The sequence below is a fragment of the Triticum aestivum genome, chromosome 6A, assembly GCF_018294505.1.
Source record: "Triticum aestivum cultivar Chinese Spring chromosome 6A, IWGSC CS RefSeq v2.1, whole genome shotgun sequence".
Taxonomy (NCBI): domain Eukaryota; kingdom Viridiplantae; phylum Streptophyta; class Magnoliopsida; order Poales; family Poaceae; genus Triticum; species Triticum aestivum.
In genome coordinates this window covers 86,335,826-86,407,914 of record NC_057809.1, presented here as the reverse complement: position 1 = coordinate 86,407,914, position 72,089 = coordinate 86,335,826, and the positions used below count along the sequence as shown (strand labels likewise).

The window sequence follows — 72,089 nt, the reverse complement described above, 5'->3', positions numbered from 1 at the left end:
AGTGTTCTCCCTGAGTATGCACCGTTGCGAAAGTTCTTCGTGCTGAGACACCACGTGATGATCGGGTGTGATAGGCTCTACGTTCAAATACAATGGGTGCAAAACAGTTGCACACACGGAATACTCAGGTTATACTTGACGAGCCAAGCATATACAGATATGGCCTCGGAACACGGAGACCGAAAGGTCGAGCGTGAATCATATAGTAGATATGATCAACATAGTGATGTTCACCAATGAAACTACTCCATCTCACGTGATGATCGGACATGGTTTAGTTGATTTGGATCACGTAATCACTTAGAGGATTAGAGGGATGTCTATCTAAGTGGGAGTTCTTAAGTAATATGATTAATTGAACTTAAATTTATCATGAACTTAGTCCTGGTAGTATTTTGCAAATTATGTTGTAGATCAGTAGCTCGCGTTGTTGCTTCCCTGTGTTTATTTTGATATGTTCCTAGAGAAAATTGTGTTGAAAGATGTTAGTAGCAATGATGCGGATTGGATCCGTGATCTGAGGTTTATCCTCATTGCTGCACAGAAGAATTATGTCCTTGATGCACCGCTAGGTGACGGACCTATTGCAGGAGCAGATACAGACGTTATGAACGTTTGGCTAGCTCAATATGATGACTACTTGATAGTTTAGTGCATCATGCTTAATGGCTTAGAATCGGGACTTCAAAGACGTTTTGAACGTCATGGAGCATATGAGATGTTTCAGGAGTTGAAGTTAATATTTCAAGCAAATAACCGAGTTGAGAGATATGAAGTCTCCAACAAGTTCTATAGCTAAAAGATGGAGGAGAATCGCTCAACTAGTGAGCATGTGCCCAGATTGTCTGAGTACTACAATCGCTTGAATCAAGTGGGAGTTAATCTTCTAGATAAGATAGTGATTGACAGAATTCCCTAGTCACCATCACCAAGTTAGTAGAACTTCGTGATGAACTATGGTATGCAAGGGATAACGGAAACGATTCCCAAGCTCTTCGTAATGCAGAAATTGACGAAGGTAGAAATCAAGAAAAACATCAAGTGTTGATGGTAGACAAGACCACTAGTTTCAAGAAAAGGGCAGAGGAAAGAAGGGGAACTTCAAGAAGAACAGCAAGCAAGTTGCTTCTCAAGTGAAGAAGCCCAAGTCTGATCCTAAGCCTAAGACTAAGTGTTTCTACTGCAAAGAGACTGCTCACTGGAAGCGGAACTACCCCAAGTGATTGGCAGATAAGAAGGATGGCAAAGTGAACATAAGTATATTTGATATACATATTATTGATGTGTACTTTACTAGTGTTTATAGCAACCCCTCAGTATTTGATACTAGTTCAGTTGCTAAGATTAGTAACTCGAAACGGGAGTTGCAGAATAAACACAGACTAGTTAAGGGTAAAGTGACAATGTGTGTTGGAAGTGGTTCCAAGATTGATATGATCATCATCGCACACTCCCTATACTTTCGGGATTAGTGTTGAACCTGAATAAGTGTTATTTGGTGTTTGCGTTAAGCATGAATATGATTTGATCATGTTTATTGTAATACAGTTATTCATTTAAGTAAGAGAATAAATTGTTGTTCTGTTTATATGAATAAAACCTTATATGGTTACACACCCAATAAAAATAATTCGTTGGATCTCGATCGTAGTGATACACATAATCATAATATTGAAACCAAAAGATGCAAAGTTAATAATGATAGTGCAACTTATTTGTAGCACTGCCGTTTAGGTCATATTGGTGTAAAGCGCATGAAGAAACTCCATGCTGATGGGATTTTGGAATCACTTGATTATGAATCACTTGATGCTTGCGAACCATGCCTCATGGGCAAGATGACTAAGACTCCATTCTCCGGAGCGAGCAACTGACTTATTGGAAATAATACATACTGATGTGTGCGGTCCAATGAGTGTTAAGGCTCACGGCAAGTATCGTTATTTTCTGAACTTCACAGATGATTTGAGCAGATATGGGTATATCTACTTGATGAAACATAAGTCTGAAACATTTGAAAAGTTCAAAGAATTTCAGAGTGAAGTGGAAAATCATCGTGACAAAGAAAATAAAGTTTCTACGATCTGATCGCGGAGACAAATATTTGAGTTACGAGTTTGGTCTTCAATTAAAACAATGTGGAATAGTTTCACAAACTCATGCCACATGGAACACCACAGCATAATGGTGTGTCCGAACGTCATAACCGTACTTTATTGGATATAGTGCAATCTATGATGTCTCTTACCGATCTACCACTATAGTTTTGGGGTTATGCATTAGAGACAGCTGCATTCACGTTAAATAGGGCACCATCTAAATCCGTTGAGACGACACCATATGAACTATGGTTTGGCAAGAAACCTAAGCTGTCGTTTCTTAAAGTTTGGGACTGCGATGCTTATGTGAAAAGGTTTCAACATGATAAGCTCGAACCCAAATCGGAGAAGTAAATCTTCATAGGATATTCAAAGGAAACTATTGGATACACCTTCTATCACAGATCCGAAGGCAAGACTTTTGTTGCTAAATTCGGAAACTTTCTAGAGAAGGAGTTTCTCTCGAAAGAAGTGAGTGGGAGGAAAGTAGAACTTGATGAGGTAACTGTACCTGCTCCCTTATTGGAAAGTAGTTCATCACAGAAATCTGTTCCTGTGACTACTACACCAATTAGTGAGGAAGCTAATGATGATGATCATGTAACTTCAGATCAAGTTACTACCGAATTTCGTAGGTAAACCAGAGTGAGATCCGCATCAGAGTGGTACAGTAATCCTGTTCTGGAAGTCATGTTACTAGACCATGACGAACTTGCGAACTATGAGGAAGCGATGATGAGCCCATATTCCGCGAAATGGTTTGAGGCCATAAAATCTGAGATATGATCCATGTATGAGAACAAAGTATGGACTTTGATGGATTTGTCCGATGATCGGCAAGCCATAGAAAATAAATGGATCTTCAAGAGGAAGACGGACGCTGATAGTAGTGTTACTATCTACAAAGCTAGAATTGTCACAAAAGGTTTTCGACAAGTTCAAGGTGTTGACTACGATGAGATTTTCTCACTCGTATATATGCTTAAGTCTGTCCGAATCATGTTAGCAATTGCCGCATTTTATGAAATCTGGCAAATGGATAAACAAAACTGCATTCCTTAATGGATTTCTTAAAGAAGAGTTGTATATGATGCAACCAGAAGGTTTTGTCAATCCTAAAGGTGTTAACAAAATATGCAAGCTCCAACGATCCATCTATGGACTGGTGCAAGCATCTCGGAGTTGGAATATACGCTTTGATAAGTTGATCAAAGCATATAGTTTTATACAGACTTACGGTGAAACCTGTATTTACAAGAAAGTGAGTGGGAGCACTACAACATTTCTGATAAGTATATGTGAACAACATATTGTTGATCGGAAATAATGTATAATTTTCTGGAAAGCATAAAGGAATATTTGAAAGGAGTTTTTCAAAGAAAGACCTCGGTAAGGCTACTTACATATTGAGCATCAAGATCTATAGAGATAGATCAAGACGCTTGATAAGTTTTTCAATGAGTACATACCTTGACAAGATTTTGAAGTAGTTCAAAATGGAACAGTCAAAGAAAGAGTTCTTGCCTGTGTTGCAAGGTGTGAAATTGAGTAAGACTCAAAGCCCGACCACACAGAAGATAGAAATAGAATGAAAGTCATTCCCTATGCCTCAGCCATAGGTTCTATAAAGTATGCCATGCTGTGTACCAGATCTATTGTATACCCTACACTGTGTTAAGCAAGGGAGTACAATAGTGATCTAAGAGTAGATCACTGGACAGCGGTCAAAATTATCCTTAGTGGAATAAGGAAATATTTCTCAATTATGGAGGTGACAAAAAGGTTCGTCGTAAAAAGTTACGTCGATGCAAGTTTTGACACAGATCTGGATGACTCTAAGTCTCGATCTAGATACATATTGAAAGTGGGAGCAATAAGCTAGAGTAGCTCCGTGCAGAGCATTGTTGACATAGAAATTCGCAAAATACTTATGGATCTGAATGTGACAGACCCGTTGACTAAAATTATCTCACAAACAAAACATGATCACACCTTAGTACTCTTTGGGTGTTAATCACATAGCGATGTGAACTAGATTACTGACTCTAGTAAACCCTTTGGGTGTTGATCACATATCGATATGAACTATGGGTGTTAATCACATGGTGATGTGAACTATTGTTGTTAAATCACATGGCGGTGTGAACTAGATTATTGACTCTAGTGCAAGTGGGAGACTGAAGGAAATATGCCCTAGAGGCAATGATAAAGTTATTATTTATTTCCTTATATCATGATAAATGTTCATTATTCATGCTAGAATTGTATTAACCGGAAACATAATACTTGTGTGAATACATAGACAAACAAAGTGTCACTAGTATGCCTCTACTTGACTAGCTCGTTAATCGAAGATGGTTATGTTTCCTAAACCATAAACAAAAGAGTTGTTATTTGATTAACGGGATCACATCATTAGGAGAATGATGTGATTGACATGACCCATTCCATTAGCTTAGCACCCGATCGTTTAGTATGTTGCTATTGCTTTCTTCATGACTTATACATGTTCCTATGACTATGAGATTATGCAACTTCCGTTTGCCGGAGGAACTCTTTGTGTGCTACCAAACGTCACAACGTAACTGGGTGATTATAAAGGAGCTCTACAGGTGTCTCCAAAGGTACATGTTGGGTTGGCGTATTTCGAGATTAGGATTTGTCACTCCGATTGTCGAAGAGGTATCTCTGGGCCCTCTCGGTAATGCACATCACATAAGCCTTGCAAGCATTGCAACTAATGAGTTAGTTGTGAGATGATGTATTACAGAACGAGTAAAGAGACTTGCCGGTAACGAGATTGAACTAGGTATTAAGATACCGACGATCGAATCTCGGGCAAGTAACATACCGATGACAAAGGGAACAACGTATGTTGTTATGCGGTCTGACCGATAAAGATCTTCGTAGAATATGTAGAAGCCAATATGGCATCCAGGTCCCGCTATTGGTTATTGACCGGAGACGTGTCTCGGTCATGTCTACATTGTTCTTGAACCGTAGGGTCCGCACGCTTAAGGTTTCGATGACAGTTATATTATGAGTTTATGAGTTTTGATGTACCGAAGGAGTTTGGAGTCCCGGATGAGATCGGGGACATGACGAGGAGTCCCTAAATGGTCGAGACGTAAAGATCAATATATTGGTCGACTATATTCGGACATCGGAAAGGTTCCGAGTGATTCGGGTATTTTTCGGAGTACCGGGTAGTTACGGGAGAAGCAATGGGCCTTGATGGGCTTTAGTGGGAAGAGGAAAAAGGGCCAAGGGGCTGCTGCGCCCCCCTCCCCTCTAGTCCGAATTAGACTAGGGAAAAGGGGGCCGGCCACCTTTCCTTCTCCTCTACTTCCTTCTCCCTTCCTCCCCTCTTGGTGGACTCCTACTAGGACTTGGAGTCCTAGTAGGACTCCACATCCTAGCCGCACCAATTGCCTTGGCCGGCCTCCTCCTCCTCCATCCTTTATATACTGAGGCAAGGGGCACCCCATGAACAAAAAGTTGATCTTCGTGATCGTTCCTTAGCCGTGTGCGGTGCCCCCCTCCACCATATTCCACCTCGGTCATATTGTAGCGGTGCTTGGGCGAAGCCCTGCGACGATAGAACATCAAGATCGTCACCACGCCGTTGTGCTGACGGAACTCCTCCCCGACACTTTGCTGGATCGGAGCCCGGGGATTGTCATCGAGCTGAACGTGTGCCAAGAACTTGGAGGTGCCGGAGTAACGGTGCTTGGATCGGTCGGATCGTGGAGACGTACGACTACATCAACCGCGTTGTCACAATGCTTCCGCTGTCGGTCTACAAGGGTACGTAGATCACACTCTCCCCCCTCGTTGCTATGCATCACCATGATCTTGCGTGTGCGTAGGAATTTTTTTGAAATTACTACGTTCCCCAACACTTCCGAGGCCGGACATGACCCAGAAAAGTGTGTCCGGACAAAGGGGATCGAGCGTGTTGGGAAATGTGGTGCACCCCTGCAGGGAAGTTAATCTATTCGAATAGCTGTGATCTTCGGTAACAGGACGACTTGGAGTTGTACCTTGACCTTATGACAACTAGAATCGAATACTTAATAAAACACACCCTTCCAAGTGCCAGATACAACCCGGTGGTCGCTCTCTAACAGGGAGACAAGGAGAGGACTGCCGGGTAGGATTATGCTACGCAATGCTACTTGGTGAACTTACCTTCTGCTCTCTTCTACATGCTGCAAGATGGAGGTGGCCAGAAGCGTAGTCTTCGAAAGGATTAGCTATCCCCCCATATTTCGGTATTCTGCAGTTCAGTTCACATATGATACCCTTATTTCATTTGATACCATTGCATACATATGTAGTGTAGCTCCTTACTTGCGAGTACTTTGGATGAGTACTCATGATTGCTTTGCTCCCTCTTTCTTCCTTTCTATACCCGATTGCTGCGACCAGACGATGCAGTCCAGGAGCCAGACGCCACCGTCGACGACGACTCCTACTACTCGGGAGGTGCCTACTACTACGTGTAACCCGCTGACGACGACCAGGAGTAGTTTAGGAGGATCCCAGGCAGGAGGCATGCGCCTCTTTCGATCTGTATCCCAGTTTGTGCTAGCCTTCTTAAGGCAAACTTGTTTAACTTATGTCTGTACTCAGATTTTGTTGCTTCCGCTGACTCGTCTATGATCGAGCTCTTGTATTCAAGCCCTCGAGGCCCCTGGCTTGTAATATGATGCTTGTATGACTCATTTTATTTGTAGAGTTGTGTTGTGATATCTTCCCGTGAGTCCATGATCTTGATCGTACATGTTTGCGTGTATGATTAGTGTACGGTCAAATCAGTGGTGTCACAGAGCACCCTGGCGAGCCCGCGCGGCTCTAATGATGGTGGCGGCGGGGATCTCGGCGGCTTCACCCTGTGTGGAGGGCCTCGGCTTTCGGGGCGGCGGCCCTTGGATGGTGGCGCGTGACGTGGCCTGTGCGGCGGGTGGCGTCGGCGGGTGCAGGCGGGCCGCCTCCCTGGCAGTGAGGGCGGCACGGAGGCGGCGGGCGTCGGCTGGTGCGGTGACTCCTCGCCAGTCGTTTGCGCCCTGGAGAAGTGGCATCTTCAACCTCGATCTACTCCGATTCGCGCCGATCTCGGCCTCTGGCGGCTATGGTCGCTATCTTGGCGCCGGGTGAGCGGATCTGGTGCTTGGGGGCGGATCCGGGGGAAACCCCTGGCCGACACGGCGGCCACACCGAAGGCGGTGCCTTTGTGTGTCGTTTACCTTGTTGGAGGCTTCGGTGAGACTCCTCCTCCTCCCATCCCGTCCAAGAGCTCAGGTGAAAGCCTCAGGTCCCCTTTTCCTGGCGACAACGGCATTCTGGTGGCGTGTTCCTTCCCGAGGGTGTCCTTCGGGGATGGCTCGAGTGGTGGTGGAGTTGGGTGTGGTTCGAGGGCGGCATGTGGTGCCCTGATTTCATCAACGACATCCTTCTCTGGTCCAGGTGCGGAGGGTTCCAGCCGCTGGTTCGAGGGGATTGGGGTCCCTGCCTCCATGCCGGCGGTAGGCCTTCGGTGTGGCGATTCCTATCCTTGACCAGGGGCATGGTGTCGCATCCATTTGGCCTTCTCTGAGGTTTCAGTGTCTGCGTCCGATAACTCTCGTTCGGTGTTTTGCCTTGCTCCTGCCGACGATGGTGTTGGATCGGTTCTCCGTTTCATGTGGGTCTGTCCATTGTGCCTCTCCTTTGGCAGCCGGGGCACTCTAATTTGGATTCTAGGGTGAATCACTCCGTTGGCCGCCGGTGCGGCACCCGTCGAACCTGGGTGGTAGGGTAGGGGCCCTTTGCGGCGACAGAGTCAGATCATGTTTGCCCTGTTTGATCCCTTTGGTGGCAGCCAGCGACACAAATCATGAATGGTGGTGCCCTCCTCCTGGCGCCTCCGTAGGTTAGCTAGTTCTTGACTTTGTGTCGTTCGATGGCAAGAGTGGTGTGTGCTCTTTGCCTTCGAGTTGTTCTGCTGAGCACATTGTATCTTTTTCTTTTCGCTTTCTTCTTTCTTGTTGTAAATGGCAGTCTTGTACTCCTGGCCGGTTGATGGCTTTGTTAATTCAAAATCGGGCTCTTTTTGAGCCTTCGTTCCAAAAAAAATCAAAATCTACATAAACAGTCAAATTATGTAAAAGACAATCAACATTCAGAGGCATGTTAACTAACATTTCATGGAGCATTTTGAAGGAAGGAAAATATGATGACAGCTTGGTTAACATGATTCTCGACTTGCCGAAAATTCTATCTTTTCCACGCTTGACCTCCTATATGAAGTATCTTATATAATATAGCAAGCTGGCCTATATGAAATACCATCTGGGACAAAAAAAAAGAGAGAATACGAGCTTGTTTAGATAGCGCATGCAGCCGCCCTGCCAACACTAGGCATGCCAACTTTTTAGCGGAAGGTTTCGCCGCCACCGAATCGCCTGCGGTTAGCAGAAAAACTAAATGTGTTAACCAAAAAATTGGCCACATCAGAAATTTGGGCAGCCATCCAAACGCTTGCCTGTGTCCTCAGTCAACGCCAATTTTTTTGGCAGGGTTGTCGTTGGCTTCCATCCAAACGGACCCTACCACTCAAGCTGACCAACCAAAAACTAACTGAAATATGAGATTTTAGAATCCACCCCATCCATTAAAAATGGAAATGCAAAATAAGGACTAAATCGGTGAATCCTGTAACAGCTAGGTTAGAACTACTTGATAGCACAATGAATCTAGATAAAACAATAAAATCACCGGCTTGCTAGTATGGAAATCGTCGATGCTGGCCCTCATTACGTGGCACATATGGTTGGAGAGAAACTCTTGCATCTTCAGAGGGAAACAACCAGATGAGCGACACATCGTCGAGGCATGCCGCCGGGACATGGAGCAATGGCGTTTAGCAGGGGCCAAATGCATAGAGTAGCCCTTCGAGAACATGACGTGAGATATCGCCCTGATCACACTCTACTGGGAGCTGAGTGCCCCAGTGATCCGCTGTAATTTTCTCTCATTCACCTGATCATTTCTCTCATTCACCTGATTATTTGATTGGAAACACTTTGTCGCTCCCTTCTGCTAAATCAATGAAACACCAGTCTAAAGCTGGTTTCTTCAACAAAAAAAGTAGTATAGAAATCCTAACTCTACTTAGGCAGATGATCTTATGTTATATAAATGCATGTAGCTCCTACCTAGTAATCATCATGAGTTGAAAAAGTACAAACAACAAATATGTTACACATGCCCGTCTGTGTGCGTGTGTTGCTCGTCGATCAATCAATCCACCTGTTGGCTAGCCACGCTATGCCAGATTCAATCCATCAGTCAAGCTAGCTTTGCCATGTGTGCCTTCAGACCAATACCAACGTACGTCGTTTCGTTCGCTCGTTCCCTCCCCTTCCATCGAAAGAAGTCGCCAGCCCCACGCCTCGCACGATCTCCTCCATGTTTCCAATTTTTAATTTTTTAATATGTTTTTTTTAGAACGAAGGCTCAAGGGGAATCCGGCTTTGAATTAACGAAGCCATCAACCGGCCAGGATTACACAAGGCCACCAAAGCGATAGCGACCGAAAGATACAATGGAGCTTAGTGAACAGCTAACAATGCAACACACACTAGATCAGAAAGAAAATACATGGAGAGCCCTGCTAGTAGTGTCGAAACCTACTGCACATAGGCAACAGAGAGAGGAGCAGCAGAGAAGCCTCGATGATCAGCCGAAGGCCAGCGAAAGGTGTGAACTGTCTGAACCCAAGGGCAAGGGAAGAACATCGCTCCCAACGCGGAAGAGGAACCCTTTCCTCTCGCCTAGGCTCGAAGGCACCGCACCGTCAGATCGTTGGCGCTCACCCGAGAACTAGAGTAGACGCCAGCCGGATCCCCATCACAGACAAGTTGCACAGCCCTCGCCACGCCGCAGGCACACACCACAGCTGCACTACCACCTCTCCTGAACAACCAAGAGCAGAAGGATAGCCGTCGGGAGGTCGCCGAAGAAGAAAGCTGCCGAGGCCAAGAGGTGGAGCAGGGGAGCACCAGGTCCCGTTCCATGGCCGCAAGAAGGACTCTTGCAGGAACGAGCACCCTCCACAGAAAAACGCAAACTTGGCCTCGCAGCCGCCGAACGCCCACCAACCACCTCATCCCTCTCCCGAAGAACCAGACACCCAACACGGCGCCTCCAACAAGGACGCGACGCACTAGGCGCCGCCGCCGGCCAACCCGAGACGGGTTTTGGGTTTTCACCCGGGGTCTGGGACGGGGGTGAAGAGGCACGGCGCGCACACACGCCGTCGCCGTCGTGACCGGAGGACCGGCCAAGGGTTTCCCCCGGGCTCGAACCTGAGCACCCGCACCCCACCAGCACCGGATCTGGCGACTAGAGTCGCAGAAGGGTACGACCGGCGGGGAGGAGAGAGCAGGGGAGGAGGGCGCCTGACCTTCAGATCTGGGGCTGAGGAACTCCGCGCCGTGACCGCCCGCCGTATCCTTGCTGCCCGGGCAGCCGAGGATGCCGGCCACCTCTTCCTGCGCGCGCAGCCAGTCGCGGAGGCAGCGCCGCCTCGCCGTCCGGGGCCGCCGCCCCGGCTTCCGGGTCCTTCGCGGGGGCACGAAGCAACGCAACACCTCGCCGCCACCTTCATCGACGACCCAGCAGGCTTGCCTGTCGATCCCCTCAGGTGGCGGCGAGGAGGGGCTGGGATTGAGGGGGTGGCGGCGTGGGGAAACCCTAGTCGCCCCCGAGTCGCCCTGGGGAGGACGACGCGAGGGCCGGGGGAAAAAAGACTCACTTCCATTTTTTAATATGTTAGGCAGATGATCTTATGTTATATATATCTCATTTATATATATTTACATTTGCACACATTAATTTTTTTAATATGTAGCATGGCAAATATACTTGTGTAGCCATGGCAATTTTTAATTTATTTCCATGACAAAATTACACCATTTTTGCCATGGCAAAATTTACTTCATTTTTTTGCCACAGCGTACTTTTAATGACATGACAAATTTTAGTTTATTTTTCCATGGCAAATTTATTGTAAAGAGCATGGCAATTTTAATTTAAATATGATGGAAAATTTACATTTTCCGGAACATGACAAATTTTTACTATGTAGCATGGTATATATATTTGTATTCCCATGGCAATCTTTAATCCATTTTTGCCATGGCAAAATTTAATCCATTTTTTGCCATGGAAAATTTTGCTCCATTTTTGCCATGGCAAAAATACTTCTATTCACATGGCAAATTTTAGTTTAACTTGCCATGTAAAAATTTCCTGCTTTTTTACATTTGTATATTGAAAGATGGCAAAGTTAAGAAATTTTGATCCATTGATATGGCATTGCTCAGATTTTTATACATCCCCAATGACAATTTTTGTAGAAATCTTTTTTGTTCTATCTGATATTTCCATTTTTTTTGTTTCTCCATAATATCATAGCAAACTTTTTCCACACCCAATTGTAATGAAGTTTGTACGAACATCATGGCAAATCATGTAATTTTTTTAATATACCCTTTTTCATAATTATATGCTAGTTTTGTTCATTAGAGCATGGCAACTTTTTGTCGCGTACTATGGATTTTCTAGATTTTTTTTCAAGGAAGGATTTCTTGGTCCAGCGCATTTTTAGGCCTTTTTCCCATTTCTGTCTATTTGTTGGTAGTACCAGTTTTTGGGCCTACAGAAAATATAACTCTTTGTTTTTCTTAATTATTCAATTTAATGAAGTTTTTGGGCTGGTCTGTTGGAGTCATTGAGCTGGCCCGCTGAAGGCGAGCGGAGGGAGACAGGCGTTCGGGAGGGGGTAGACCGTAACGAACGAAATCGTTCGTTCGGTCCTCTCTCGTGAAAAAAAAAAAGAACGAAACGTTCGGTCTGATTCCTCCCCTCCCCGAACGTTCTAAACCGAACGGAGCGCAGTTGACGTTGCCGTCTATATCCAGATGAAATTGCCTTCTACTTTTGCTCTGACTGTTATCTCACAAACCAATTCTATTATATCTCCTGCTTATTAGCCGATTCTGTTTGATTCACGTAGGTTCTCTCAGGTGCTTCTTCTTCCAGCAGGCGTCACCTGCGAGTCTCCCATCTCCTGTCTCGGTCATGACTCAATCAAGCTCACCACCAAGGGAAAAAGGTATGCGCTCGTCTTATGGCCTATCCTTAAATATTTGTCCAGTCTGATGAATGCAATACTGCTGCAAGGGGCGGCGTATTGAACATACTCCGCTCTGATCGCAGTAGATGTTAACGTTGGATGAGACGAGGGCAGTGATTAGTTTCCAGTGATCTTCCAAGCTTCTAGGTCGTGTCCTCGTATGCCTATTATTAATTTCCGACGAGTAGCGCACGTCTTAAGTGGTTCATGGAGTAGATCGTTTGGTCTGCTTGGAGAACACTCGTACGCACAAGGCCATGCTAGGTGGCCGATGCAGTACCAACGGCGCACGTACAAGCACATTGAATTTTGGCCGGACTGGAAGTACATGCACGTATATAAAAAATATGATGGCAATCAGTCGAATCTCTTCGTTGAGGAGGGAAGGGGACAGGCAACCGTAGTGATGCCGATCCATGACCACGAGCGCGCTGCCAGCCGGCTGGCCACATGGAGCGACCAAACCGAAAGAAAAAGGGGTTAGTTTACTTTCAGCATTAGATTAGTTTATTTATGCCTTCAAATTGCATCGGTGGAATTGTGGAACCGCAAAATTTCACAACTAACTAGTAAATTCTAATTAGTCTAATTGTCAAAGGAATCTACTAGGGCGTGTGCTATGGTGTGCAGGCGTATTTGCCAATGGTGTGCTGGCAATATGTGTTCGTAATCACGCATTCACGTCGCGCTAGCCAAAATCAGATGATGCAAACTCTATCCTGCTAGATGGATATTGCCTGGACGTTCGTTCAATAAACGCCTGATTGTATTTGTCTAGACACAAAGAGAAAGAGGACTGAATCAATTCATAATTTTTTTAAGCCAGTTGTTTCAAGCTCGCTGCCATGTGAACATGATGGCAATGCAAACGAAATGCAACGTAACACCGACTCAAATTAATAGATATGAATTTTTTATTATTATAGAACAACAGATATATATTTACTATAGAAGGTGTAATTGCAGAACTACATATATCAACAACTAGATCACATGATTTGTTATAAAATTCCCAATATCGCTGCCACCGCCCGCTTGTTGTCATCTGCCGCCTTCAGGAAGCACTGTTGGTTGTGATCGTTCTATCTCCTCTGTGTCCAAATTTGAGTAAACGGTGATGCTGCAATGGCCGGCTTGCCGCAAGCAAGCGCCATCTTCCATGGCACCAATAGATCGTTTCTCTATTATTAATATGGTCTGATTGGGTAACGCCCTAATGCATTATTTAGTAGCAATTGTAGTTACATGTGTTTACTAATAGAGATCTGATCTTTATCCCAGTTTAGATGTATTTGTCTAGATAAAAATAAATAGAAAGAAAGAATAGAACATAATGCTATTTTCAAGCCATTTTCTTCAAGTCTGAACGTTGTGCGCTAATGATCTGAATTCAACGTGCTAATCATATGATCATATACGTACTGCTAGAGCTAAATTTACACCCACATTTGCAAAACATGCGTTTTTTTCTCTTATATTAATTATTATTATTTGTGCAACTATTACATAACATACATTGCAATTTTATGTGAGAATTGATATGCAGGCGGCGACGGCTACGTCTGCAACTGCGGCGCGATGAAGATGGGCGGCGTCGGCTGCCACTGCGGCTCTTACCTACTATCCAAAAGGGAGAAACTAAATACGCCACAAGAGGAGATGGTGATGTACAAGATCTCTAAGATAGGGCACGAATTACCCGTGTTTGTGCAGAAGATGACGAAAAATGATATACTGAATCCAAACCTGGTGAGTTCATAACTTCAGATACCATGCGCAATATGTATAAAGCTCGCAAATTTAGAACAATTTTTTCCTGAATTAATCGTCGGCCTGATACCCGATCTCCATCCTGGCGCGCTCTTTTCTGAACAGTATTTTTGCAAGGCATATGTTTCGAGGTGTCTCCCGCGCCAACAAGAGGGCAACCAAATAATACCTCTCAAAGTTTTGCTGGAAGGTATGAAGATGGACACAAAGCTGGTCTTCACGAAATATTCCCATGGGACGTGGCCTACTATATATCGAGAAGACTGGAAGAAATTGATCGAAGATGCCGGGATGAAGGCCGGAGACATCTGCCTCTTCCAAGTTGTAGACAGGAGCAGCAGCGGGCTCAAGATGATGGTCCATATGATCCGCACGTCGGAAATGCTGGTAATAGCCTTAGTCTTGGAGGGTCGTATAGACCATTTTTTCTTGTGCATGTGCGACATTTTGCCTTTTAGCAGCTCCGGCACCGGCGGCGGCGACGGACCGAGCGCGTGGCCGTCAAGCCTGAGCACGCCGGAGACAGAGGAGCTGTACCGGTTTGGGCTCCTCGTGCCGCCGGGTTGCCGTCTGCCGCACGACTGGAAGCTCGACAAGGACGGCTACCCGAGGCGCGGGCCCGGCGCCATCGCGGAGGAGAAGCGGACCGGCGCCCGCAACAACATCGCCGGTCGTCACACGTTCTGGGACGGCAAAGACTACGCCGCCGTCATTCGCGCGTGCCGGCTCGCGGAGTCCGGCGGCACGGCAGACCTCGTCCCGCACCCCCGTCCAGAAGCACGCGGCCGTCGGGCCCCTCCACCACCTGCGCCGGCGACCGCCGATCCCCCCGCCCCGCCGGAGGTGGAACTGCCGCCGGAGCAGTTGGTTCTTCGGGAGGACGGCGATCCCGACGATACGCCGGATTACCTCGTCGCCCTGCGGGCGTCGGTGGCTGCAGCGGCAGCTGCAGAGGCAGCGGCGGCTGCGAGGGAGGCTGCCGAGCAGGCGGCAGCGATCCAGGCAGCGGCGATTCCGCCGGTGGTCCCGCAGGCGGAGGCGGCAGAGTCGTCGAACGGAGACGACATCGACTGGGAGCGGCTAGCCCAGGTCAGCGACGACGACGACGACGACGACGCCGGCGGCGGTGACGGTGCGGTCATCGATCTGTTGGTAGCGACGACGAGGAGGAGTAGTTGTTTTTTTTTAAAATGTTCTAAGTATGAACTATGAATCGTTTATGTTCGGATGAACTCGTTTCGTTTCCGTAGTGTTTAATGGACTATGTAAAATATATCTATGTTCAATCAAGTTTGTTCGAATGTTGTTTTAATTTGTCTTCAAAGTTTGTTCAAAAAATTAGCAAAATATTGAACGCTTATTTTGACAAAAATTTAAAAAATTTCCGACCCATGCATAAAAATGTTCACAATATATTTAAAAAATTTCCATCGAATATACATAGCACAAAATAAGGTATGCAATCATCTAAAAATTGTAGCAAAAAAAATCATGAAAACACATAAAATATAAAAGAAAACTGAATAAAAAGTCAAAAGTGTTTCTAAATGTTTATAAAGTGTTTTAGAAATGTTCACATGTTGTTAAAATATGTGCATATAGTAAAGCCCGGTGGATGAAAAAAATGAAAATTAAGAAATAAAAAATTTAATAAATTAAAAAATAATAAAAAAGGTGAGATATTTTAATTCGTTAATTAAAATTTTCTGAAATATTTTTAAATCCATTAACATTTATGAATCCGAGAATTTTTAAATTCATTAACATTATCTGAAATAGTTTTAAATTCACTAACATTTATGAATTTTCTGGAAACGCGAGACGTGACAAAATTTTAGGGGTTTTCGGCCCGGAAAATCGTAGAAAATTCATACGGACTCGAAGCGCGGCAAATTTTTGCGTGCGTGCCCTGCATGGTCACTGTGGCCCATGAAAAAAAATTGGGCACATTTGGCGGATGCGAAGCGGAGACGTGCGACCGAGGGTCCTCTCCGGCCATACCGCAACCACCCCCTTCCACAGCAAGTAACTGAGCGGTTTCACGGAATGCACCCAACTTTTGGCAGCGCGTGTGGGGCCCCATCCGGGCACCCCACAGCCAAAATGAACGATATCCAACAATGAACGCAAGTTGCGTCACGTCCGGGCAGTATTTTAGGGGTTTTCGTCCCGGAAAATCGTAGAAAATCCATACGGACTCGAAATGCGGCAAATTTTTGCGTGTGTGCCCTGCATGGTCACTGTGGCCCGTGAAAAAAAATTGGGCACGTTTGGCGGATGCGAAGCGGAGACGTGCGACCGAGGGTCCCCTCTGGCCATACCGCAACCACCCCCTTCCACAGCAAGTACCTGAGCGGTTTCACGGAATGCACCCAACTTTTGGCAGCGTGTGTGGGGCCCCACCCGGGCACCCCACGGCCAAAATGAACGAAATCCGACAACGAACGCAAGTTGCGTCACGTCCGGGTAGTATTTTAGGGGTTTTCGGCCCAGAAAATCGTAGAAAATCCATACGGACTCGAAACGCGGCAAATTTTTGCGTGCGTGCCCTGCATGGTCACTGTGGCCCGTGAAAAAAATTGGGCACGTTTGACGGATGCGAAGCGGAGACGTGCGACCGAGGGTCCCCTCCGGCCATACCGCAACCACCCCCTTCCACAGCAAGTACCTGAGCGGTTTCACGGAATGCACCCAACTTTTGGCAGCGTGTGTGGGGCCCCACCCGGGCACCCCACAGCCAAAATGAACGAAATCCGACAACGAACGCAAGTTGCGTCACGTCCGGGCAGTATTTTAGGGGTTTTCGGCCCGGAAAATCGTAGAAAATCCATACGGACTCGAAACGTGGCAAATTTTTGCGTGCGTGCCCTGCATGGTCACTGTGGCCCGTGAAAAAAATTTGGGCACGTTTGGCGGATGCGAAGCGGAGACGTGCGACCGAGGGTCCCCTCCAGCCATACCGCAACCACCCCTTCCAAAGCAAGTACTTGAGCGGTTTCACGGAATGCACCCAACTTTTGGCAGCGCGTGTGGGGCCCCACCCGGGCACCCCACGGTCAAAATGAACGAAATCCGACAATGAACGCAACTTGGGTCATGTCCGGGCAGTATTTTAGGGATTTTCAGCCCAGAAAATCGTAGAAAATCCGTACGGACTCGAAATGCGGCAAATTTTTGCGTGCGTGCCCTGCATGGTCACTGTGGCCCATGAAAAAAAATTCGGCACGTTTGGTGGAAGCGAAGCGGAGACGTGTGACCGAGGGTCCCCTCCGGCCATACCGCAACCCCCCCCCTTCCACAGCAAGTACCTGAGCGGTTTCACGGAATGCACCCAACTTTTGGCAGCGTGTGTGGGGCCCCACCCGGGCACCCCACGGCCAAAATGAACGAAATTCGACAACGAACGCAACTTGCGTCACGTCCGGGCAATATTTTAGGGGTTTTCGGCCCGGAAAATCATGGAAAATCCATACGGACTCGAAACGCGGCAAATTTTTGCGTGCGTGCCCTGCATGGTCACTGTGGCCCGTGAAAAAAAATTGGGCACATTTGGCGGATGCAAAGCGGAGACGTGCGACCGAGGGTCCCCTCCGGCCATACCGCAACCACCCCTTCCACAACATGTACCTGAGCGGTTTCATGGAATGCAGCCAACTTTTGGCAGCGCGTGTGGGGCCCCACCCGGGCACCCCACGGTCAAAATGAACGAAATCCGACAACGAACGCAAGTTGCGTCACGTCCGGGCAGTATTTTAGGGGTTTTCGGCCCGGAAAATCGTAGAAAATCCATACGGGCTCGAAATGCGGCAAATTTTTGCGTGCGTGCCCTGCATGGTCACTGTGGCCCGTGAAAAAAATTGGGAACGTTTGGCGGATGCGAAGCGGAGATGTGCGACCGAGGGTCCCCTCCGGCCATACCGCAACCACCCCCTTCCACAGCAAGTACTTGAGCGGTTTCACGGAATGCACCCAACTTTTGGCAGCGCGTGTGGGGCCCCACCCGGGCACCCCACGGCCAAAATGAACGAAATCCGACAACGAACGCAACTTGCGTCACGTCTGGGCAGTATTTTAGGGGTTTTCGGCCCGGAAAATCGTAGAAAATCCATACGGACTCGAAACGCGGCAAATTTTTGCGTGCGTGTCCTGCATGGTCACTGTGGCCCGTGATAAAAATTTGGGCACGTTTGGCGTATGTGAAGCGGAGACGTGCGACCGAGGGCCCCCTCCGGCCATACCGCAACCACCCCCTTCCACAGCAAGTACCTGAGCGGTTTCACGGAATGCACCCAACTTTTGGCAGCGCGTGTGGGGCCCCACCCGGGCACCCCACGGCCATAATGAACGAATTCCGACAACGAACGCAAGTTGCGTCACGTCCGGGCAGTATTTTAGGGGTTTTCGGCCCGAAAAATCGTAGAAAATCCATACGGACTCGAAACGCGGCAAATTTTTGCGTGCGTGCCCTGCATGGTCACTATGGCCCGTGAAAAAAATTGGGCACAAAACATGTTTGTTTTTCGTGCAAAGTTTATAAAAAATACACTAAATGACAAAATTATACAAATAAATAAATAAATACATATTCAATATTGTAGACTGGCCGTCGCCCACTTAATAATCGCCGCGGGTCCGATGCAGCAAAATATCTATCCAATATCTGCACGAGCCGTCGCTATCCAAGGGAATATTCCCGACAAACGCGCACGTTGCCCAATCACGTCACGCATGCCCTTTTTGCGTCGTACGTGCCGACGACGCGCTCGATCTGATCCCCGTCGCCCGCCGCCCACACTGTCGTTCCTCGCCCGACAGCTTTGCGCCGCCGTCAGCCCACACTAGTCGACGTCACCACCCGCTGTCAGTGCCGGTCGTCAACGCCCGTCGTCACCCAGCAATAGTCGACGTCAGCACCCTTCGTCAGCGCCGGTCGTCAGCGGCCGATGTCACCACTCGCCGTCAGCGCCGGTTGTGAACACGCCGTCAGACGCCGCCGTCAGCCGCTGTGATCGCCGTCGCCCGCTGTAGTCGCCGTCGGGCAGGTATATATTTTAAAATTTTCAACATTATATAACATATTAGCTACGTGCAACGTCATATAGATATTTTTATATGCAGTATGGACATCGATGGTGTGATTGCATGTTCTGTAGAAAAATGGGTTACTCTTGTTAATAAATTAACATCAAGTCAGCGATTTACGTTTTACGAAACGGAGATGGAGGGCATGTTACGAATACCTTCGGTCAAGATGCGTGATAATTTGCTTGCGCTTATGATTCAAGGTTACAATCCTAGTAGTAAAAAATTCATGGTGCAAGAGGCAGCTGGAAAAAGGGTTGATTTCATTGAGGCCTGATGATGTGTTTGCTATATTTGGTTTGAAGAATGAAGGAGTTGATGTTTCTAGTTTTTTGAGTATGGACCAAGGCAAAGCAATATAAAAAATTCCAGCTAGTTTTGTTAATAAGAAGAATGGTAAAATATTGATTGATGATCTTATTGAGAAGATTGTGAGAAATAAAAACGCGGACGATGAATTTGTTTGGATGGCGTTTCTCGTCCTGTGAGGGACTATAATTGCACCAGTGTCTAATGAGTACATTCCGAAGAATTATTATGCACTAGTGCAAGATGTCAGACAGATAAAAAAGTTCAACTGGAATGCATTCACTTTGCGGTTTTGTTTGTCGGAGATTGATACGGTCTTGCAGCCCGGTCGTGTTAGGGAATGGCCACGTGGCAACCTAGCACTTCTGCAGGTATGATTTATTTTTAAAATTGAATAGTTGTATTATGTAATAATAGTGTAACACATGCTAAATGGTTGTGTGTTTGTTTTGCAATATTTATATTGGGAGAAGGTGCAGCCAAGCACCGGTCCAAAGTATGATCCTTTAGCGTTGTTGAGCCCCTTGATGAGGAATTGGACAGAAGCGGCAGCGGAGAAAAGAGACAAGTACGACTTCCAAAATGGTCGTGGTGTTGGAATGGTAATACGCTAAATATTTATTTTTCCATTTAAAGTCTGCAATTAATTATTAATTAAATATGATTGTATGATTCTTTATGTTGTAGATCGATGACACCATTACTGAAGAGTACCGCTTAAACAAAATAAGAATGGAACAGGCTGAAAAGAACAAGAAATCCAGTACGAGAAAGTCTAACATTACTGGAAGGAGAACAGGTGTGAGTACATCTGAGGCTTCAGCTACCCAGAACCCTATTATGGATCGGATTTTGACTGAGATGAAGCACATTCGTAAGGATATGCTTCGTATGCCGGAGCTATGCGCACAGGTACAAGTTTTTTTATTTTGCCGTTCACAATGGTTTTCGATGTGTCACATAACTAATTACAACTAATTTTTAATCACAGGGGGTCATAGAGAAATCGAACAAAAGCGCTGTATTTTACAAAGCCGGTGATAGTGAAAAAGAAGAAGAGAATGAGTATGGTGAAAATAGTGAAAGTAGAAATTATGGTGGAAAACCTCGTAAGGAATTTGTATATAATCCTGATGTGGAGAATTTCGAAACACCGGGAAAAAAGAATGTGCAAGAGGATGATGAAGATGATATTAATGATTCTGAAGAGAAGACACCTTATTATTGCACACCTGAATATTTCAATAGTTTCAAGGGTGATGAAGAAGATCCTATCGAAGTTCCTGAGGTATCTGATGAGAAATCCGTTACATCTTTAGGAACAGATGAAACCGCATCACGTGGATCGGTAGATTGTATTCGAGAAGATGAGGTAGAGGAGAAGGGTGTAGGGAAACGGAAGCGGAGACGATCAAACCTTATAAAGTCTCCTTATATTCCCGTTATACCTACAAAGCGTGCAAAGCGTTCAGCAAAAGCAAGTGAGTTTTATCATATTATTTTCGAGCTGAAATTACTACTTATCATTGAATTATTAACATATTGCCGTCATGTATTGCAGAACTATTCGAGAAAGAAGTCTTTGAAGAAGAATACGATGTGATTAAAGCTAGTGTTAAGTTTGTTCGTGCTTATCAGCGGTCAGCAAAACATAGAAAGAAGGAAATATTCAATGATGGCATGCACGAAGGTCCGAGTGCAGAGAGGGCTTGTAAGATTCTTGACCATGAATGGATAACCGGTGATGTAAGTTATTGTTCTGTTTTCTATTAGCATTCAATGCAAATTGGAATTGTTATACATCATTTAAATTATTTTCAGGTTATCAATGCTTATTCGTCGTATCTGTTGGGAGTTGTTGGTGAAGATCGTCATATAATGCCGACCTGACTGGTCAATTGGTTACTTGAATTTAGACCGGACACCCAGGGAGGAAAAAATGACAACGAAGTTGTGGAGAAGAAGAATGGACCCTTGAATAGATGCACCGATGAGTATTTTAAAAAAGATAAGGTAAGTTCAACTGCCTTAAAGTATGCATATATAGGATATAAATAATAAGATAGTATATGTTGATTGCATCATATTTTTGTTGTGATGCAGCTTTATATTCCTCTTAATAAGGGAAATACCCACTGGGTTTCGGTTGTCATGCATCGCCCGAAGTAAGAGTTTCAGGTTCTTGATTCTTTGATGGGACCCGAACTTGACAGTGAAATTACAGAAAAAGTTGAGGAACTAGTACGGCATAAATTTACATGAGCATATTGAAATTATCATTTAGTAACTGAACTATGTTAAATTCTTTTCGTGCTATTATGTATATGAACAAAAAAATCAACTTGGATATGACATACGTGATGCGAATGCGAGCGGTGCTGTGAATTTTCCGGATGTGTCTACCTGGCCTATCAAAACGTATAACATCCCACAACAAGAAGACGGGTGAGTAAATACTTTCATATTGTTTTAATATCTTACCTCAAATACGAACTTATGAACTGTTGTTTGTACGGACCAGCAATTCATGTGGAATATTTGTTCTTCGATGCTTTCAATATTGGAACGGTGAAAAATAAACAAGCCATTTTTCCCAGGTCTGTTTTTTTTCAAATGCTTATATTCAATTAAATTCATTGTGTAATACTATTTGAATTGTACTAATATGAAGTTCTAACAGGGGTCAATTGATAAATCGAGGGACTTAATGATTGCGCAGCTTATTTTTTCGGAGATAAATACGCTCAACGATGTGAAGGACAAAGTTACCCGGCTTGCAAAGAAGAAAAAAATGTGCCAAAATTTTTGTAAAAGAAAATTTTATAGGCTCAAATAATGTTTACATTTATTTCGACTATCATGTCTTGTGATGAAGAAGACACTACTATTTTGAATATTTAAGTCGAGAATGACATTTGGATTATTATATTGTCTTCATGCCGTTGTCTTTACATTTGAAATCTTCATATTTATAGTTGTGCAGTCGTCAAGTTGTTTTCCTGTACTGCTGAATGTTAAAAAAATGTATATGTATTTATTATGCACTTTAAAGCACTGTCGATGTCGCTTATTATAACACCGACGTTCTTGATTTCCTTTTCTACAAAAAAAAATTGCCGACAAGTACGCCGGCCAGTCTGACGTCAGAAAGGACTGACGGCACTGTCCAACAGGGCAGCGTCGAACGACGGGTAGCATAACTAATCAAAGACGCTCGACTGCAAGTGCGCCGCCGGGTATATAAGCTGGTCGTCGCACGCTCCGTCGGGCGAGGTGGGACTAAAACTTAGCTATCGCAGCCGCCGTGCCTGCAGCGACGCACGTGACCGCATGGGCCGGCCCAATATCATTGTTTCCGCCCACGGCGCGACGACGGCCCAAGTAGCACGCTGCGCGACGACGGCCCAAGTTCCACGCGGGGCGACTTGGGATGTTTAGTCCCACCTCGGCCGACGGAGGGCGCGACGACCGGCTTATATACCCGACGGCACATAGGCTATCGAACTCCTTTCGTTGCCTTGTACTGATGCCGCCGTCCGACTCTGCCCTGTGGAACAGTGCCGCCGGCCGACGCTGCCACTGTGGGACAGTGCCGCCGGCCGACGCTGCCACTGTGGGACAGTGCCGCCGGCCGACGCTCCCACTGTGGGACAGTGCCGCCGGCGCACTTGTCGGGTGTTTTTTTTAAAAATGACGGTGTTCTAAGCGACGGTGACCGTGCAATGCAGAAAATATACAGTAAACATCGACGGCAGTACTATGCAAAAATGAGCACGTCAAAATAAACAACAGCGACTTGCACAAAATTAACAGTAAAAATTAACACATCAAAATAAACAAAGTAAAACTCCTTCTTGCATTACATAGTGTGTCATCAAAACAAAATAGTCTGACATCAACGAAGTAAAATAAGTTCATATAACATATTATAACAATTATTAAAGATCAAATGTATAGAACATTAAAAAACTGTCTTCAATGAAAGGGTGGAACGATCTTCCATAGCCATCCATAATAAAACTGTCTTCAATCAAAGGGTGAACTAATCTTCCATACTCCACAAGTTAAGCAAAGTTCCTACATAACAATAAGATATGTGTTAATTCACAATGAACAAATAAATTCGGTTTGAACAATAACATATACAATAACATAAGAAAATCATACTTAGGATTTTGAGGGCACGTGGACTTATAATGACCCGTAACACCGCACGGTCCACATTGACGTTTGCTTTTCTCATCAAAAGCTTTTGGTCGCCCATTTTTAGTGACATCAGGACCATCCTTACCGCGGCCTTTAACATTCTGTTTTGGTGCGTCTTTGATGTTAACTTTTGCGGGATCACGAACAAGACCATGATCTTGATTAGGCTCGAATGCATCGTCGTTCACAAACTGTACCTCCGCACCAGGCTCATCCTCCTCAGTGTAATCATTATCTATTATGTCCCTCAGAGCCGCCTTCAACTTGTCGAATAAAAATGGTTTATGATATGCTTTATGAGTTGCTTCAGCAGATAAGATAGTCAACTCGCTGTACCTAGCTCTGTCCCCTACACCTTCCCATCCCCATGCAAACAGATTGCTAGTGTGCTTCACGGGAAGTCCACCCCTTGCAACTTGGCTCAACCTCCGTAGTACTAAACACTTAGGTATCTCACGTAAGCGTAGCTGAATCAGAACGTGAAGAATATGTTTGCAAGGAAGTCCTTTGCGATACATGTTGGGGAACGTAGCAGAAATTCAAAATTTTCCTACGTGTCACCAAGATCTATCTATGGAGAGACCAGCAACGAGGGGAAGGAGAGTGCATCTACATACCCTTGTAGATCGCTAAGCGGAAGCGTTCAAGTGAACGGGGTTGATGAAGTCGTACTCGTCGTGATTCAAATCACCGATGATCAAGTGCCGAACGCACGACACCTCCGCGTTCAACACACGTACAGCCCGGTGACGTCTCCCATGCCTTGATCCAGCAAGGAGAGAGGGAGAGGTTGATGGAGATCCAGTAGCACGACGGCGTGGTGGAAGTAGCGGGATTCCAACAGGGCTTCGCTAAGCGCTGCGGGAGGAGGTAGATGTGTCACGGGAGGGAGAGGGAGGCGCCAGGCCTTAGATTGGTTTGCTCCTCCTTTTCCCCACTATATATAGGGCCAAGGGAGAGGGGGAGGGCGCAGCCTTGCCCCTTCCTCCAAGGAAGGGTGCGGCCAAGGGTGGGGAGGAGTCCATCCTCCCCAAGGCACCTCGGAGGTGCCTTCCCCCTTTAGGACTCTCCCCTTTTTCTCTTCTCTTGGCGCATGGGCCTCTTGGGGCTGGTGCCTTTGGCCCATGTAGGCCAAGGAGCACCCCCTACAGCCCATGTGGCCCCCCGGGGCAGGTGGCCCCACCCGGTGGACCCCCGGGACCCTTCCGGTGGTCCCGGTACAATACCGGTGACCCCGAAACTTGTCCCGATGGCCGAAATAGCACTTCCTATATATAATTCTTTACCTCCGGACTATTCCGGAACTCCTCATGACGTCCGGGATCTCATCCGGGACTCCGAACAACTTTCGGGTTACCGCATACTAATATCTCTACAACCCTAGCATTATCGAACCTTAAGTGTGTAGACCCTACGGGTTCGGGAGACATGCAGACATGACCGAGACGTTCTCCGGTCAATAACCAACAGCGGGATCTGGATACCCATGATGGCTCCCACATGTTCCACGATGATCTCATCGGATGAACCACGATGTCAAGGACTTAATCAATCCCATATACAATTCCCTTTGTCTATCGGTATGTTACTTGCCCGAGATTCGATCGTCGGTATCCCGATACCTTGTTCAATCTCGTTACCGGCAAGTCTCTTTACTCGTTCCGTAACACATCATCACGTGATCAACTCTTTGGTCACATTGCGCATATGATGATGTCCTACCAAGTGGGCCCAGAGATACCTCTCCGCTTACACGGAGTGACAAATCCCAGTCTCGATTCGTGCCAACCCAACAGACACTTTCGGAGATACCTGTAATGCACCTTTATAGTCACCCAGTTACATTGTGACGTTTGATACACCCAAAGCATTCCTACGGTATCCGGGAGTTGCACAATCTCATGGTCTAAGGAAATGATACTTGACAGTAGAAAAGCTTTAGCATACGAACTATACGATCTTTGTGCTAGGCTTAGGATTAGGTCTTGTCCATCACATCATTCTCCTAATGATGTGATCCCGTTATCAACGACATCCAATGTCCATGGTTAGGAAACCGTAACCATCTATTGATCAACGAGCTAGTCAACTAGAGGCTTACTAGGGACATGGTGTTGTCTATGTATCCACACATGTATCTGAGTTTCCTATCAATACAATTATAGCATGGATAATAAACGATTATCATAAACAAGGAAATATAATAATAACTAATTTATTATTGCCTCTAGGGCATATTTCCAACAGTCTCCCACTTGCACTAGAGTCAATAATCTAGTTCACATCGCCATGTGATTAACACTCACAGGTCACATCGCCATGTGACTAACACCCAAAGAGTTTACTAGAGTCAGCAATCTAGTTCACATCACTATGTGATTAACACTCAATGAGTTTTAGGTTTGATCATGTTGCTTGTGAGAGAGGTTTTAGTCAAGGGGTTTGAACCTTTCAGATCCGTGTGTGCTTTACAAATCTCTATGTCATCTCCTAGATGTAGCTACCACGTTCTGTTTGGAGCTATTCTAAATAACTGTTCTACTTGGAGCTATTCTAAATTGTTGCTCCATTATACGTATCCGGTATCTCTACTCAGAGCTATCCGGATAGGTGTCAAGCTTGCATCGACGTAACCCTTTACGACGAACTCTTTTACCACCTCCATAATCGAGAAAATTCCTTAGTCCACTAGTTACTAAGGATAACTTTGACCGCTGTCCTGTGATCCATTCTTGGATCACTCTTGTACCCCTTGACTGACTCATGGCAAGGCACACTTCAGGTGCGGTACACAGCATAGCATACTGTAGAGCCTATGTCTTAAGCATAGGGGACGACCTTCGTCCTTTCTCTCTATTCTGCCGTGGTCGAGCTTTAAGTCTTAACTTCATACCTTACAACTCAGGCAAGAACTCCTTCTTTGACTGATCCATCTTGAACACCTTCAAGATCACGTCAAGGTATGTGCTCATTTGAAAGTACTATTAAGCGTTTTGATCTATCCTTATAGATCTTGATGCTCAATGTTCAAGTAGCTTAATCCAGGTTTTCCATTGAAAAACACTTTCCAAATAACCCTATATGCTTTCCAGAAATTCTACATCATTTCTGATCCATAATATGTCAACAACATATACTCATCGGAAATTCTATAGTGCTCCCACTCACTTCTTTGGAAATACAAGTTTCTCATAAACTTTGTATACACCCAAAATCTTTGATCATCTCATCAAAGCATACATTCCAACTTCGAGATGCTTACTCCAGTCCTCAGAAGGATAGCTGGAGCTTTGCATACTTATTAGCATCTTTCAGGATTGACGAAACCTTCCGGTTGTATCACATACAACCTTTCCTCAAGAAAATAGTCGAGGAAACTATGTTTTGACATCCTATCTGCAAGATTTCATAAATAATGCAGTGATCGCTAACATAATTCTAACAGACTCTTAGCATCGCTATGAGTGAGAAAATCTCACCGTAGTCAACTCCTTGAACTTGTCAGAAAACATCTTAACGACAAGTCGAGCTTTCTTAATGGTGACATTTACCATCATTGTCTGTCTTCCTTTTAAAATCCATATGTACCTAACAGCCTTACGACCATCAAGTAGTTCTTCCAAAGTCTACACTTTATTTTCATATATGGATCCTCTCTCGGATTTTATGGCCTCGAGCCATTTATCGGAATCCGGGCCCACCATCGCTTCTCCATAGCTTGTAGGCTCATTGTTGTCTAGCAACATGACTTTCAAGACAGGATTACGTACCACTCTGAAGTAGTACGCATCCTTGTCATCCTAGGATGTTTGGTAGTGACTTGATCTGAAGTCTCATGATCAATATCATAAGCTTCCACTTTAATTGGTGTAGGTGCCACAGGAACAACTCTTTGTGCCCTGCTATACACTAGTTGAAGTAACGGTTCAATAACCTCATCAAGTCTCCACCATCCTCCCACTCAATTCTTTCGAGAGAAACTTTTCCTCGAGAAAGGACCCGATTCTAGAAACAATCCCTTATTGCTTTCGGATCTGAGATAGGAGGTATACCCAACTGTTTTGGGTGTCCTATGAAGATGCATTTATCCGCTTTGGGTTCGAGCTTATCAGCCTGAAACTTTTTCACATAAGCGTCGCAGTCCCAAATTTTTAAGAAACGACAACTTAGGTTTCTCTAAACCATAATTCATACGGTGTCATCTCAACGGAATTACGTGGTGCCCTATTAAAGTGAGTGTGGGTGTCTCTAATGCCTAACCCATGAACAATAGTGGTAATTCGATAAGAGAAATCATGGTACGCATCATATCCAATAGGGTGCAACTATGATGTTCGGACACACCATCACACTATGGTGTTCCAGGTGGTATTAATTGCGAAACAATTTCCATAATGTCTTAATTGTGTGCCAAAACTCGTAACTCAGATATTCATCTCTATGATCATATCATAGACATGTTATCCTCTTGTCACAATGATCTTCTACTTCACTCTGAAATTACTTGAACCATTCAATAATTCAGACTTGTGTTTCATCAAGTAAATATTCTCAACATCTACTTGAATCATCTGTGAAGTAAGAACATAACGATATTCACTGCATGCCTCAGCACTCATTGGACTGCACACATCAAAATGTGTTACTTCCAACAAGTTGCTATCTTGTTCCATCTTACTGAAAACGAGGCTTTTCAGTCATCTTGCCCATGTGGTATGATTTGCATATCTCAAGTGATTCAAAATCAAGTGAGTCCAAACGATCCATCTGCATGGAGTTTCTTCATGCGTATACACCAATAGACATGGTTCGCATGTCTCAAACTTTTCAAAAACGAGTGAGTCCAAAGATCCATCAACATGGAGCTTCTTCATGCGTTTTATACCAATATGACTTACATGGCAGTGCCACAAGTAAGTGGTACTATCATTACTATCTTATATTTTTGGCATGAAAATGTGTATCACTACGATCGAGATTCAATAAACCATTCCTTTAGGTGCAAGACCATTGAAGGTATTATTCAAATAAATAGAGTAACCATTATTCTCCTTAAATGAATAACCGTATTGCGATAGACATAATCCAATCATGTCTATGCTCAACGCAAACACCAAATGACAATTATTCAGGTTTAATACTAATCTTGATGGTAGAGGGAGCGTGCGATGTTTGATCACATCAAACTTGGAAACACTTCCAACACATATCGTTAGCTCACCTTTAGCTAGTCTCCGTTTATTCCGTAGCTCTTTTATTTCGAGTTACTAACACTTAGCAACTGAACCGGTATCTTAATACCCTGGTGCTACTAGGAGTACTAGTAAAGTACACATTAACATAATGTATATCCAATATACTTCTATCGACCTTGCCAGCCTTCTCATCTACCAAGTATCTAGGGTAATTCTGCTCCAGTGGCTATTCCCTTATTACAGAAGCACTTAGTCTCAGGTTTGGGTTCAACCTTGGGTTTCTTCACTAGAGCAGCAGCTGATTTGCCGTTTCATGAAGCATCCCTTCTTGCCCTTGCCCTTCTTGAAACTAGTGGTTTCACCAACCATCAACAATTGATGCTCCTTCTTGATTTCTACTTTCGCGATGTCAAACAACGCGAATACCTCAAGGATCATCATCTCTATCCTTGATATGTTATAGTTCATCACGAAGCTCTAGCAGCTTGGTGGCAATGACTTTGGGGAAACATCACTATCTCATCTGGAAGATCAACTCCCACTCGATTCAAGTGATTGTTGCACTCAGACAATCTGAGCACAAGCTCAACGATTGAGCTTTTCTCCCTGAGTTTGCAGGCTAAGAAAATCGTCGGAGGTCACGATTCTGAAATCCTAATTTCAGCCCTCGAAACATCTCATATGTTCCGCGATGTTTCGAAAAACGTCTTTGGTGCCTCTACTTAAGCCATTTAACTGAACTATCACGTAGTTATCAAAACGTGTATGTCCGATGTTCGCAACATCCACAGACGACGTTTGGGGTTCAGCACACTGAGCGGTGCATTAAGGACATAAGCTTTCTACTGTCCGCATAATCGCTACTATCAACTTTCAACTATATTTTCTCTAGGAACATATCTAAACAGTGGAACTAAAGCGCGAGCTTCGACATAATTTGCAAAAATCCTTTTGACTATGTTCAGAATAATTAAGTTCATCTTATGAACTCCCACTCAGATTAGACATCCCTCTAGTCATCTAAGTGTTACACGATCCGAGTTGACTAGGCCATGTCCGATTACACGTGAGACGGACTAGTCATCACCGGTGAACATCTTCATGTTGATCGTATCTTCCATACGACTCGTGTTCGACCTTTCGGTCTCTCTGTTCCGAGGCCATGTCTTCACATGCTAGGCTCGTCAAGTTAACCCTAAGTGTTTTTGCTGTGTAAAACTGTCTTACACCCGTTGTATGTGAACGTAAGGATCTATCACACCCGATTAACACGTGGTGCTTCGAAACGACGAACTGTAGCAATGATGCACAGTTAGGGGAGAACACTTCTTGAAATTTTAATGAGGGATCATCTTATTTACTACCGTCGTTCTAAGCAAATAAGATGTATAAACATGATAAACATCACATGCAATCAAATAATAGTGACATGATATGGCCAATATCATATAGCTCCTTTGATCTCCATCTTGGGGCTCCATGATCATCTATTACAAGAACATGATCAATCTCATACATTACATATATCATTCATCACATCCTTTTGGCCATATCACATCACATAGCATACCCTGCAAAAACAAGTTAGATGTCCTCTAATTGTTGTTTGCATGTTTTACGTGGCTGCTATGGGTTTCTAGCAAGAACGTTTCTTACCTACGCAAAACCACAACGTGATATGCCAATTGCTATTTACCCTTCATAAGGACCCTTTTCATCGAATCCGACCCGACTAAAGTAGGAGAGACAGACACCCGCTAGCCACCTTATGCAACTAGTGCATGTTTGTCGGTGGAACCGGTCTCACGTAAGAATACGTGTAAGGTTGGTCCGGGCCGCTTCATCCCACGATGCCGCCGAATCAAGATAAGACTAGTAACGACAAGCATATTGAACAAAATCAACGCCCACAACTACTTTGTGTTCTACTCGTGCATAGAATCTACGCAATAGACCTAGCTCATGATGCCACTGTTGGGGAACGTAGCAGAAATTCAAAATTTTCCTACGCGTCACCAAGATCTATCTATGGAGAGACCAGCAACAAGGGGAAGGAGAGTGCATCTACATACCCTTATAGATCGCTAAGCGGAAGCGTTCAAGTGAACGGGGTTGATGAAGTCGTACTCGTCGTGATTCAAATCACCGATGATCAAGTGCCGAACGCACGGCACCTCCGCGTTCAACACACGTACAGCCCGGTGACGTCTCCCATGCCTTGATCCAGCAAGGAGAGAGGGAGAGGTTGATGGAGATCCAGCAGCACGACGGCGTGGTGGAAGTAGCGGGATTCCAACAGGGCTTCGCTAAGCGCTGCGGGAGGAGGTAGATGTGTCACGGGAGGGAGAGGGAGGCGCCAGGCCTTAGATTGGTTTGCTCCTCCTTTTCCCCACTATATATAGGGCCAAGGGAGAGGGGGAGGGCGCAGCCTTGCCCCTTCCTCCAAGGAAGGGTGCGGCCAAGGGTGGGGAGGAGTCCATCCTCCCCAAGGCACCTCGGAGGTGCCTTCCCCCTTTAGGACTCTCCCCTTTTTCTCTTCTCTTGGCGCATGGGCCTCTTGGGGCTGGTGACCTTGGCCCATGTAGGCCAAGGAGCACCCCCTACAGCCGATGTGGCCCTCCGGGGCAGGTGGCCCCACCCGGTGGACCCCCGGGACCCTTCCGGTGGTCCCGGTACAATACCGGTGACCCCGAAACTTGTCCCGATGGCCGAAATAACACTTCCTATATATAATTCTTTACCTCCGGACCATTCCGGAACTCCTCGTGACGTTCGGGATCTCATCCGGGACTCCGAACAACTTTCAGGTTACCGCATACTAATATCTCTACAACCCTAGTGTCACCGAACCTTAAGTGTGTAGACCCTACGGGTTCGGGAGACATGCAGACATGACCGAGACGTTCTCCGGTCAATAACCAACAGTGGGATCTGGATACCCATGATGGCTCCCACATGTTCCATGATGATCTCATCGGATGAACCACGATGTCAAGGACTCAATCAATCCCATATACAATTCCCTTTGTCTATCGGTATGTTACTTGCCCGAGATTCGATCATCGGTATCCCGATACCTTGTTCAATCTCATTACCGGCAAGTCTCTTTACTCGTTCCGTAACACATCATCCCGTGATCAACTCTTTGGTCACATTGCGCATATGATGATGTCCTACCGAGTGGGTCCAGAGATACCTCTCCGCTTACACGGAGTGACAAATCCCAGTCTCGATTCGTGCCAACCCAACAGACACTTTCGGAGATACCTGTAATGCACCTTTATAGTCACCCAGTTACGTTGTGACGTTTGATACACCCAAAGCATTCCTACGGTATCCGGGAGTTGCACAATCTCATGGTCTAAGGAAATGATACTTGACATTAGAAAAGCTTTAGCATACGAACTATACGATCTTTGTGCTAGGCTTAGGATTAGGTCTTGTCCATCACATCATTCTCCTAATGATGTGATCCCGTTATCAACGACATCCAATGTCCATGGTTAGGAAACCGTAACCATCTATTGATCAACGAGCTAGTCAACTAGAGGCTTACTAGGGACATGGTGTTGTCTATGTATCCACACATGTATCTGAGTTTCCTATCAATACAATTATAGCATGGATAATAAACGATTATCATGAACAAGGAAATATAATAATAACTAATTTATTATTGCCTCTAGGGCATATTTCCAACAATACATGCTTCTGCAACTGCACTTCACAGTTTCTTCTAAGTTACCTGGGGTGTAGTCCACAGTGAATCTGATATCTCTATTTTCCTTCCATGTCAGTATGAATCTGTGAGTGTCTGCTCCTCTCAGTCTCTCAAGGACCTCTAGCTCCCGTGCCTTCTTCATATCTTCCTGCAAGATATAAAAGTTTGTCGCAGTGAACTCACGGGCAGCTGATTTCTCAATATCTTTACACTCATCCAATACTGGTACTGGAACTGTATGTGAGTTTGTGCAATCGTCATGCGCCTCATTCTCACGGAGACGAACTATGCAGTTCTCATAGTGCACAATCATATCAACAATAGTCATACCGGAGTCTAGATGCAAGTGAAGGCATGAATTCAGACTCTCACTTCGCTGGTTACTTCGCGTACCTAAGAAAAACCCACCTGACAGATATGATGCAGCCTAAAGCCTTTTCTTCTTGTACATCCTACGTAACCATGTCTTTGTTTTCTCCGACTGCCATTTGGCGGTAAACGCTGCCCATCTCTCCTCAAATACCTTTTTTGAAGTGGCATAATAAAGTAGAGACCTGAACTCCTTTAGAGACTTATGATGAAGGTGTTTCTGCATGTTCTTCTCAATATGCCACGAGCAAAGACGATGCCAAACCTCCGAAAGTACCTTTCTTATGGCCTTAATCATAGCTGCATCTCCATCAGTAATTACTGACCTGGGCCTCTTCTGACAGTGAGCCCTCAAAAACGTCTGAAGCAGCCAGACATATGTATCTTCCGTCTCGTTAGACACAAGAGCACAACCGAATACCGTGGTGCAACGGTGGTTGTTCAGACCAACAAAAGGTATAAATGGCATGCCATACCTATTCATCCTGTATGTGCTGTCGAAGACTGTCACATCACCGTAGTCAACATAGTCTCGACGTGATTGAGAATCACACCAGAATATGTTTTTCAGCCTTCCTTCATCATCGACGGTGTGCTCAAAGAAGAAATCTGGATCTCTCTCTTTTCTGGTCATCATGATCCCAATGGCAGTGTCTGCATCACCTTGTGCAAGCAACTTCATTTTTTCTCTATAACACATGTTATAAAGCTTCTTCCTCCCAAAACCAGCATTTGCATATGACCCGGAGCGCGCAACGAGTTGATCATAAATCATATGTTTCCTGATTTCAGCACCTGCCATGGTTAAGATCTCAGCCTTCTGATATTCTTTTATCTGATTGTGAGACCGAAGAAATGTGACTTCATCCGGTCTAGCTAGAACGTGACTGTGATCATCATTGGAACTGCTGACATACCAAATGTCACGCTCTTTATCAAGTTTCAAAGTTATATGCGCATCGCAGAAGCAACGAGTCTCCCCTCTCAGCCTGCGGGTCCTGCCTTCCATTGTACAACGTTTTGTCTGTCGTTTCCCAGCTCTCGCACACACATACTTTCTCAAGCGCTTAGTTGCCTCAGGACCTTTCGAATATTTCAGTGAGTCCTTTCTTACGCTGAAACCACGCTCGTACGCATACTGATTATAGAAATTGTAAGCATCTCCTAGTGACTTGAACGTCTTCCTCATGACCTTCCAATGCATATCCAATGATTCTTGCTGATATTCATCAAATCCGATGTCAAAATTAAACAGATCATCACCAACATGCTCATCATTCCCGCTTGTACCATCTACATCTCCCTGTAAATTAATGCATTAAACCATTTATGTCAGTCAGTTATAATTTTAAAATGTACTTTAGTGATGTAAGTTTCAAAACTTACTTTGCTGGAGCTGTCATCATGAGATGCATCAACGTGCGATTTGTCACTTTCATCGTCCACAATATTCCTCACAAAGTCCCCGTCCTCGTCCATCTGCGCGCATTGCAAAAAAAACATGTAAGCGCTCATATGGTTATTATGTCATTTCTTCTCTGATTTTATTAATAACATACCCGGAGTGCACTTTCAGCAAATGAATCATCTATATCCATATCATCATCATCATCGCCATGTCGCTGCATCATGCAAAAAATATTAAATTTTTCGTGCGGTCTATCATATTTACCCCCTCATATTTATTGTTTTATCAACATTGATCACACTTACATTGCCACTATAAGATTCATCCAAACTCATGTAGTTCTCCTCACGAGGTTCATCCATATTCCGTGACGAGGTTTCGTTGTCCTCGCCGTAATCATCGCCATCATAATCCCCCTCCTCCTCTAACTATATATAGTTAAAAAAGTGTACGATGAATCAAACGCCGTGTAACATCATCCCTAAAACAACTATCTTATCAAGCACAACAATGTCTCAAACCAACCTCTTGCACGGCGGCGAGGATTTCAGCCGGATCCATTTCCTCCGATGACGAACGTGATGACGACGTGACGTTGCTGGCCGGCGGAGGCAGGTGTCGACGGCGTGAGGACGATGGCTGGTCGTAGTAGGCGTAGTGCGCGGAGGGAGGCGGCGACGTAGATCGCGGGTGGGCGGCCATCTGGGCGACGGGAATGGAATGCGGCGGCGGGCACGCGCGCCGGCAACGGTAAAGGCGCCGGGGCACGCGCGGCGGCCTGTTTGGGCCGCGACTCGGGCGACGGCGACTTCGTGCAGATGGGGGCCAACGTGGAGACGGCGTGGATGCGTTAGGGTTCAGGGTTTCGACGGCGGGCGTCGGCGGCTACCGTGTCTTTTTTTTTCCTCCAACAACTGTCCACGCCAACGTCGAGACGTGAGGGCGTACGGCAACGGGTGCGGGTACGCGGGCGGGCGGGCGTACAGTAACGGGTGCGGCATACGCGGGCGGGCATACGCGCGACGTACGGTGTCAGGTGGGTATTCCTATACCTAATGTGAAATTACCATACTACCCACTATACGTTTTAGAGGGTTGTACCGAAGCACTCCCCCTATATATATCAGTTGTACTAACATTTCAATCTGCTGTGTGCTGCTAGCCTGGCAAGGAAGGAAGCACCAGCGTCGAGGCTAGCGAGCCTCGCTCGGAGGAGACACGCTTGGCCCAGCCGGGAGGAGACGCCGGCAAGCCTCGCGCGGAGGAGACCCACTCCTCCCCGGCGGGAGGATACGTCGGCAAGCCTCGCGCTGAGCCCTCCGGAGGGAGCGACAGCGACAGCCGCCCCCATCTGAATGTGAAGAGGAGTCTCTCGCCTTCACCTGGCGAGTAAGTACCCGCATCTTACTTTCTGCTTCGTGATCTTTGTTTCCTACCTCTTGAAACCGGGAGCTGAGCCCCCATGCCATGCAGGTCCCTCCAAAAGGAGAAGAAGATGCAGTTAGGGGCCACGACGTCCACCGAGCCCTCACCAGAGGAGCCCGCTGAGGAGACCCATGCGCCCCTGTCGAGCCCTGAGGGGCGTGAGGAGATGGCCCGCCATGTTGAGACGGCAACGGGGCAGACGGTGACCGAAGATGATTGTGTGACTTCCCAGCCGCACGAAGACTTGCCTCCCCCAGCTGGGAGGAACGAGCTTCGCAAGGGAAGGGGGCCTCCGGAGATGAGGAGGTGCCTCTAAAGGCGCGACGAGCCCCCAGCACAAGCCCACAGACGTGAAATAACATCAGGGTGTCAGCGAAAGCACAGACGTGAAATAACAATTTTGCATCTGATAGTAGGGTACTTTTACTAGTCAAAAAGGCCAAAACAATTTTCAGCCAGCGTACTTCCACATCTCAGAATCACATTTGTCTTCCCCAATAGAGAACTCAAGAAAGACCACTGGATTAGTCATTCAATCAATACGTGCTTCCATATCCTGATGCACTTGCCTTTGTCTCGGCCACGGCAGCAGATACTTGCTTCCATTGACGATTGGTTTTGATCTGTAATGGGTTCTTTACACCCTAATTCTGCTTCAGGTGATACGTGCAGATGGGGAATTGCTACATCAGTAGTTACTGTGAGCTCCAGTACGTACTCCATACTCCATAGCTATTGGTTTCGACACACAATGTTGGGTATTTATGAACTAAAACGACGACACTTATTTTGGATCGGAGGCAGTATACTATAGTGCCTTTAACAGCAAAACAAAATTTTAGAACAGGCAAGCACACCATATCTTTGTTACTCCTACTTACAACTGTGAATGCAAGCATAATTTTGGCGATCACAAGGAGCAACTGCAAATTCTGAACCCGGCATGAAAATGCGTCGAGTTTTCCACCATATATAGCTTCCAAATCAACAAACAGAAATACCTCATGTTTATTGTCTGTCACGCAGCTGAATAATACTGCCCCGTATTCAAGGATCAGTAAAATGCATTGCATTCCACATCTCAGAATCATATTAGGTGCATCTGATATGATAGGTGCTTTTACAAGCCAAAAAGGCGAAAAACAATATTCAGCCAGGGTACTTCCACATCTCAGTCTCCCCAGTAGAGAACTCAAGAAAGAGTGCAACATGCTAGTAAAACTAGCTTCCAGACCTTCATGGGCTCAGTTTGCCTTCTCAGTTCACCACAAAATTATGCAGAACTACCAAGTAAACTAGTACCACACACTTAGCAGCTCAAAGTAAACATGTCGATGTGAAACACCACCAGCATCAGTACCATTATCAAAAATAAAAACCTCTCATGCCATAACCCGAGAAGCAATCCAGCACCTGTCATGCCTCAACACACAGAAGGGATCCTCCACTGACAAGTCAATGGCGTTACAAAAAGAAGTGCCCTCTTTCGTTTCACCATTTCAAGTTCCTGTCAGGATCCTGCAACGGCGAATTCGGCGAGCTGGCAATCCTACCGTGGCCCAAATACTTGTTGAATGGAGTGATGCATCATGCATCACCTCAAGGGTCAACTTGGGAAGTCATGGATTCCCTCAAGCAAACATTTCCACATGCGTTAGCTTGGGGGCATGCAACTACTCAAGAACGGGGGGATGTCAGCACCTCTACTGACGAAAACAAGAGAACAAACAAGCTGAAAATGTCAAATTCAACTCGTGGGCCTGAAGCACCGCCCACTCGTCATCGCTGCCTCCCTCAGTGGCTTGCAAGCCCAAACTAGACCCGTTAATCAGGTGTAACAGCTGACGCCTGCATATATATATATATATATATATATATATAACCAGTACGTGTGCTTGTTCATTAGTTGGGTAGGAAGAAAGGCTTCGGACTGGATTTGAATTCCTTCCACTCGTTGTAATCGTGAAATTCCATTCCAGGTGATTCGTGAGTGAGAGAGCTAGATCTTTACAAGTGACGGCTGGTTTTGATCTGTAATCGGTATTACGGGTTCCTTACACCTTTTTTTTTCTGTTGCGAGGGTTGACACCCTATCTTATTTTTTTCCAAAATCAATAGTAGTTTATTCCAAAGGGATAGGGTTACAATACGACGACAAGAGTTCCTCAATACATGAGGGTCCTCTGTCGAGCCACACAGTCATAGCCTGCTCAAAGCCAGGCTTGACACCCTAATTCTGCTCAGGTGGTACATGCTGATGGGCTGTTGCTACATCAGTAGTTGCTCTGAGCTCCAGTAGGTACTCCATAGCTATTGGTTTCCACACAAAAGTGGCAGCACCTCGCAACACTCTAGGTCTGCTTAAAATGTTGGGCAACCTTTTTTTTTGTAGCGACGGAGTAAAATTGGAAACAGGTAGCCACACCATATCGTTGTTACAACTGTCAACACAAGCATAATTTCGGAAAACAATGGGAACTACAAATTCTGAACGCAGCCTGAAATGTGTGGATTTTTCCGCCATAGCTGCTATCGGTTCAACAACAAAACGGCTCCGCCTGTATCTGCATACCAGAAACTATGTTACTCCCTCCATAAAGAAATATAAGAGTGTTATAAGAGTGTTATTTAAGTGATCTGATCACGATCACTCTTATATTTCTTTACGGGTGGAGTACTAATTTATCAGCTTAGCAGCAAAAGCACACACGTGAAACAACATCAGTAGACATAGATTGTGCATCTGATAGTAGGGTACGTTTACAAGACAAAAGGCCAAAACAATTTTCAGCCAGGGTACTTCCAGATCTCAGAATCACATTAGTCTTCCCGGTAGAGAACTCAAAAAGGAGTGCAACATACTAGTAAAACTAGCTTCCAGACCATCACGGCCTCATTCTACCTTCTCAGTTCACCGCAAAATTATGCAGAAGTGCAGAACTAATAAGTAAACAACCAAACCCTTAGCAGCTCAAAGTAAACATGTCAGATGCGAAATACCACCAGCATGAAAAACAAAAACTACTCATGCCTCAGCTCGAGAAGCCCTCCAGGCCCTGGCACGCCTCAACACACAGAAGGGATCCTCCACTGACAAGTCAATGGCGTTCTGAAAGCTCCAGCTAGGGGAGGCCGGGCAAACGTAAATAACATCACTGCCAGTGCCTCCGCCTGATGGCGCATCGCCCTCACTAACGGAACCTGACACGGGACCTCCCTCCATCACCACATCATGGCTGCCAGTGCTTCCACCTGATGACACATTGCCCTCACCAGCAGAACCTGAGACAGGGCCTCCCTCCACTACCACATCATCACTGCCACTACTTCCACCTGATGGCGCATCGCCCTCGCCAACAGAACATGACATCCGGCCTGCCTCCGATACCACGTCATCACTGTCTCTATAAACCATTCCCAGCGTCTTAAGCACCTTCCCATTCTTCAAGATGTAACCGAGGAACAACAACTCACAGTTCAGGCCCTGGAATCCGTGGAGGACGAGCGTCTTCAGATGTGATTCGAGGCAATCGCAAGAGCTCTGAGACTCCCAGAACTCAGCAGAATGTACACCATCAGGTGAAGTGGATTGAATGGACTGAAATTGAGCAAAAAGAAACAATGTCAGCGTTTAGCATATCAAACTTCGAATTACACCAAAATACAATTACAAGTGCAAAGAACAGATATCTACAATATCAATCTGGATCATATAGCAATGAACTAGTACTGGAATAAGCTAGTATTCATATTATCATCTTGAATCACCATCGATAAACAAGTATAGGGAAGATATCAATATGCCATATCTACCTATATCTATATCTATCTATCTATCTATTCATCTATATATCTACTCCCTCCGTCCCATAATATAAGAGCGTTTTTTACACTACACTAGTGTGAAAAATACTTTTGTATTATGGGACGGAGGGAGTATATATCTATATATACTACTTAAAAAGAACGTAAGATTCCCATTTCACTTTTCTTCCCACCACCCCTTCGTCCAACCTTCCTTGTATGATAATAGATCAACTTAATTTACTAACCTTCTGAACCAGTTCCACTTTAATTTACTTACCAAACTTCGGATCAAAATATAAGATAATTCATGGGCAGAATTTGATGATCATTTATTTACACAATCGCATTATTAGTAAATCACAAGCCGACGGACTAGAAGATTTATATCCTGTTGCAACGCACGGGCATTGTTCTAGTCATCGATAAACAAGTATAGGGAAGATAAAAAGTGCTAGAATGAATATCTACAGTCTCAATCTGTAATATATAGCGATGGGCAACTAGCACTTGAATAAGCTGACATCCATATTATCGTCTTGAATGGCAATCGATAAACAAGTGCAGAGATGAACATATATCGATATGCCGTACCATGATGTGAAGTGTCTCGAGGCGAGGAAAGCATCTGAGCAGGGTGTGCAGCATCTTGACCTCCATGTTGTGCGAAAGTCGCACCTTGACAGCTAATATCTTCAAACTTGGCAGTATGGCGCTAGCTCTCACATTCATCCCAGCCTGCCATTGAGGCAAATTATAAAAAAAATGAGAAATTCGTTTGGTTGCACAGACACGTAATGAATGCTAAGTGCAGATGACAGAAGTTACAAGAAGCAGTTACCCTGATGACAACACCACCAATCTCGAGAGCGTGGAGTTGAAGGTCCAAGTAGCCGAGCACCTCCAGCCTAGGGGCGTGGGCAATCTTGACGGGCCTCCGGTCGAAAATGCTTTGGAGGAGCAGGCGCTCCAGGCAGGGGGCATCCTCGACAATGATTTCATCGAAGCTGCATCCCCATTCCATCACGGCGCGGAGGCTGCTGGACTTGATGCGGAGGATTGAACTGCTAATGTACGCGATGGCAAAGGAGAGGATTTTCAGCTTGGGGCAGTGCGCGAGCAAGGCGTCGACTTCCCTGTCCTCGATGATGGAGTGGAAAAGGCCGAGCTCTTCGAGGTTGGGGAAGGCTGGCCGGAGGGCGGTGGTGTCCGGGAAGCGCCAGCGCCAGACGCCGATGTAGAGGCGGGTGAGGGAGGCACAGCCGAGGATGCTGTCGGGGAGCGGCATGTCGAGCGGCCAGGGGCGGTTGAAGAGGATGAGGTCCTGGATCTTCTTGGCGGCGAGGCTGGCGATCAGGCGCTCGAGCGCGTACTCCTGCCGGTAGAAGGAGGTGCGGGTGAAGCGCACGGCACGGACGGGGCCCGGGTGAGCGGCCACGCAGCGCGAGACGGCGCGCACGGCGTGGAAATGGCGGGGCCCGTCGGCGGCCCTGAGGTGGGCGTCGTCGACGAGGAGCGGGGTCGCCGCCCACACGCAGCGCCAGCGGGTGGAGAGCACCGTGGTGCGCGCGGCTTCCTTGGTGGGGAGGCGGGAGATGATGTTGGAGAGCAGGTCGTCCGGGAGGCGGCTGATGTGGTCCTGGCCGTCGCCATCCTGCACGGCGGGCCGGTCGGCGGCGGCGGCGTCGGCGGCGGTGTCCTCGGAGTCGGAGGAGGTGAGGGAGAAGTGGTCGTCGTCGGAGTCGTCGGAGTCGTCGTCGTCGGGCGCGGGGACGAAGGGCGCGGGGAGGAGGGAGATGATTTGGGAGACGATGCCATCCATGCGCTCCTGCGCGGACAGACCCTCCAGTGCCATATTGTTGAAGTACTCCTCGATTTGGGCGTAGTTGACAAACACTTCTTCTCCTCCCCCTCCGGCGGCGTCCATGGTGGCGGCGGCCGGCTAGGGTTTTGTCGGCGGGCGGGGCGGAGAGACCTCACCTCCGCGAGGGGAGCAGGCTGAACAAATGGGGACTGGTGTGGGATGCCGTGGACCGTGTGGACTGGCTGTACGGGGGCTCTTTGGTCTCACTAGTGTTGTGAACTTGTGGACCAGATTTAAATTTCAAATACATTCCATGTATTGGAGTTCAAACAGATAAATTCAGCTGTGAACAGTTGTTGACGGTGTCCCTGCGGCCTCTCACCATGTCGGTTCCCAGTCTCATGGGCCGGGCCAAGGACCCCTTTGCCGGTTCCGTCCCAGGCCACTTCAACGGGTCCATCACATGAAAATTCTAGAAGACTTAGCTGGGATCGTGGAGAACTCTGCCTCACTGTACGTAGCCGGGAGAACTCTACCTCACCGCACGTAGCCGACTAGGATTTGTATCCCTAGGGTCCTCGGTATGTTATATATGTCAGAATCTTGGTGGTCAAAAGTGATCGGTACGTCCGACCACTTATTGTCCGAAGTCGTTGTGCTTTCAATAACGTCCGACCACTTATTGTCCGAAGTTGTTGTGCTTTCAATCGTACATATCTCTCGAAGAGCTCTCTTCCGTTGATTTCTTGATGAGTGTGTTTCGTAGATCATACGTACGTCTTTGTCCTCGGACATGTATTGTTCTTCTGTACAGTCGATTTCTACACCCCGAAGCCTTCTGCTATTGGGGTTATTGAGGAACTCCCATTCTCCTTTTGCCACTTGCTTGACAACCCAACAGTTCCTGCTTTTGTGGGTCGCTGGTTTATCCGATGAGGCAGAGTGGATCGTGCACGGGTGGTCGAGTATCATGTCCAGCAGTGATTTGACTCCGATGCCGACTACCCGGCTCTTCTTCTATGGAAGCTGCTCGTCGTGTGTGTCAATATTGTTGGGCTTGGAACGCCAGCTGTGAGGGTCGTGCCTGCCTTCTGCTTCGGGTAACCCCAAGCTGGGGTCTCCGGCAATATTGGTTGGCTAAGCGGGCGTCCTCTATGGCGCAATAGTTTGTCATTAGGTCGGAGAGTGTGTTGAATGTCCTCGGATGATGACGACCAATCTCTCTACTGACCCATTCATCGTAAATGCTGAAACAGAATGCCACTAGGGATTCATTGTCGTTGCAATCCGGGATCTCATTCTTCTTTTACAAAAAACATGTCTAGAATTCTCGGATGATTTCTCTTTTCTTTTAGGTGACTAGCACCAGGTCCCAGATGTTAATCAGCCTAGTGCTATCTGGACAATTTCGGCTCCGATTAGACATCGACACCATTGATTGATCTAACGTCAACCCTAGGTCTTTCAATTGGGCCAGATATGCCTAGCTTTCATACTGATTCGTCGGATTCGTGCTCCAGGCTTGGTCAGATGAATTATGGTTATCGCCCCAAGCTTAACTTAACGTTGATGCTTGGAGACACATTGTCTGCTTGTCCTCGGTATGATCTAACATCCTGGGTGAGGAGAGAGTGGCAGGTTCTGATTTGTCAAGTTCAACATCTGGATGAGGGCTTGAAACCTCGATTTGCCTCAACTGGCCAGTCGAGCCGGGGTGAGGAACTTCTGATGCAGAAATTACGCCGGTGCCGACCTAATCGTCGACTGTAAACGCCATCGAATCGCTTCGACTACACAGAGGAACTTGCTTGGGCCACCAAAGATGGAGTCAAATCTAGCAGATCTCAGATAGGCGATCCCAAGCTGGTAGCCTGTAACGCCCTCGATGCGGCTATATCTCCCACGTGTTGAAGCACGACTTAGAGGCATAACCGCATTGAAAGCAATGCCGCAAGTGAGGTAATCTTCACACAACCCATGTAATACATAAGGGAAAGAGATACATAGTTGGCTTACAATCGCCACTTCACACAATTACATGAATAAAGCATTACATCAACCAGATACAAACAAGGTCCAACTACGGAACCAAAATAAAAGAAGACTACCCCAAATGCTACACAGTTCCCCGATCGACCCCAACTGGGCTCCACTACTGATCAACTAGAACGAAACAACACAAAGGACAAGATCTTCATTGAGCTCCTCCTTGAGCTTGGTTGCGTCACCTGCACGGTCTCATCGGCACCTGAAACTAGTTTTGGAAGTATCTGTGAGTCACGGGGACTCAGCAATCTCACACCCTCACGATCAAGACTATTTAAGCTTATAGGTAGGGAAAAGGTATGAGGTGGAGCTGCAGCAAGCAACTAGCATATATGGTGGCTAACATACGCAAATGAGAGCGAGAAGAGAAGGCAAAAGCACGGTCGAACAACTATGATCAAGAAGTGATCCTAGAACAACCTACGTCAAGCATTACTCCAACACCGTGTTCACTTCCCGGACCCTGCCGAGAAGAGACCATCACGGTAACACACGCGGTTGATGCATTTTAATTAAGGTCCACATCAGGATTTCTACAACCGGACATTAACAAATTCCCATCTGCCCATAACCGCGGGCACGACTTTCGAAAGTTCAAATCCCTGTAGGGGTATCCCAACTTAGCCCATCACAAGCTCTTACGATCAACGAAGGATATTCCTTCTCCCAAGACAATCCGATCAGACTCGGCATCCCGGTTACAAGACATCCTCGACAATGGTAAAACAAGTTCAGCAACACCGCCCGAATGTGCCGACAAATCCTGATAGGAGCTGCACATATCTCGTTCTCAGGGCACACTCAGATGAGACATCCTACGAGTAAAACCAACCCTCAAGTTGCCCCGAGGTGGCCCCGCAGTCTACTCGGTTGGACCAACACTCAGAGGAGCACTGGCCCAGGGGGGTTTAAATAAAGATGACCCTTGAGTCTGCAGAACCCAAGGGAAAAAAGGCTAGGTGGCGAATGGTAAAACCAATGTTGGGCATTGCTGGAGGAGTTTTAATCAAGGTGAACTGTCAAGGGGTTCCCATTATAACCCAACCGTGTAAGGAACGCAAAATCCGGGAACATAACACTGATATGACGGAAACTAGGGCGGCAAGAGTGGAACAAAACACCAGGCATAAGGCCGAGCCTTCCACCCTTTACCAAGTATATAGATGCATTAATTAAATAAGAGATATTGTGATATACCAACAAAAATATCCATGTTCCAACATGGAACAAACTCCAATCTTCACCTGCAACTAACAACGCTATAAGAGGGGCTGAGCAAAGCGGTAACATAGCCAAACAACGGTTTGCTAGGACAAGGTGGGTTAGAGGCTTGGCTTAACAATATGGGAGGCATGATAAGCAAGTGGTAGGTATCCAGGCATAGGCATAGCAAAAGAGCGAGCAACTAGCAAGCAAAGATAGAAGTGATTTCGAGGGTATGGTCATCTTGCCTGAGATCCCGCAAGGAAGAAGAACGAGTCCATGAAGAAGGCAAACGGACGTAGTCGAACGGGTCCTCACAAACGCGACGTTATTGGAACCAACCCGAAGAAGCAACACCGGAAAGAAGCACACAACATAGTAAACAACCAACACACGAACATGCTATGATATGCGGGATGCGGTATGTGATGCATATGCATGATTTGGAAAGGAATGATTGAACCTGGCCTCAACTTGGAAATCCAAGAGTGCCACTGGAAAGGTGAGGTGATTTCGGTCGAAATCAATATAAAGATCACCGGAATCGGATGCACGGTTTGGAAATGGCAAGCAAAACAAATATGGCACCGGTCTGCGATAAACAGCAAGTAGCCAACTAAATGCATCAAGATAGTTATGCTACAACACTCAAACATAGAAACAAAAGGCATGGCTGGGATCCACTCAAGATGCTTGACAAAATATGAACACTGAGATACGACTAATACACTCATTAACAGGTTCAATCAAGCATGGCAAAAGTGCAAATGATACCAGGTTTCAGACTTAGTGAAATTAACACAAGTCTGGAATTTATCATCAGGAAGCACACTTTAGAGCATGAAAACTTCATGCTAAAGGAACATATCATGGCAAAGCAAGGCTTGACATGAAGCTACTGTAAGAACATAACAAAAGTCCCTTAGTGACCATGAGCCAAAAGGGATCAGAAAATACAATTGCAAGCATGTAAACATAGCAAAAACATAAACAGATTCAGACTTAGTGAAAAACTGGAGCATGCAAAACAGATAACGAGTAGGCATGTTTACGAACTCGATGCACTCACTACAAAGCATGGAATTACAAACTAAGCATACACCCATCAAGAAGACATGGCATAGAAGCTAGACATGGCAAGAACAACATCCTAGCATGCACGGATCAATAGCGACAACCTCGGCAAAATCGCTAAACAAGTTAACAATCTGCCAGTAACATTTTATAGCAAAAGTAGAGCTCGATTGACTCACGCTAGGGTGCTCCATAATTTCAAATAAAGACATGGATGGATAAAGCACCACAATCTTAACAAAACATCCTTACTGGTCATCCTCAAAAGAGGCACGTATCACTAGGAAACAACATGAACATATGACATAAAAACAAAAACAGGACAAGGACTTAGTGAAATTCTAAGTCCCTGAAATCAGCATCATCGAGTAAGCTACTTTGCATGCTTGTGCTAGTCACCACAAAGATCACAAAAATACATGGCATACACCCCTGTAAAGATGGCATGACATTCTACAAAACACATGTAGAGCTCAGGATCATAGCATGCACACATTAATCATGGCAAAAATGACAAAAGGCCATTTGCTGAAACCGATCTGACATCATCATCACATAGCCCTCTTCCAACAATAGTTCGGGCATCAAGATGAGCTCAAATGAAAATGATGCAATGAGATGAAATGATGTACTCGTCGAGACGAACATTTTGATATGCTATGCGCATGAAACGGAGCAGTATACAACAAGTTATGGACATGACAAGATGCACACATGATACTGGAAACTTCGGGGACTTAGTAAAATTCCACGTCTGCGGGTGAGAGCAACATAGTAACAATCGCCCACGGCGATGGATAAGGGAAATGGCGGGGCCTCACCTGATTGGGCTCGGACCAGGATGAAGGAGAGGTAGGCCGAGGCTGAGGTGGGCCGGACGGGACCCGCTCGGTGCGGTGGGCCGAGGCTGACGTGGAGGCCCACACGCGGAGGGCAACGAGCAGGCCGCTGGGTGGATTCGTCCCGATCTCTTGATCGAGACAGGGGCCTGGCGGCAGCGTACGGCACCGGTGGCGATCGCCGGAGTTTGCGAGGAGCGGGGACGAGGCCAGATGAGGTCGGGGCAGAGTGGATCTGGTCCGCGGCGGCGAGATCCGGGCATGGAGTCGCCGGATCTGGGGCAACACGCGTCGGACGGAGCCTGCGGCGGCACTGCACAAAGGGTGGCCATGGCGGGGCGGCGACGCCGCGGTTTCCTGGCGAGGAACCATGGCGGAGGACGAACGGCGGCTTGGGCACGAGGCTGCGGGTGCGGGCAGGCGCCTGCGGGCGGCGGCGGCGGCGACCGGGCCTGCGCGGGCCCGCGATGGGCTCGGCGGGCCGCACGGTGGAGGGGGAGTGGCGGCGACAGGTGGCGCGAGGGGAGTGGTCGAGCGAGGCGGCGGAGCTGACGTGGCCTCTCCTAATTGGACGGAGTGAGGTGGCGGCGGGATTTCGTCCGGCGGGCGCGGACATGTCCGGCGGCGGAGTGGGAAGTTTAGCTAGGGTTTCATCTGCGCGGAAATTTCGGAGGAGAGCACATATTTATAGATAGAGGGAGCTAGGAGGCTCCAAATTGAGCACGGTTTTCGGCCACACGATCGTGATCGAACGACCGAGAGGATGGAGGAGGTTTAGGTGGGTTTTGGGCCACTTGGAAGGGGTGTTGGGCTGTAACACACACAAGGCCTTTTCGGTCCCTCGGTTAACCGTTGGAGTATCAAACGGAGTCCAAATGGCACGAAACTTGACAAGCGGTCTACCGGTGGTAAACCAAGGCCGCATAACAAGTCTCGGTCGAATCCGAAAACGTTTAACGCCCGCACACGAAAGAGGTAAAAAGGGACACCGGGTGACATAGGAGCGACGGAATGCAAAATGGACAACGGGGAAAATGCTCGGATGCATGAGACGAACATGTATGCAAATGAAATGCACATGATGACATGATATGAGATGCATGACACGCAAGCAAAGACAAGGCAACAACAGCGAATAACTGGAGGACACCTGGCACATCGGTCTCGGGGCGTTACAACACTCCACCACTACGAAAGGATCTTGTCCCGAGATCTAGAATGGCACCGGAGGGAAAGCGGAAGAGAAAGAGAAGAGGTAAAGCTAAGTTGCTCCTTTGACAAACGAGTGAAACCAAAGAACCTTGAAAAGGTTAAGCCATTTCGAGAAAAGAATACAATGGAGATGAACGAAGTTAAAAACACTCCGTTAGAAAAGAGGAAACAAAGAAGAACAAATTCGAGCAGCGCTCTGGTTGACAAGAGATGAAAGACTTGACAAGATGAAAAAACTTGAGCAGAGGACACAACACTCCGGTTAAAAGGATAAGCACGAAAAGAACAAGGTCCTGACAAACAAGGAGATGAGTTGAAGAGAGCAACCTCACAAAGCCTTCGAAAGAAAATAGAGAATGGAATGAACGAAGTAGAAAACAAGATCTTGGCAGCGCACGCTTACAACAAAGGCTAGAATGGAGTTGTTGGATTATCAACAACGAAAAGATAAGCTTGATATGGTCTTATGGAATACGTCTCAAATTATGAGGTGACAACCTGTCACTCACGGAAAAGATTTGATTGGATTGATATCAACAAGGAGACGAGAAACTTATTTCACCGGGAGGATAAATGAAGAACTTGGATCATTTATAAGCACCATAAATAGCAACATCCTTACGGAAGGCTTTAGGTGAAATATAACCCAAGGTAATTCCAATGACGAGATTGATGGATTTAAAATACCTCACTCTTAACAACATGTGAATCATGAAACATGAACTCAAATTATCAAGAATGACATAATACCACCTCCAATGATACGGTAGAAAGACTTGCACTCCGGATTGCAAGATGAAGAATACTTGAGCTCCTCTGAAAAGAATGTTGATGAAAAATTCGAGAAGGAATTAAACCCTTGATGAACCATCATGAAGAACATCCATGAAGAACTCCGGTAACAAAAAAGGATGATGAAGATGAAAGGAAAAAAACGGTTGAAAACACAAGGTGAAGCCTTGCAATGATTTAGAAGAATCTCCATGGTGATATAATTAAAAGAGGTTGGAACTCCGGGAAAAGAGAAGATTAACAATCGACAACGAGAATTAGTCATTGTGAACAAACTCCGGAGGAATGAATCCGTCATTTGGGTGAGGCAAGAATAAGAATTGCATTATGCGTATCCTTCACCAATTTAATTGATGACGAGCAAATGGATTTGGCATACTACTTATTCTCTTTGAAAAAGGATCAAGAGAGATATAACACAAACATGGGAAGGTCTTGATGGAACCGTCGGTGGGATTTGGAACAACGAATGAATTGATATGATAACAAGGTAAGAGAAATCTTGAACGAACCACCGTTAGAATTAAAATGAACAAAGTAAAGAGATGAATCATCGGTAAGAATTAGAGAACGAATTAGGATACTTGAAGGAATTTAGATGCAAGAGAACGAAGAGATCACGAACTGATTAGAGGATATTTGAACGATGCACCGGTAAGATTGGAGAATGATAACTGAAAGTTGAGAATGAATAAACCTGAATTGTTGGCTCCGGATAATCAAACTGAGAAGACTCTTGAATTGCTCCGGAAGGATGAAAAGAAATCTCACAATCGAAAACAATTATGAGAGGATGGCATAACGCTAGAACCACAAATCTTTGAGAGAACGGATAAGATTGAGAGAGAAATCTTCTTCGGTCTTCAAGTGTTGAGAATGACAATGCGAGACACCACCATGAATTATTGAGGCACTCCGGAATGAAGAATGGAAAGGTTGAGCCAACGATGAAAAGAATTTGAAAGATCCTGGAGAAATACATATGACTGATGATGAATCATTCTTACATCAAACTTTGGAGAGAATTTGAGAAGCTCCGGTAAAATTAGAAGAGTCAGGTAAGATCCTGGAAAAAGACCTGTGGGTTAGGGCACACTCAAAAGAAACACCATAGAACGATTTAAAAGAGAGAATGCACTGGTTGAATTAAAAGGCTTGAATGAGATAACATCCTCGAAAGAGCTTGAACGAATGCAGAGTGGTAACACGAATCTTCTGAGATATCTTCAGCACTCCGGAACAAATGAATAGCGAGAAGTGAATGGTTATGACGTGCACCGGTATGAGAAGGCATTTGAATCAAGGAAAAGAATATGATCAACACAGAAAACTTGAATTGAATCCACCGGAGAAGATAATGAGTGAAGAGTGACGAACTTGAAGCTCCATTAGTATTTTCTCGAGAACCACCGGGTAAGAACATTGACGGAAAAAAACGAAGAAACTTTACATCCATAAGATGGATACTTGATTACGGAATCTGAGTCCTTGAAGAAAAATGGGGTGGGTGGGCGAGAAAAACAAAGGCAACTTGGAATGGATGAAACAACCACCGTTGACGAAAAAAAAATTTGAGTTGATCTTGCGGATGTTGAAAATGAACGGATCCACTTGACGAGAAACTCACCGATTGAAAAAGTATTGACATGACAATCTCGATTATCATGAAGGATTAGTATTCACATCGGAGTATGAGAACACCATTTGGAGAAGGTATGGAATCAACATTTGACTTCGAAGCAACTCGAATACCACAGTTCAAAACAAAACAAGGATTGGCTTGCAGAATAAGCCAGAACAAACATATGCTCGAGATTTCGTCCGAAGTTTTCGTGGTGGGGCCTACACGGGCTCGATCGTACAACACCATCATGTACAAGGAAATGCACATGACATACGAAGCGTCCCCGAGTCGGCATAGCCAAGGACTCTTTAAGACACAACGAGACCACTGTAAAACCAACTGTGGATAGGCGGACCACTAGACGTCGAACCCCAATTTCATATCATACATCTGTCGGAAAGATATCCTAAGAGCTACTTGAATTCCCACTTATAAACTCCCAAAACTTTCCGGTTATGCAATCAGGTGTAGGGGATACAGGGGAAGCATAATATCTCACCCAAAACTAGCAAATCCTACATCCAGCTGTATCCATCCTTCAACACATAACCGAGAAACCTTCGGAAATCGTTTACCTCAACCTTCGAAAAACATCCGTTATACGAGTTATGCAATACTCCCGAACTCCTGCCCCAGTACTGGGTGGCGTCGAGGTTATCTCACCAACAACTGCATAAAAGAGATTTTCGATGTCGGCGAATAAAATCAGGTATTCTAGAACTGCAACGATAAAATTGTGACGACAACACCTCGGAGCTCAACTCCCCGGGACACTGCCACAACCCCTAAATGTCAGGAGGCACCAAGAACAATGTTCTCATCACAAAACCATCGGAACGATTCCAAGATACCTGCGTGATCCTAAATTTTTTTAGTGAAATTTGAGAAGAGAAGAGTCAAAACTCTACATCAAGATGCCTCACCAGAGCGACGAAGGGACTAAGGAGTAAAAATAAGTCCTACTCTCCGATATATATAATCCTAAAAGACTCAAAATATTTTTCTTTTTCGACTCAACAACGCCAACGATTCGATCAAGCAGGGGGCTCCTAAGTCGGGGAAGGCTCTGATACCAACTTGTAACGCCCTCGATGCGGCTATATCTCCCACGTGTTGAAGCACGACTTAGAGGCATAACCGCATTGAAAGCAATGTCGCAAGTGAGGTAATCTTCACACAACCCATGTAATACATAAGGGAAAGAGATACATAGTTGGCTTACAATCGCCATTTCACACATTTACATGCATAAAGCATTACATCAACCAGATACAAACAAGGTCCGACTATGGAACCAAAATAAAAGAAGACTACCCCAAATGCTACACAGTTCCCCGATCGACCCCAACTGGGCTCCACTACTGATCAACTAGAACGAAACAACACAAAGGACAAGATCTTCATCGAGCTCCTCCTTGAGCTTGGTTGCGTCACCTGCACGGTCTCATCGGCACCTGAAACTGGTTTTGGAAGTATCTGTGAGTCACGGGGACTTAGCAATCTCACACCCTCGCGATCAAGACTATTTAAGCTTATAGGTAGGGAAAAGGTATGAGGTGGAGCTGCAACAAGCGACTAGCATATATGGTGGCTAACATACGCAAATGAGAGCGAGAAGAGAAGGCAAAAGCACGGTCGGACAACTATGATCATGAAGTGATCCTACAACAACCTACGTCAAGCATTACTCCAACACCGTGTTCACTTCCCGGACCCCGCTGAGAAGAGACCATCACGGTAACACACGCGGTTGATGTATTTTAATTAAGGTCCACTTCAGGATTTCTACAACCGGACATTAACAAATTCCCATCTGCCCATAACCGCGGGCACGACTTTCAAAAGTCCAAATCCCTGCAGGGGTGTCCCAAGTTAGCCCATCACAAGCTCTCACGGTCAACGAAGGATATTCCTTCTCCCAAGACAATCCGATCAGACTCGGCATCCCGGTTACAAGACATCCTCGACAATGGTAAAACAAGTCCAGCAACACCGCCCGAATGTGCCGACAAATCCCGATAGGAGCTGCACATATCTCGTTCTCAGGGCACACTCAGATGAGACATCCTACGAGTAAAACCAACCCTCAAGTTGCCCCGAGGTGGCCCCGCAGTCTACTCGGTTGGACTAACACTCAGAGGAGCACTGGCCCAGGGGGGTTTAAATAAAGATGACCCTTGAGTCTACAGAACCCAAGAGAAAAAGGCTAGGTGGCGAATGGTAAAACCAATGTTGGGCATTGCTGGAGGAGTTTTATTCAAGGTGAACTGTCAAGGGGTTCCCATTATAACCCAACCGTGTAAGGAACGCAAAATCCGGGAACATAACACTGATATGGCGGAAACTAGGGCGGCAAGAGTGGAACAAAACACCAGGCATAAGGCCGAGCCTTCCACCCTTTACCAAGTATATAGATGCATTAATTAAATAAGAAATATTGTGATATCCCAACAAAAATATCCATGTTCCAACATGGAACAAACTCCAATCTTCACCTGCAACTAACAACGCTATAAGAGGGGCTGAGCAAAGCGGTAACATAGCCAAACAATGGTTTGCTAGGACAAGGTGGGTTAGAGGCTTGGCTTAACAATATGGGAGGCATGATAAGAAAGTGGTAGGTATCATGGCATAGGCATAGCAAAAGAGCGAGCAACTAGCAAGCAAAGATAGAAGTGATTTCGAGGGTATAGTCATCTTGCCTGAGATCCCGCAAGGAAGAAGAACGAGTCCATGAAGAAGGCAAACAGACATAGTCGAACGGGTCCTCACAAACGCGACGTTATCGGAACCAACCCGAAGAAGCAACACCGGAAAGAAGCACACAACATAGTAAACAACCAACACACGAACATGGTATGATATGCGGGATGCAGTATGTGATGCATATGCATGATTTGGAAAGGAATGATTGAACCTGGCCTCAACTTGGAAATCCAAGAGTGCCACTTGAAAGGTGAGGTGATTGTTGAAATATGCCCTAGAGGCAATAATAAAAGTATTATTATTATATTTCCTTGGTCATGATAATTGTCTTTTATTCATGCTATAACTGTATTATCCGGAAATCGTAATACACGTGTGAATACATAGACCACAATATGTCCCTAGTGAGCCTCTAGTTGACTAGCTCGTTGTGATCAACAGATAGTCATGGTTTCCTGGCTATCGACATTGGATGTCCTTGATAACGGGATCACATCATTAGGAGAATGATGTGATGGACAAGACCCAATCCTAAGACTAGCACAAAAGATCGTGTAGTTCATTTGCTAGAGCTTTGCCAATGTCAAGTATCTCTTCCTTCGACCATGAGAGTGTGTAACTCCTGGATACCGTAGGAGTGCTTTGGGTGTATCAAACGTCACAACGTAACTGGGTGACTATAAAGGTGCACTACAGGTATCTCCGAAAGTATCTATTGTTTTATGCGGATCGAGACTGGGATTTGTCACTCCGTGTAAACGGAGAGGTATCTCTGGGCCCACTCGGTAGGACATCATCATATGCGCAATGTGACCAAGGAGTTGATCACGGGATGATGTGTTACGGAACGAGTAAAGTGACTTGCCGGTAACGAGATTGAACAAGGTATTGGATACCGACGATCGAATCTCGGGCAAGTAACATACCGATAGACAAAGGGAATTGAATACGGGATTGATTAAGTCCTTGACATCGTGGTTCATCCGATGAGATCATCGTGGAACATGTGGGAGCCATCATGGGTATCCAGATCCCGCTGTTGGTTATTGACCGGAGAACGTCTCGGTCATGTCTACATGTCTCCCGAACCCGTAGGGTCTACACACTTAAGGTTCGATGACGCTAGGGTTATAAAGGAAGTTTGTATGTGGTTACCGAATGTTGTTCGGAGTCCCGGATGAGATCCCGGACGTCACGAGGAGTTCCGGAATGGTCCGGAGGTAAAGATTTATATATGGGAAGTCCTATTTTGGCCACCGGAAAATGTTCGGGATTTTCGGTATTGTACCGGGAAGGTTCTAGAAGGTTCCGGAGTGGGGGCCCACCTGCATGGGGGGACCCACATGGACGTGGGTAGTGGGGGCAAGGCCCCACACCCCTGGTCAAGGCGCACCAAGATCCCCCCTTAGAAGGAATAAGATCATATCCCGAAGGGATAAGATCAAGATCCCTAAAAAGGGGGGATAACAATCGGTGGGGAAGGAAATAATGAGATTTCTTTCCTCCCACCTTGGCCAACGCCCCAATGGACTTGGAGGGCAAGAAACCAGCCCCTCCACCCCTATATATAGTGGGGAGGCGCATGGGAGCTATACACGAAGTTCTGGCACAGCCCTACCTCTCTTCCTACTCCTCCTCTCCCATGGTGCTTGGCGAAGCCCTGCTGGATTGCCACGCTCCTCCACCACCACCACGCCGTTGTGCTGCTGTTGGATGGAGTCTTCCTCAACCTCTCCCTCTCTCCTTGCTGGATCAAGGCGTGGGAGACGTCACCGGGCTGTACGTGTGTTGAACGCGGAGGTGCCGTCCGTTCGGCACTAGGATCATCGGTGATTTGAATCACGACGAGTACGACTCCATCAACCCCGTTCACTTGAACGCTTCCGCTTAGCGATCTACAAGGGTATGTAGATGCACTCTCTTTCTACTCGTTGCTGGTCTCTCCATAGATAGATCTTGGTGACACGTAGGAAAATTTTGAATTTCTGCTACGTTCCCCAACAGTGGCATCATGAGCTAGGTCTATTGCGTAGATTCTTTGCACGAGTAGAACACAAAGTAGTTGTGGGCGTTGATGTTGTTCAATATGCTTACCGTTACTAGTCCAATCTTGTTTCGACGGTATTGTGGGATGAAGCGGCCCGGACCGACCTTACACGTACTCTTACGTGAGACAGGTTCCACCGATTGACATGCACTTGGTGCATAAGGTGGCTAGCGGGTGCCAGTCTCTCCCACTTTAGTCGGAACGGATTCGATGAAAAGGGTCCTTATGAAGGGTAAATAGCAATTGGCATATCACGTTGTGGTCTTGCGTAGGTAAGAAACGTTCTTGCTAGAAACCCATAGCAGCCACGTAAAACATGCAACAACAATTAGAGGACGTCTAACTTGTTTTTGCAGGGTATGCTATGTGATGTGATATGGCCAAGAAGAATGTGATGAATGATATGTGATGTATGAGATTGATCATGTTCTTGTAATAGGATTCACGACTTGCATGTCGATGAGTATGACAACCGGCAGGAGCCATAGGAGTTGTCTTTATTTATTGTATGACCTGCGTGTCATTGAAGAACGCCATGTAAACTACTTTACTTTATTGCTAAACGCGTTAGTCATAGAAGTAGAAGTAGTCGTTGGCGTGACAACTTCATGAAGACACGATGATGGAGATCATGATGATGGAGATCATGGTGTCGTGCCGGTGACGATGATGATCATGGAGCCCCGAAGATGAAGATCAAAAGGAGCAAAATGATATTGGCCATATCATGTCACTATTTGATTGCATGTGATGTTTATCATGTTTATGCATCTTGTTTGCTTAGGACGACGGTAGTAAATAAGATGATCCCTTACAAAATTTCAAGAAGTGTTCTCCCCTAACTGTGCACCGTTGCTACAGTTCGTCGCTTCTAAGCACCACGTGATGATCGGGTGTGATGGATTCTTACGTTCACATACAACGGGTGTAAGACAGTTTTACACAGCGAAAACACTTAGGGTTAACTTGACGAGCCTAGCATGTGCAGACATGGCCTCGGAACACGGAGACCGAAAGGTCGAGCATGAGTCGTATGGTAGATACGATCAACATGAAGATGTTCACCGATGATGACTAGTCCGTCTCACGTGATGATCGGACACGGCCTAGTTGACTCGGATCATGTGATCACTTAGATGACCAGAGGGATGTCTATCTAAGTGGGAGTTCATAAGATGAACTTAATTATCCTGAACATAGTCAAAAGACCTTTTGCAAATTATGTCGTAAGCTCGCGCTTTAGTTCCACTGTTTAGATATGTTCCTAGAGAAAATATAGTTGAAAGTTGATAGTAGCGATTATGCGATCAGTAGAAAGCTTATGTCCTTAATGCACCGCTCAGTGTGCTGAACCCCAACGTCGTTTGTCGATGTTGCGAACATCGGACATACACGTTTTGATAACTACGTGATAGTTCAATTAAATGGTTTAAGTAGAGGCACCAAAGACGTTTTCGAAACGTCGCGGAACATATGAGATGTTTCGAGGGCTGAAATTGGGATTTCAGGCTCGTGCCCACGTCAAGAGGTATAAGACCTCCGACGATTTTCTTAGCCTGCAAACTAAGGGAGAAAAGCTCAATCGTTGAGCTTGTGCTCAGATTGTCTGAGCACAACAATCACTTGAATCGAGTGGGAGTTGATCCTCCAGATGAGATAGTGATGTTTCCCCAAAGTCATTGCCACCAAGCTGCTAGAGCTTCGTGATTAACTATAACATATCAGGGATAGATATGATGATCCTTGAAATATTCATGATGTTTGACACCGCGAAAGTAGAAATCAAGAAGGAGCATCAATTGTTGATGGTTGGTGAAACCACTAGTTTCAAGAAGGGCAAGGGAACAAAGGGATACTTCATGAAACGGCAATTCAGCTGCTGCTCTAGTGAAGAAACCCAAGGTTGAACCCAAACCCGAGACTAAGTGCTTCTGTAATAAGGGGAACAACCACTGGAGCAGCATTACCCTAGATACTTGGTAGATGAGAAGGCTGGCAAGGTCGATAGAAGTATATTGGATATACATTATGTTAATGTGTACTTTACTAGTACTCCTAGTAGCACCAGGGTATTGGATACCGGTTCGGTTGCTAAGTGTTAGTAACTCGAAATAAAAGCTACGGAATAAACGGAGACTAGCTAAAGGTGAGCTGACGATATATGTTGGAAGTGTTTCCAAGGTTGATATGATCAAGCATCGCACGCTCCCTCTACCACCGAGATTGGTGTTTGCGTTGAGCATAGACATGATTGGATTATGTCTATCGCAATACGGTTATTCATTTAAGGAGAATAATGGTTACTCTATTTTTGAATAATACCTTCAATGGTCTTGCACCTAAAGGAATGGTTTATTGAATCTCGGTCGTAGTGATACACATTTTCATGCCAAAAGATATAAGATAGTAATGATAGTACCACTTACTTGTGGCACTGCCATGTAAGTCATAATGGTATAAAACGCATGAAGAAGCTCCATGTTGATGGATCTTTGGACTCACTCGTTTTTGAAAAGTTTGAGACATGCGAACCATGTCTATTGGTGTATATGCATGAAGAAACTCCATGCAAATGGATCGTTCGGACTCACTTGATTTTGAATCACTTGAGATATGCAAATCATACCACATGGGCAAGATGACTGAAAAGCCTCATTTTCAGTAAGATGGAACAAGATAGCAACTTGTTGGAAGTAACACATTTTGATGTGTGCAGTCGAATGAGTGCTGAGGCATGCAGTGAATATCATTATGTTCTTACTTCACAGATGATTCGAGTAAATGTTGAGTATATTTACTTGATGAAACACAAGTCTGAATTATTGAATGGTTCAAGTAATTTCAGAGTGAAGTAGCAGATCATTGTGACAAGAGGATAAAATGTCTATGATATGATCATAGAGATGAATATCTGAGTTACGAGTTTTGGCACACAATTAAGACATTGTGGAAATTGTTTCGCAATTAATACCGCCTGGAACACCATAATGTGATGGTGTGTCCGAACATCATAGTTGCACCCTATTGGATATGGTGCGTACCATGATGTCTCTTATCGAATTACCACTATCGTTCATGGGTTAGGCATTAGAGACAACCACATTCACTTTAAATAGGGCACCACGTAATTCCGATGAGATGACACCGTATGAATTATGGTTTAGAGAAACCTAAGTTGTCGTTTCTTAAAAGTTTGGGGCTGCGACGCTTATATGAAAAAGTTTCAGGTTGATAAGCTCGAACCCAAAGCGGATAAAATGCATCTTCATAGGAAACCCAAAACAGTTGGGTATACCTCCTAATTCAGATCCGAAAGCAATATGGATTGTTTCTAGAATCGGGTCCTTTCTCGAGGAAAAGTTTCTCTCGAAAGAATTGAGTGGGAGGATGGTGGAGACTTGATGAGGTTATTGAACCGTCTCTTCAACTAGTGTGTGACAGGGCACAGGGAGTTGTTCCTGTGGCACCTACACCAATTGAAGTGGAAGCTTATGATATTGATCATGAAACTTCGGATCAAGTCACTCCCAAACCTCGTAGGATGACAAGGATGCGTACTACTTCAGAGTGGTACGTAATCCTGTCTTGAAGGTCATGTTGCTAGACAACAATGAACCTACGAGCTATGGAGAAGCGATGGTGGGCCCGGATTCCGATAAATGGCTTGAGGCCATAAAATCCGAGAGAGGATCCATGTATGAAAACAAAGTGTAGACTTTGGCAGAACGGCTCGATGGTCGTAAGGCTAATGAGTACAGATGGATTTCAAAAGGAAGACGGACAATGATGGTAAATGTCACCATTAAGAAAGCTCGACTTGTCGTTAAGATGTTTTCCGACAAGTTCAAGGAGTTGACTACGATGAGATTTTCTCACTCGTAGCGATGCTAAGAGTCTGTTGGAATTATATTAGCGATTACTGCATTATTTATGAAATCTTGCAGATAGGATGTCAAAACATTGTTTCCTCGACGATTTTAATGAGGAAAGGTTGTATGTGATACAACCGGAAGGTTTTGTCAATCCCGAAAGATGCTAATAAGTATGCAAAGCTCCAGCAATCCTTCTAAGGACTGGAGTGAGCATCTCGGAGTTGGAATGTATGCTTTGATGATGATCAAAAATTTTGGGTTTGTACAAAGTTTATGAGAAACTTGTATTTCCAAAGAAGTGAGTGGGAGCACTATAGAATTTCTGATGAGTATATGTTGTTGACATATTGTTGATCAGAAATGACGTAGAATTTCTGGAAAGCATATAGGGTTATTTTGAAAGTGTTTTTCAATGGAAAGCCTGGATTAAGCTACTTGAACATTGAGCATCAAGATCTATAAGGATAGATCAAAATGCTTAATAATACTTTCAAATGAGCACATACCTTGACATGATCTTGAAGGTGTTCAAGATGGACCAGTCAAAGAAGGAGTTCTTGCCTGAGTTGTAAGGTACGAAGTTAAGACTTAAAGCTCGACCACGGCAGAATAGAGAGAAAGGACGAAGGTCGTCCCCTATGCTTAAGACGTAGGCTCTTCAGTATGCTATGCTGTGTACCGCACCTGAAGTGTGCCTTGCCATGAGTCAGTCAAGGGGTACAAGAGTGATCCAAGAATGGCTCACAGGACAGCGGTCAAAGTTATCCTTAGTAACTAGTGGACTAAGGAATTTTCTCGATTATGGAGGTGGTAAAAGAGTTCGTCGTAAAGGTTACGACGATGCAAGCTTGACACCTATCCGGATAGCTCTGAGTAGAGAGACCGGATACATATAATGGAGCAATAATTTAGAATAGCTCCAAGTAGAACAGTTGTTTGGAATAGCTCCAAATAGAGCGTGGTAGCTGCATCTAGGAGATGACATAGAGATTTGTAAAGCACACACGGATCTGAAAGGTTCAGACCCGTTGACTAAAACCTCTCTCACAAGCAACATGATCAAACATAAAACTCATTGAGTGTTAATCACATAGTGATGTGAACTAGACTACTGACTCTAGTAAACTCTTGGGTATTAGTCACATGGCGATGTGACCTGTGAGTGTTAATCACATGGCGATGTGAACTAGATTATTGACTCTAGTGCAAGTGGGAGACTGTTGGAAATATGCCCTAGAGGCAATAATAAAAGTATTATTATTATATTTCCTTGTTCATGATAATTGTCTTTTATTCATGCTATAACTGTATTATCCGGAAATCGTAATACACGTGTGAATACATAGACCACAATATGTCCCTAGTGAGCCTCTAGTTGACTAGCTCGTTGTGATCAACAGATAGTCATGGTTTCCTGGCTATGGACATTGGATGTCGTTGATAACGGGATCACATCATTAGGAGAATGATGTGATGGACAAGACCCAATCCTAAGACTAGCACAAAAGATCGTGTAGTTCATTTGCTAGAGCTTTGCCAATGTCAAGTATCTCTTCCTTCGACCATGAGAGCGTGTAACTCCTGGATACCGTAGGAGTGCTTTGGGTGTATCAAACGTCACAACGTAACTGGGTGACTATAAAGGTGCACTACAGGTATCTCCGAAAGTATCTATTGTTTTATGCGGATCGAGACTGGGATTTGTCACTCCGTGTAAACGGAGAGGTATCTCTGGGCCCACTCGGTAGGACATCATCATATGCGCAATGTGACCAAGGAGTTGATCACGGGATGATGTGTTACGGAACGAGTAAAGTGACTTGCCGGTAACGAGATTGAACAAGGTATTGGATACCGACGATCGAATCTCGGGCAAGTAACATACCGATAGACAAAGGGAATTGAATACGGGATTGATTAAGTCCTTGACATCGTGGTTCATCCGATGAGATCATCGTGGAACATGTGGGAGCCATCATGGGTATCCAGATCCCGCTGTTGGTTATTGACCGGAGAACGTCTCGGTCATGTCTACATGTCTCCCGAACCCGTAGGGTCTACACACTTAAGGTTCGATGACGCTAGGGTTATAAAGGAAGTTTGTATGTGGTTACCGAATGTTGTTCGGAGTCCCGGATGAGATCCCGGACGTCACGAGGAGTTCCGGAATGGTCCGGAGGTAAAGATTTATATATGGGAAGTCCTATTTTGGCCACCGGAAAATGTTCGGGATTTTTCGGTATTGTACCGGGAAGGTTCTAGAAGGTTCCGGAGTGGGGCCCACCTGCATGGGGGGACCCACATGGACGTGGGTAGTGGGGGCAAGGCCCCACACCCCTGGTCAAGGCGCACCAAGATCCCCCCTTAGAAGGAATAAGATCATATCCCGAAGGGATAAGATCAAGATCCCTAAAAAGGGGGGATAACAATCGGTGGGGAAGGAAATAATGAGATTTCTTTCCTCCCACCTTGGCCAACGCCCCAATGGACTTGGAGGGCAAGAAACCAGCCCCTCCACCCCTATATATAGTGGGGAGGCGCATGGGAGCTATACACGAAGTTCTGGCACAGCCCTACCTCTCTTCCTACTCCTCCTCTCCCATGGTGCTTGGCGAAGCCCTGCTGGATTGCCACGCTCCTCCACCACCACCACGCCGTTGTGCTGCTGTTGGATGGAGTCTTCCTCAACCTCTCCCTCTCTCCTTGCTGGATCAAGGCGTGGGAGACGTCACCGGGCTGTACGTGTGTTGAACGCGGAGGTGCCGTCCGTTCGGCACTAGGATCATCGGTGATTTGAATCACGACGAGTACGACTCCATCAACCCCGTTCACTTGAACGCTTCCGCTTAGCGATCTACAATGGTATGTAGATGCACTCTCTTTCTACTCGTTGCTGGTCTCTCCATAGATAGATCTTGGTGACATGTAGGAAAATTTTGAATTTCTGCTACGTTCCCCAACAGTGATTTCGGTCGAAATCGATATAAAGATCACCGGAATCGGATGCACGGTTTGGAAATGGCAAGCAAAGCAAATATGGCACCGGTCTGCGATAAACAGCAAGTAGCCAACTAAATGCATCAAGATAATTATGCTACAACACTCAAACATAGAAACAAAAGGCATGGCGGGGATCCACTCAAGATGCTTGACAAAAGATGAACACTGAGATACGGCTAATACACTCATTAACAGGTTCAATCAAGCATGGCAAAAGTGCAAATGATACCAGGTTTCAGACTTAGTGAAATTAACACAAGTCTGGAATTTATCATCAAGAAGCACACTTTAGAGCATGAAAACTTCATGCTAAAGGAACATATCATGGCAAAGCAAGGCATGACATGAAGCTACTCTAAGAACATAACAAAAGTCCCTTAGTGACCATGAGCCAAAAGGGATCAGAAAATACAATTGCAAGCATGTAAACATAGCAAAAACATAAACAGATTCAGACTTAGTGAAAAACTGGAGCATGCAAAACAGATAACGAGTAGAGGACACAACACTCCGGTTAAAAGGATAAGCACGAAAAGAACAAGGTCCTGACAAACAAGGAGATGAGTTGAAGAGAGCAACCTCACAAAGCCTCTGAAAGAAAATAGAGAATGGAATGGAATGAACGAAGTAGAAAACAAGATCTTGGCAGCGCACGCTTACAACAAAGGCTAGAACGGAGTTGTTGGATTATCAACAACGAAAAGATAAGCTTGATATGGTCTTATGGAATACGTCTCAAATTATGAGGTGACAACCTATCACTCACGGAAAAGATTTGATTGGATTGATATCAACAAGGAGACGAGAAACTTATTTCACCGGGAGGATAAATGAAGAACTTGGATCATTTATAAGCACCAAAATAGCAACATCCTTACGGAACGCTTTAGGTGAAATATAACCCAAGGTAATTCCAATGACGAGATTGATGGATTTAAAATACCTCACTCTTAACAACATGTGAATCATGAAACATGAACTCAAATTATCAAGAATGACATAATACCACCTCCAATGATACGGTAGAAAGACTTGCACTCCGGATTGCAAGATGAAGAATGCTTGAGCTCCTCTGAAAAGAATGTTGATGAAAAATTCGAGATGGAATTAAACCCTTGATGAACCATCATGAAGAACATCCATGAAGAACTCCGGTAACAAAAAAGGATGATGAAGATGAAAGGAAAAAAACGGTTGAAAAACACAAGGTGAAGCCTTGCAATGATTTAGAAGAATCTTCGTGGTGATATAATTAAAAGAGGTTGGAACTCCGGGAAAAGAGAAGGTGAACAATCGACAATGAGAATTAGTCATTGTGAACAAACTCCGGAGGAATGAATCCATCATTTGGATGAGGCAAGAATAAGAATTGCATTATGCATATCCTTCACCAATTTAATTGATGACGAGCAAACGGATATGGCATACTACTTATTCTCTTTGAAAAAGGACTAAGAGAGATATAGCACAAACTTGGGAAGGTCTTGATGGAACCGCCGGTGGGATTTGGAACAACGAATGAATTGATATGATAACAAGGTAAGAGAAATCTTGAACGAACCACCGTTAGAATTAAAATGAATGAAGTAAAGAGATGAATCACCGGTAAGAATTAGAGAACGAATCCGGATACTTGAAGGAATTTAGATGCAAGAGAACAAAGAGATCATGAACTGATTAGAGGATATTTGAACGATGCACCAGTAAGATTGGAGAATGATAACTGAAAGCTGAGAATGAATAAACCTGAATTGTTGGACTCCGGATAATCAAACTGAGAATACTCTTGAATTGCTCCGGAAGGATGAAAAGAAATCTCACAATCGAAAACAATTATGAGAGGATGGCATAATGCTAGAACCACGAATCTTTGAGAGAACAGATAAGATTGAGAGAGAAATCTTCTTTGGTCTTCAAGTGTTGAGAATGAAAATGCGAGACACCACCATGAATTATTGAGGCACTCCGGAATGAAGAATGGAAAGGTTGAGCCAACGATGAAATGAATTTGAAAGATCTTGGAGAAATACATATGATTGATGATGAATCATTCTTACATCAAATTTTGGAGAGAATTTGAGAAGCTCCGGTAAAATTAAAAGAGTCAGGTAAGATCCTGGAAAAAGACCTGTGGGTTCGGGCCCACTCAAAAGAAACACCGTAGAACGATTTAAAAGAGAGAATGCACCGGTTGAATTAAAAGGCTTGAATGAGATGACATCCTCGAAAGAGCTTGAACGAATGCAGAGTGGTAACACAAATCTTCTGAGATATCTTCAGCACTCCGGAACAAATGAATAGCAAGAAGTGAATGGTTATGAGGTGCACCGGTATGAGAAGGCATTTGAAGAAAGGAAAAGAATATGATCAACACAGAAAACTTGAATTGAATCCACCGGAGAAGATAATGAGTGAAGAGTGAAGAACTTGAAGCTCCGTTAGTATTTTCTCGAGAACCACCGGGTAAGAACATTGACGGAAAAAAAAACTGAAGAAACTTTACATCCATAAGATGGATACTTGATTACAGAATCTGAGTCCTTGAAGAAAAATGGGGTGGGTGGGCGGGAAAAACAAAGGCAACTTGGAACGGATGAAACAAACACCGTTGACAAAAAAAATTGAGTTGATCTTGCGAATGTTGAAAATGAACGGATCCACTTGACGAGAAACTCACCGATTGAAAAAGTATTGACATGACAATCTCGATTATCATGAAGGATTAGTATTCACATCGGAGTATGAGAACACCATTTGGGGAAGGTATGGAATCAACATTTGACTTCGAAGCAACTCGAATACCACACTTCAAAACAAAACAAGGATTGGCTTGCAGAATAAGCCGAAACAAACATATGATCGAGATTTCGTCCGAAGTTTTCGTGGTGGGGCCTACACGGGCTCGACCGTACAACACCATCATGTACAAGGCAATGCACATGACATACGAAGCGTCCCCGAGTCGACATAGCCAAGGACTCTTTAAGACACAATGAGACCACTTTAAAACCAACCGTGGATAGGCGGACCACTAGACGTCGAACCCCAATTTCATATCATACATCTGTCAGAAAGATATCCTAAGAGCTACTTGAATTCCCACTTATAAACTCCCAAAACTTTCCGGTTATGCAATCAGGTGTAGGGCATACAGGGGAAGCATAATATCTCACCCAAAACTAGCAAATCCTACATCCAGCTGTATCCATCCTTCAACACATAACCGAGAAACCTTCGGAAATCGTTTACCTCAACCTTCGAAAAACATTCGTTATACGAGTTATGCAATACTCCCGAACTCCCGCCCCAGTACTGGGTGGCGTCGAGGTTATCTCACCAACAACTGCATAAAAGAGATTTTCAATGTCGGCGAATAAAAATCAGGTATTCTAGAACTACAATGATAAAATTGTGACGACAACACCTCGGAGCTCAACTCCCCGGGACACTGCCACAACCCCTAAATGTCAGGAGGCACCAAGAACAATGTTCTCGTCACAAAACCATCGGAACGATTCCAAGATACCTGCGTGATCCTAAATTTTTTTAGTGAAATTTGAGAAGAGAAGAGTCAAAACTCTACATCAAGATGCCTCACCAGAGTGACGAAGGGACTAAGGAGTAAAAATAAGTCCTACTCTCCGATATATATAATCCTAAAAGACTCAAAATATTTTTCTTTTTCGACTCAACAACGCCAACGATTCGATCAAGCAGGGGGCTCCTAAGTCGGGGAAGGCTCTGATACCAACTTGTAAGGCCCTCGATGCGGCTATATCTCCCACGTGTTGAAGCACGACTTAGAGGCATAACCGCATTGAAAGCAATGTCGCAAGTGAGGTAATCTTCACACAACCCATGTAATACATAAGGGAAAGAGATACATAGTTGGCTTGCAATCGCCACTTCACACAATTACATGAATAAAGCATTACATCAACCAGATACAAACAAGGTCCGACTATGGAACCAAAATAAAAGAAGACTACCCCAAATACTACACAGTTCCCCGATCGACCCCAACTGGGCTCCACTACTGATCAACTAGAACGAAACAACACAAAGGACAAGATCTTCATTGAGCTCCTCCTTGAGCTTGGTTGCGTCACCTGCACGGTCTCATCGGCACCTGAAACTAGTTTTGGAAGTATCTGTGAGTCACGGGGACTCAGCAATCTCACACCCTCACGATCAAGACTATTTAAGCTTATAGGTAGGGAAAAGGTATGAGGTGGAGCTGCAACAAGCGACTAGCATATATGGTGGCTAACATACGCAAATGAGAGCGAGAAGAGAAGGCAAAAGCACTGTCGAACAACTATGATCAAGAAGTGATCCTAGAACAACCTACGTCAAGCATTACTCCAACACCGTGTTCACTTCCCGGACCCCGCCGAGAAGAGACCATCACGGTAACACACGCGGTTGATGTATTTTAATTAAGGTCCACTTTAGGTTTTCTACAACCGGACATTAACAAATTCCCATCTGCCCATAACCGCGGGCACGACTTTCAAAAGTCCAAATCCCTGCAGGGGTGTCCCAAGTTAGCCCATCACAAGCTCTCACGGTCAATGAAGGATATTCCTTCTCCCAAGACAATCCGATCAGACTCGGCATCCCAGTTACAAGACATCCTCGACAATGGTAAAACAAGTCCAGCAACACCGCCCGAATGTGCCGACAAATCCCGATAGGAGCTGCACATATCTCGTTCTCAGGGCACACTCAGATGAGACATCCTACGAGTAAAACCAACCCTCAAGTTGCCCCGAGGTGGCCCCGCAGTCTACTCGGTTGGACTAACACTCAGAGGAGCACTGGCCCAGTGGGGTTGAAATAAAGATGACCCTTGAGTCTGCAGAACCCAAGGGAAAAAAGGCTAGGTGGCGAATGGTAAAACCAATGTTGGGCATTGCTGGAGGAGTTTTAATCAAGGTGAACTATCAAGGGGTTCCCATTATAACCCAACCGTGTAAGGAACGCAAAATCCGGGAACATAACACTGATATGACGGAAACTAGGGCGGCAAGAGTGGAACAAAACACCAGGCATAAGGCCGAGCCTTCCACCCTTTACCAAGTAAATAGATGCATTAATTAAATAAGAGATATTGTGATATCACAACAAAAATATCCATGTTCCAACATGGAACAAACTCCAATCTTCACCTGCAACTAACAATGCTATAAGAGGGGCTGAGCAAAGCGGTAGCATAGCCAAACAATGGTTTGCTAGGACAAGGTGGGTTAGAGGCTTGGCTTAACAATATGGGAGGCATGATAAGCAAGTGGTAGGTATCATGGCATAGGCATAGCAAAAGAGCGAGCAACTAGCAAGCAAAGATAGAAGTGATTTCGAGGGTATAGTCATCTTGCCTAAGATCCCGCAAGGAAGAAGAACGAGTCCATGAAGAAGGCAAACGGACGTAGTCGAATGGGTCCTCACAAACGCGACGTTATTGGAACCAACCCGAAGAAGCAACACCGGAAAGAAGCACACAACATAGTAAACAACCAACACACGAACATGCTATGATATGCGGGATGCGGTATGTGATGCATATGCATGATTTGGAAAGGAATGATTGAACCTGGCCTCAACTTGGAAATCCAAGAGTGCCACTTGAAAGGTGAGGTGATTTCGGTCGAAATCAATATAAAGATCACCGGAATCGGATGCACGGTTTGGAAATGGCAAGCAAAACAAATATGGCACCGGTCTGCGATAAACAGCAAGTAGCCAACTAAATGCATCAAGATAGTTATGCTACAACACTCAAACATAGAAACAAAAGGCATGGCTGGGATCCACTCAAGATGCTTGACAAAATATGAACACTGAGATACGGCTAATACACTCATTAACAGGTTCAATCAAGCATGGCAAAAGTGCAAATGATACCAGGTTTCAGACTTAGTGAAATTAACACAAGTCTGGAATTTATCATCAGGAAGCACACTTTAGAGCATGAAAACTTCATGCTAAAGGAACATATCATGGCAAAGCAAGGCTTGACATGAAGCTACTCTAAGAACATAACAAAAGTCCCTTAGTGACCATGAGCCAAAAGGGATCAGAAAATACAATTGCAAGCATGTAAACATAGCAAAAACATAAACAGATTCAGACTTAGTGAAAAACTGGAGCATGCAAAACAGATAACGAGTAGAGGACACAACACTCCGGTTAAAAGGATAAGCACGAAAAGAACAAGGTCCTGACAAACAAGGAGATGAGTTGAAGAGAGCAACCTCACAAAGCCTCTGAAAGAAAATAGAGAATGGAATGGAATGAACGAAGTAGAAAACAAGATCTTGGCAGCGCACGCTTACAACAAAGGCTAGAACAGAGTTGTTGGATTATCAACAACGAAAAGATAAGCTTGATATGGTCTTATGGAATACGTCTCAAATTATGAGGTGACAACCTGTCACTCACGGAAAAGATTTGATTGGATTGATATCAACAAGGAGACGAGAAACTTATTTCACCGGGAGGATAAATGAAGAACTTGGATCATTTATAAGCACCATAAATAGCAACATCCTTACGGAAGGCTTTAGGTGAAATATAACCCAAGGTAATTCCAACGACGAGATTGATGGATTTAAAATACCTCACTCTTAACAACATGTGAATCATGAAACATGAACTCAAATTATGAAGAATGACATAATACTACCTCCAATGATACGGTAGAAAGACTTGCACTCCGGATTGCAAGATGAAGAATGCTTGAGCTCCTCTAAAAAGAATGTTGATGAAAAATTCGAGAAGGAATTAAACCCTTGATGAACCATCATGAAGAACATCCATGAAGAACTCCGGTAACAAAAAAGGATGATGAAGATGAAAGGAAAAAAAGGGTTGAAAAACACAAGGTGAAGCCTTGCGATGATTTAGAAGAATCTTCGTGGTGATCTAATTAAAAGAGGTTGGAACTCCGGGAAAAGAGAAGGTGAACAATCGACAATGAGAATTAGTCATTGTGAACAAACTCCGGAGGAACGAATCCATCATTTGGATGAGGCAAGAATAAGAATTGCATTATGCGTATCCTTCACCAATTTAATTGATGACGAGCAAACGGATATGGCATACTACTTATTCTCTTTGAAAAAGGACTAAGAGAGATATAGCACAAACTTGGGAAGGTCTTGATGGAACCGCCGGTGGGATTTGGAACAACGAATGAATTGATATGATAACAAGGTAAGAGAAATCTTGAACGAACCACCGTTAGAATTAAAATGAATGAAGTAAAGAGATGAATCACCAGTAAGAATTAGAGAATGAATCCGGATACTTGAAGGAATTTAGATGCAAGAGAACAAAGAGATCATGAACTGATTAGAGGATATTTGAACGATGCACCGGTAAGATTGGAGAATGATAACTGAAAGCTGAGAATGAATAAACCTGAATTGTTGGACTCCGGATAATCAAACTGAGAAGACTCTTGAATTGCTCCGGAAGGATGAAAATAAATCTCACAATCGAAAACAATTATGAGAGGATGGCATAACGCTAGAACCACGAATCTTTGAGAGAACAGATAAGATTGAGAGAGAAATCTTCTTTGGTCTTCAAGTGTTGAGAATGACAATGCGAGGCACCACCATGAATTATTGAGGCACTCCGGAATGAAGAATGGAAAGGTTGAGCCAACGATGAAAAGAATTTGAAAGATCTTGGAGAAATACATATGATTGATGATGAATCATTCTTACATCAAATTTTGGAGAGAATTTGAGAAGCTCCGGTAAAATTAGAAGAGTCAGGTAAGATCCTGGAAAAAGACCTGTGGGTTAGGGCCCACTCAAAAGAAACACTGTAGAACGATTTAAAAGAGAGAATGCACCAGTTGAATTAAAAGGCTTGAATGAGATGACATCCTCGAAAGAGCTTGAACGAATGCAGAGTGGTAACACAAATCTTCTGAGATATCTTCAGCACTCCGGAACAAATGAATAGCAAGAAGTGAATGGTTATGAGGTGCACCGGTATGAGAAGGCATTCGAAGCAAGGAAAAGAATATGATCAACACATAAAACTTGAATTGAATCCACCGGAGAAGATAATGAGTGAAGAGTGACGAACTTGAAGCTCCGTTAGTATTTTATCGAGAACCACCGGGTAAGAACATTGACGAAAAAAAAACGAAGAAACTTTACATCCATAAGATGGATACTTGATTACGGAATCTGAGTCCTTGAAGAAAAATGGGGTGGGTGGGCGGGAAAAACAAAGGCAACTTGGAATAGATGAAACAAACACCGTTGACAAAAAAAATTGAGTTGATCTTGCGGATGTTGAAAATGAACGGATCCACTTGACGAGAAACTCACCGATTGAAAAAGTATTGACATGACAATCTCGATTATCATGAAGGATTAGTATTCACATCGGAGTATGAGAACACCATTTGGGGAAGGTATGGAATCAACATTTGACTTCGAAGCAACTCGAATACCACACTTCAAAACAAAACAAGGATTGGCTTGCAGAATAAGCCGAAACAAACATATGATCGAGATTTCGTCCGAAGTTTTTGTGGTGGGGCCTACACGGGCTCGACCGTACAACACCATCATGCACAAGGCAATGCACATGACATACGAAGCGTCCCCGAGTCGGCATAGCCAAGGACTCTTTAAGACACAACGAGACCACTGTAAAACCAACTGTGGATAGGCGGACCACTAGACGTCGAACCCCAATTTCATATCATACATCTGTCAGAAAGATATCCTAAGAGCTACTTGAATTCCCACTTATAAACTCCCAAAACTTTCCGGTTATGCAATCAGGTGTAGGGGATACAGGGGAAGCATAATATCTCACCCAAAACTAGCAAATCCTACATCCAGCTGTATCCATCCTTCAACACATAACCGAGAAACCTTCGGAAATCGTTTACCTCAACCTTCGAAAAACATCTGTTATACAAGTTATGCAATACTCCCAAACTCCCGCCCCAGTACTGGGTGGCGTCGAGGTTATCTCACCAACAACTGCATAAAAGAGATTTTCGATGTCGGCGAATAAAAATCAGGTATTCTAGAACTGCAACGATAAAATTGTGACGACAACACCTCGGAGCTCAACTCCCCGGGACACTGCCACAACCCCTAAATGTCAGGAGGCACCAAGAACAATGTTCTCGTCACAAAACCATCGGAACGATTCCAAGATACCTGCGTGATCCTAAATTTTTTTAGTGAAATTTGAGAAGAGAAGAGTCAAAACTCTACGTCAAGATGCCTCACCAGAGTGACGAAGGGACTAAGGAGTAAAAATAAGTCCTACTCTCCGATATATATAATCCTAAAAGACTCAAAATATTTTTCTTTTTCGACTCAACAACGCCAACGATTCGATCAAGCAGGGGGCTCCTAAGTCGGGGAAGGCTCTGATACCAACTTGTAAGGCCCTCGATGCGGCTATATCTCAAATACCTACAGGGGTGTCCCAAGTTAGCCCATCACAAGCTCTCACGGTCAACGAAGGATATTCCTTCTCCCAAGACAATCCGATCAGACTCGGCATCCCAGTTACAAGACATCCTCGACAATGGTAAAACAAGTCCAGCAACACCGCCCGAATGTGCCGACAGATCCCGATAGGAGCTGCACATATCTCGTTCTCAGGACACACTCAGATGAGACATCCTACGAGTAAAACCAACCCTCAAGTTGCCCCGAGGTGGCCCCGCAGTCTACTCGGTCGGACCAACACTCAGAGGAGCACTGGCCCAGGGGGGTTTAAATAAAGATGACCCTTGAGTCTGCAGAACCCAAGGGAAAAAAATGCTAGGTGGCGAATGGTAAAACCAATGTTGGGCATTGCTGGAGGAGTTTTATTCAAGGCGAACTGTCAAGGGGTTCCCATTATAACCCAACCGTGTAAGGAACGCAAAATCCGGGAACATAACACCGATATGACGGAAACTAGGGCGGCAAGAGTGGAACAAAACACCAGGCATAAGGCCGAGCCTTCCATCCTTTACCAAGTATATAGATGCATTAATTAAATAAGAGATATTGTGATATCCCAACAAAAATATCCATGTTCCAACATGGAACAAACTCCAATCTTCACCTGCAACTAACAACGCTATAAGAGGGGCTGAGCAAAGTGGTAACATAGCCAAACAATGGTTTGCTAGGACAAGGTGGGTTAGAGGCTTGGCTTAACAATATGGGAGGCATGATAAGCAAGTGGTAGGTATCACGACACATGCATAGCAAAAGAGCGAGCAACTAGCAAGCAAGGATAGAAGTGATTTCGAGGGTA

General features: G+C 45.2%; 2 protein-coding genes across 2 annotated transcripts; both read right to left on the bottom strand.

The window, feature by feature from the left end:
• Positions 1–22,377: 22,377 nt before the first annotated feature.
• Positions 22,378–35,044, bottom strand: LOC123129477 (protein FAR1-RELATED SEQUENCE 11-like). Its single transcript, XM_044549627.1, has 7 exons — positions 34,868–35,044; positions 34,648–34,770; positions 34,494–34,556; positions 34,321–34,413; positions 33,517–34,237; positions 22,523–22,616; positions 22,378–22,450 (listed from the first exon to the last, which is right to left on the bottom strand). Exons 1-7 carry the CDS (start codon positions 35,042–35,044, stop codon positions 22,378–22,380), a joined length of 1,344 nt encoding a protein of 447 aa, XP_044405562.1.
• A 3,434-nt stretch (positions 35,045–38,478) lies between these two features.
• On the bottom strand, positions 38,479–41,613 carry LOC123132211 (putative F-box/FBD/LRR-repeat protein At3g49480). The gene is made up of 3 exons (XM_044551986.1): positions 40,413–41,613; positions 40,166–40,309; positions 38,479–39,365 (listed from the first exon to the last, which is right to left on the bottom strand). Exons 1-3 carry the CDS (start codon positions 41,496–41,498, stop codon positions 38,793–38,795), a joined length of 1,803 nt encoding a protein of 600 aa, XP_044407921.1. The 5' UTR covers positions 41,499–41,613; the 3' UTR covers positions 38,479–38,792.
• Between the last annotated feature and the right edge of the window lie 30,476 nt (positions 41,614–72,089).

What these genes read in the sequence shown, in the direction of transcription:
- LOC123129477 (XM_044549627.1), bottom strand. Translation starts at nt 35,044, where the DNA reads ATGGCCGCCCACCCGCGATCTACGTCGCCGCCTCCCTCCGCGCACTAC. An exon ending in TTGCTGAAAGTGCACTCCGG is followed by an intron (nt 34,414 to 34,493) that starts GTATGTTATTAA and finishes CAATGCGCGCAG; the next exon opens with ATGGACGAGGACGGGGACTT. An exon ending in AAAGGAAATCAAGAACGTCG is followed by an intron (nt 22,451 to 22,522) that starts GTGTTATAATAA and finishes TTTAACATTCAG; the next exon opens with CAGTACAGGAAAACAACTTG.
- LOC123132211 (XM_044551986.1), bottom strand. Translation starts at nt 41,498, where the DNA reads ATGGACGCCGCCGGAGGGGGAGGAGAAGAAGTGTTTGTCAACTACGCC. An exon ending in TTGGTGGTGTTGTCATCAGG is followed by an intron (nt 40,310 to 40,412) that starts GTAACTGCTTCT and finishes CCTCAATGGCAG; the next exon opens with GCTGGGATGAATGTGAGAGC. An exon ending in TCGAGACACTTCACATCATG is followed by an intron (nt 39,366 to 40,165) that starts GTACGGCATATC and finishes GCTCAATTTCAG; the next exon opens with TCCATTCAATCCACTTCACC.